This window comes from Ranitomeya variabilis, chromosome 7 (genome assembly GCF_051348905.1).
Source record: "Ranitomeya variabilis isolate aRanVar5 chromosome 7, aRanVar5.hap1, whole genome shotgun sequence".
In the NCBI taxonomy this organism is placed as follows: Eukaryota; Metazoa; Chordata; class Amphibia; order Anura; family Dendrobatidae; genus Ranitomeya; species Ranitomeya variabilis.
This window is the reverse complement of record NC_135238.1, coordinates 145200442-145272530: the sequence shown is the minus strand read 5'-3', so window position 1 is coordinate 145272530 and position 72089 is coordinate 145200442. Positions and strand designations below refer to the sequence as shown.

At 45.5% G+C, this 72089-nt stretch overlaps 1 protein-coding gene and 1 long non-coding RNA gene across 4 annotated transcripts; one reads left to right on the top strand and one right to left on the bottom strand.

The window, feature by feature from the left end:
* Positions 1–19420: 19420 nt before the first annotated feature.
* On the bottom strand, positions 19421–23556 carry LOC143784130 (uncharacterized). 2 transcript variants are annotated; one of them, XM_077271971.1, is made up of 5 exons: positions 22097–23556; positions 21943–22017; positions 21429–21627; positions 21112–21274; positions 19421–20423 (listed from the first exon to the last, which is right to left on the bottom strand). In XM_077271971.1, the coding sequence occupies exons 3-5, from the start codon at positions 21523–21525 to the stop codon at positions 19436–19438; spliced, it is 1248 nt and encodes a 415-aa protein (XP_077128086.1). In that variant the 5' UTR covers positions 21526–21627; positions 21943–22017; positions 22097–23556; the 3' UTR covers positions 19421–19435. The 2 variants fall into 2 exon arrangements, with proteins under 2 accessions (XP_077128086.1, XP_077128085.1); XM_077271970.1 differs by having other exon boundaries at positions 21943–23556.
* A 7680-nt stretch (positions 23557–31236) lies between these two features.
* LOC143784134 (uncharacterized) lies at positions 31237–65172 on the top strand. 2 transcript variants are annotated; one of them, XR_013217718.1, is made up of 6 exons: positions 31237–31386; positions 36475–36527; positions 51116–51221; positions 51478–51543; positions 60566–60612; positions 62200–65172. It is a non-coding gene; the product is annotated as an uncharacterized LOC143784134 (long non-coding RNA). The 2 variants fall into 2 exon arrangements; XR_013217719.1 differs by lacking the exon at positions 31237–31386 and adding an exon at positions 33588–33609.
* The last annotated feature ends 6917 nt before the right edge of the window (positions 65173–72089 follow it).

Below are 72089 nucleotides of genomic sequence, written 5' to 3'. Positions count from 1 at the left end.
CCTATCAGGACACAAGGATGCCCAAAGCCATATCCGCAGAGGAGCGTCTTCTCCTTACCTTACGGTATGTATTCAACATCCTCACATACTGTATGTTGATGTTTTTTTTTATGTGTTGTGTTCTAGCAGGTTTTTAAATTATACGTGTACATTAGGGCACAAGCAGATCCAAAAAAGTGTGTTTAATGTTATAGTTAAGTACCCTATTTAAATTTTTCATTTTTCAGCGTTAATCATGTTTTTAAAAATATACAATCTACTTCTGCTTCTTTATGTTTTGTGTGAACTCTTGTTACCTACCTAAAATTCTATTTTTTTCACTTTCAGCTTCCTGTCCACTGGCTTGTCGTATGCGGGACTACACCTGGAGTTTCTGATTGGCCGGTTGACAATTTCGGGCATTGTGCGGTCAACCTGTAGTCAAATATGGTCTAAACTCCAGGAAGTTGTGATGCCTGAGCCAAAACAGGTTGATTGGCTCAAAATAGCCCTTGCTTTCCAGGACACTTGTGACTTCCCACACTGCATTGGAGCCGTGGATGGGAAACATATCAGGGTGCGTAAGCCGCCGAACTCTGGCTCCCAATTCTACAATTATAAGCAGTTTTTCTCTGTAGTTCTGTTAGCTGTAGTTGACAGTAACTACAGGTTTATAATTGTAGACATTGGGGCCTATGGCCGAACTGGAGACTCTAGGGTCTTCAATTCGTCCATTATGGGTCGGCAGCTACGTGACAACCAGTTAGATCTACCACCACCACAACAACTCCCAGGCTCCAATGCGGAAGCAGTGCCCTTTGTTCTTGTTGGAGATGAGGTGTTCTAACTGACGAGGCATGTCATGAGGCCTTATCCCCGACGCAACCTGGACCAGCGGCGGAGGGTCTTTAATTTGCGACTTTCCAGGGCGCGGAGACTGGTGGAGTGCACTTTTGGTATTCTGGTGGCCAAATGGCATGTCCTCCAGTCTGCCATTCAGCTCAATGAGGCTTCAGTGAATGAAGTCATAAAAGCCTGTGTTATTTTGCACAATTTTACTCGCATACATGATTGCTCCTCAGCTGATATTGCTGAACACATGTTGAGCAATGTGATTAGGCCTACACCACATGTCCCTCCTCCGCGCCGTCCCCTTTCTGGCCTAAAAGTTAGGGATGTTTTCACCAATTATTTTGTTTCTCCTCAGGGTGTGACTCCCTGGCAAGATTATGCTTTTTTCTCATTTGTGATTTTTGCCTTTTTAACTATCTTCTAAGTTTACCAAAACATAAAAATTTCTATTCTGAACTCTGTGTGTTGTATTTACTTAATTCACATATGGTTATGAACAGAGCATATGCGTGTGATGTAAGAATGATTGGCCCACAAACGTTATTTGGCTTTTTACGATATTTTTTAATTGCCGAAAAAGCCTTTTTTGTGTAACTCAAAGCCATATTTTTTATATTTGCTTTTTTCAGCCAATTCAAGTTGGCATAATTTTTGAAACAAAACTAACAGCATAACAAAGTGCTATGACAGCACAAACATATAGAACACATGGTTATGTGCCACAACCCCCCCCCCCCAAAAAAAAAATAAAAAAAAAATTACAGGTTTCGGTAAGTAGGTGGAGGTGATGGGAGAACCTCAGGGTCCTGCCCTGAGGATGCTGTGTTGGCCGGAGGAATATTGATCCTTTGATCATGTTGGCCAGTTGTGTATTGGCCATAAAGAATCTGACTGTAGCCCTCATGCTGTTGCAAATATGGCCTTGCCTCATATCCACCCCCAATATGGCCATGTTGTGCAAACCCAGGTTGGGACCAGCCTCCAGCACTGGGTCTGGACAAGTGGCCATATTGGGAAGGTTGATGGTAGTCTGGCATATGGTACTGAGGTTGCCATGGTGGGTTTTGTGTGGGTAGGGGTTGAGGTGTAGGTTCACGTGGAGGAGGTGATTCAAATCCCTGTTGAGCATGCACCTGTTGAGGTCTTGGCAGCCGCAGGACGTTACGTGATGACTGCTGCCATCTCTCAATATACTCCATCAGCTCATATGGGTAATTTGGGGGGGGGTGCATGCATCAATAAGGACTTGAATACACCCTCTCACACGTAGCCTCACCTCACGGCCTAGGGGACGTAAGTACCGGGCCAGGCTCCTCGTATAGGCCTCCCCCTCATCCGCAGTAACCCTTGACAGATAGTTCAGGACCCCAGCATCCACATTCCTCCTACTTTGGATAAGCTCTCTCCTTTGGCGAGCATGCCGTGACATCACAGCAGCCTGTGGTGAGTTCTCCAGGGGAACAGTTGGGCTGCTGCTGTTGCCAGGATCATCCTGGCTTGCTTGTGCTGCTGCTGCTGCTTTTTTTGGTGGGGCCTCATCTTGGCCAGGTGCTGCTGGAGCTGGATGCCCAGATGAGGAGGATCCTGGAGGGATGGAGCATGACGGATCATAAGATGGGCCAGCCACCTCTTCTCCTTCCCCAACTGGGTCTATGACCGCCTCAGAATCGGATCCTGTCTCCCTCTCTGTGAGGTTGGACTGTGTTCTGTTATGAAAGTATGTGGGAAAATGTACAAAAATTGTCTGACCATTATAAACATATGTGTATAATGTGTTGTGAGGTTTGTACTTACGGTCTGAGATCCATACTGGGATTCAAAAAGGTCAATCTATCAAAATAGATATACTTTTTCTTTTTAGGAGGTGCGCCTGATCCACTCCTGTCCCGCTGCTGCCTCTCCCTCCTGTACTGATCGCGGATGCTCCGCCATCTTCTCATAACGTCATCCATCATAATTTGGGAATAGGGACCCACATATAGTCCTCCATGCTGCCTCTTTTTGGGCCCTGTTGGCATAGTTGGGATCTCTCTGGTCCCAAATTACGGGCCTTTCCTGGACCAAAATGATGAGCATGTCAACATTTATGATGGTAGCCATGCTGATTCAGACTCCGTGGAGGCGTGCGGCAGACTTCCGGTATGTCTGTCTGGCTTTTTCAGCTAATTAGCATGTCTCAGCTTCCTGATTGAGGCCTTGGGACATTTCCTGGCACCTGCCAGAGTCTAGCGTATTTCTCGCAAGTCACACGCATGGTCCGTGTGTAACCCGTAATTTTCTCGCCCCCATAGACTTGCATTGGCGTATTTTTTGCGCAATACGCTGACAAACGCAGCATGCTGCGTTTTTCTAAGGCCGTACCGTATATTACGGATGCGTAATATATGGCAGATAGGAGCTGCCCCATAGAGAATCATTGGGCCGTATGCAATGCGTATTTTCTGGACGTATTTTCTGTGCTCATACGTCCGTAAAACTCGCTAGTGTGACGTCGGCCTTCATCTGAATAGAAATGACAGAGCTGCTGTGTTCTGGTGGCGTCCAATAACAGCTGATCAGCAGGAGCGACGGGTGTCGCACCCACACAGAAGATATTAACCCCTTAACGTCCAATGGCGGACATAGTCCGTCAGTGGCTGCATCCCCCGCATGCTGCGGGCTCCGGCGATGAGCCCGCACCTTTTTCGGCACATGACAGATGATCTGAACAGCTGACGTGTGTCTCTAATAGCTGCGGGTAGAATCGCGATCCACCCAAGGCTGTTAAAATGTTAAATGTTGCTGTCAAACTCTGACACCAGCATTTAAGGCCGGCGTCACACTGGCGAGTTTTACGGACGTAAGAGCGCAGAAATTACGTCCGTAAAACTCGCAAAATAAACGGCACAATTATTCTCAATGGGGCTGCTCCTATTAGCCGTATATTATGGTTCAGTATTATACGGCTTTCTACGGCCGTACAAAATCGCAGCATGCTGCGTTTGTCACCGTATTGCAGAAAAATCGCCAATGAAAGTCTATGGGGGCGAGAAAAATACGGATTCCACACGGTCCAGCAGTGTGACTTGCGAGAAATACGCAGCGGTGTTAGTGAAAAGTCGGTAATTCAATTGCCGGCTTTTCATTTCTCCTGCACAAACCCGACATGATATGAGACATGGTTTACATACAGTAAACCATCTCATATCCCCTTTTTTTTGCATATTCCACACTACTAATGTTAGTAGTGTGTATGTGCAAAATTTCAGCGCTGTAGCTGCTGAAATAAAGGGTTAAATGGCGGAAAAAATTGGCGTGGGCTCCCGCGCAATTTTCTCCGCCAGAGTGGTAAAGCCAGTGACTGAGGGCAGATATTAATAGCCAGGAGAGGGTCCATGGTTATTGGCCCCCCCGTGGCTAAAAACATCTGCCCCCAGCCACCCCAGAAAAGGCACATCTGGAAGATGCGCCTATTCTGGCACTTGGCCACTCTCTTCCCACTCCCTGTAGCGGTGGGATATGGGGTAATGAAGGGTTAATGCCACCTTGCTATTGTAAGGTGACATTAAGCCAGATTAATAATGGAGAGGCGTCAATTATGACACCTATCCATTATTAATCCAATTGTTTGCAAGGGTTAAAAAACACACACACACACACATGATTTCAAAGTATTTTATGGAAATAAACACAGCGATTGTTGTAATAATTTATTGTTCTCTCAATCCATTTGCTTTCCCTCGCTTGGCAACATAATAAACGCACAAGATACATACCTTCTGATGTCAGATCACTTCCCACGATGTAATCCATCTGAAGGGGTTAACTAATATTTCAGGCAGGAGCCCTGCTATAATGCAGCTGTGCTCCGTGCTTGTAATTCCCCTGCGAATGAATGAATGAAATGTAGGTCATTGACCTACATTTCCTTCAGTTGCGGTGAGGCGCCCTCTGGTGGATGTTCTCATGAACTGCAGCCTGGGAACTTTTTCCCACGCTCCAGGTCATATGAGGACATCCACCAGGGGGCGCCTCACCGCAACTGAAGGAAATGTAGGTCAATGACCTACATTTCATTCATTCATTCGCAGGGGAATTACAGGCACGGAGCACCGCTGCATTATAGCAGGGCTCCTGCCTGTAATATTAGTTAACCCCTTCAGATGGATTACATCGTTGGACCTGACAGTACATCAGAAGGTATGTATCTTGTGCGTTTATTATGTTGCCAAGCGAGGGAAAGCAAATGGATTGAGAGAACAATAAATTATTACAACAATCGCTGTGTTTATTTCCATAAAATACTTTTTAATCATGTGTGTGTGTGTTTTTTAACCCTTTCCTACAATTGGATTAATAATGGATAGGTGTCATAATTGACGCCTCTCCATTATTAATCTGGCTTAATGTCACCTTACAATAGCAAGGTGGCATTAACCCTTCATTACCCCATATCCCACCGCTACAGGGAGTGGGAAGAGAGTGGCCAAGTGCCAGAATAGGCGCATCTTCCAGATGTGCCTTTTCTGGGGTGGCTGGGGGCAGATGTTTTTAGCCACGGGGGGGCCAATAACCATGGACCCTCTCCTGGCTATTAATATCTGCCCTCAGTCACTGGCTTTACCACTCTGGCGGAGAAAATTGCGCGGGAGCCCACGCCAATTTTTTCCGCCATTTAACCCTTTATTTCAGCAGCTACAGCGCTGAAATTTTGCACATACACACTACTAACATTAGTAGTGTGGAATATGCAAAAAAAAGGGGATATGAGATGGTTTACTGTATGTAAACCATGTCTCATATCATGTCGGGTTTAGGCAGGAGAAATGAAAAGCCGGCAATTGAATTACCGGCTTTTCACAGATATCGCGCTGAATGAAATCTAAATACAGAATATATATATATGTGTCTCAATGACATATATATATATATATATATATATATATATATATATATACTGTATATATGTTTCCCCTAACATTTGAGCACATAAATCCATTAGATGTCGGTTTTGCAAGCCTGCGCGAAAATCTCGCAGTACGGATGCCATACGGATTACATACGGAGGATGCCATGCGCAAAATACGCTGAAACACCCTGACTACGGATCAATATTTTGGGAAGATTTCAACGTATCTCGGCCGTATTACGGCCGTAAAATACGTGGCGTATTGTCTTACGCCGAGTGTGACGCCGGCCTAACATGCATGTGCGTCATTACCTCCTCCCATCGGCCCCCGTGTCACATGACGGCGGGTCGCCGATGGGTAGGCATGACAACCAGAGATCTCCTGGAGACCTTTATGGCTGTCACTGCCATATTGCTATGAGCGCTGCCTTTATAAAACAAAAATATATAAAAGTTCAAATCACCCCCCTAAAAACAATTATGAAAAAAAATCAAACATACACATATTTGGTATCGCCGGTTTCAGAATCGCCCGATCTATCAAAAAAAAAGAATTAACCTGATCGTTAAACGGCGTAGTGCAAAAAAAGTCAAAACGCCAGAATTAGGTTTTTTGGGTCGCCGCGACATTGCATTAAAATGCAATAACGGGCGATCAAAAGAACGTATCTACGCCAAAATGGTATCATAAAAAACGTCAGCTCGGCATGCAAAAAATAAGCCCTCACATGACCCCAGATCACGAAATATGGAGACGCTACGGGTATCGGAAAATCGCACAATTTTTATTTTTATTTTTTGCAAACTTTGGATTTTTTTTCCACCACTTAGATAAAAAATAACCTAGACATGTTAGGTGTCTATGAACTCGTAATGACCTGGAGAATCATAATGACAGGTTAATTTTAGCATTTGGTGAACCTAGCAAAAAAGCCAAACAAAAAACAAGTGTGAGATTGCACTTTTTTTGCAATTTCATCACACTTGGAATTTTTTTCCCGTTTTCTGTTACACGGCATGGTAAAACCAATGGTATCGTTCAAAAGTACATCTCGTCCCGCAAAAAATAAGCCCTCACATGGCCATATTGACAGAAAAATAAAAAAGTGATGGTTCTGGGAAAGAGGGGAGCGAAAAACTAAAATGAAAAAAACTGAAAAAGCTCCTGGGCTGAAGGGGTTATATTTCTACTATATTTTTAATAGATTGTTATATGGAAAAAAATACATTGAAGAACAAAAACCTGATACAAACAATAGGTCATTTTCTCATGAGGCCTTCAGCATAACCTCATTATAATGTGAATTTTGCAGGTGATTCATGTTCCGTCCTGAAGGTTTAGAGCTGGAGTGGCCTCTGCTGGTAACACCTAGTACTGCACAACAGATGGAAGCATTTTATTGGTTTCGCCAGTAGGTGTCAGTAGCGCTCAGTGTAACGGCATCACAGAGAGATAAGGAGACGTAATATCAGAATCTGGGGAGATAGTGAGAAAGTACAAATACAGGAGGAATATATATATATATATATATATATTTACATTTTCATATTTTGCATAGTTCATTATTTTTACCTTCAAAGCAGCAACCGAATAAGTCTACGTTCACATTTGCGGTGTGCGCCGCAGCGTCGCCACCGCAATGCACAACGCAACAAAAACGCAGTAGCAACGCATGGTATTTCGACGCATGTGTTCGACGCATGCGTTCAACGCATGCACCAAAAAACGCTGCGTTTTTCGACGCATGCGTTTTCCTCATCACCCAAAAAAAAAAAAGTGTCTACACACTAGATAAGGACCACCAATGGCTAGAAGAGGGTTGGTGTTTATGTAATTGTGTATATATACCCTGGCAGAGATTAATTCCTCCCATTTTGCTGGTATTCATGATGGAGCGTCCCATGGACAGTATCTACATGGATATGGAGATGGAATTTGCCTTGGCTAATGCCTATGCTGTCGCCTGTTTTCATCAAAGGGAAAGGGAAAAACGGAGATGGAGTCGTCGCCGCTTTTGGATACACCCTATCGTGGAAGTCCGGGAGAGCCATGGAGCATACCATTGCTTGTTTGGCGAACTGAATGACAACCTGGATAAATATTTCGAATATACAGGATGTCTCAGGACAGCTTCCGCTATCTTCTGCGTCGGGTGGAAGGATCCATTAGCAGGCAGGACACGCAGCTCCGGAGAGCTATTTCCGCAGAGGAACGGCTGCTGGTGACTCTACGGTACGTAGCTGTTTGAATGACTGTGATATGTTCTTCCCTATGTGTTTTTTATTTTTTTTATTTTTTTTGGGTTTGGTATGGTCAATGTACTTTTATAAATTACAATGTACTTTAATGTAATTTCTTTATCTTCTTGGCAGTTTCCTGGCTACCGGAGAGACCTTGAGATCCCTTCATTTTCAATTCAGGATTGGAGTCTCCACTCTTTCCGGAATTATTGCTGACACATGCCGCGCTTTGTGGGATAATCTCCGGGAGGAATTTTTACCCGTCCCTACAAGTGAAATCTGGGAGGCCAACGCACAGAAATTTGAGCAAGTGTGTTCTTTTCCAAACTGTATTGCCGCGGTGGATGGAAAGCACATTCGGATTACCAAGCCTGCGAAAAGTGGATCCCTTTTCTACAATTACAAAAAATACTTTTCAACTGTGCTCATGGCAATTTCCGGTGCGGACTGCCGTTTTCTCGCAGTGGACATTGGTGCGTTTGGCCGTGCAAATGACTCACGCACATTTAAAGAGTCGGATATGGGCCAAAAATTATATGGCAACAATTTTAATTTCCCACAGCCACGACCTCTTCCCCACACCGAAGGCCCTGCGATGCCATTTGTTGTGGTTGGGGATGAGGCATTCCAAATGTCTGCCAACCTATTGAAACCCTACTCCAGTCGGGGCTTGGACCATACAAAAAGGGTTTTCAATTACAGACTGTCCAGGGCCAGAAGGACTGTAGAGTGCGCCTTTGGCATCCTTGTCTCCAAATGGCGGATATTAGGATCCGCCATTAATCTTAAAATTGAAACAGTGGTTGAGGTGGTGAAGGCTTGTGTGGTTCTCCACAATTACATTATGGCCAAAGAGAGACTGAACGTGGAACTCGATGAACCCATAGCCAACCCATTGCCCGATTACCATGATCATCCTCTGAGGACAAGTGTGGAAATTGCGCAGATGAGGGATCGTTTTGCGGCCTATTTTGTGTCAGATGTTGGCCGTGTGTCATGGCAAGATCAAATGGTGTAGTAATAATATTACTGTTGGACTGTGTTCTGGTTTTAACTACACCAATAAATACCTCTACTGTGACTGTGCTAAAAATGTAATATAATAATAAACTAATTCTCCAGTGAATGTGCAATAAATGTAATCCGTTTTGGTTGGTTTGGTTATGTCAAATTTTGCATCTACCTATAGTTCACAAATGTAATGTGCCTTATCTAAAAAACTTGGAACCCTTTGTTTTAAAAATGTTGTTGTTTAATAAAAATTTTTTCTAAGTTTTCTACCCTGCTTCAAAGAACAAATTTATACCATACCATATAACATATTTATTTATTTGTCAGATCGCCGTGTATCGTTGTGTTTGACAGCAAAAGCAACGATACCAGTGATGTTTTACAATGGTAACCAGGGTAAATATCGGGTTACTAAGCGTAGGGCGGCGCTTATTAACCTGATATTTACCCTGGTTACCAGTGTTAAATGTAAAAAAAACAAACCAGTACATATAGTCATCTTCGCGTCCCCCGGCGTCCGCTTCCTGCACTGACTGAGCGCCGGCCATAAAGTGAATGCACAGCACAGCGGTGATGTGACCGCTCTGCTGTTAGGGCCGGCACTCAGTCAGTGCAGGGAAGCTGACGCCGGGGGACGCGATTGTGAGTATATGTACTGGTTTTTTTTTTTACATTTAACACTGGTAACCAGGGTAAACATCGGAAGCGCGGCCCTGCGCTTAGCAACCCGATGTTTACCCTGGTTACCCGGGGACCTCGGCATCCTTGGTCGCTGGAGAGCTGTCACACAGACAGCTCTCCAGCGACCAAATAGCGACGCTGCAGCGATCTGCATCATTGTCTGTTTCGCTTCAGCATTGTTAAGTGTGAAGGTACCTTTACGGTATGTGTCCACGTTCAGGATTGCATCCGGATTTTGTCAGGATTTTTCATCAGTATTTGTAAGCCAAAATCAGGAGTGGAACAATTAGGGTATGTTCACACGTTACTGATTTCAATCCTTTTTTTTCAGGACTAAAAACCGCAGCTCTTGGCAGAAAACGCAGGTGCGTTTTTTGGTGCGTTTTTGGTGCGTTTTTTGATGCGGTTTTTAGTGCGTTTTTTTATGCAGTTTTCTCTGCAGATTGTCTGTGTTTGACACAAATAAAGCTTACTGCAGTGGGGGGAAAAAAAAAAATAAAAATGATGTCATTTCCTTGTCCAACCCTTTTCTTCTTCCATCCTCCATTTTGGAACTTAACACACCAAAATGAGTGGACGTGTTTGTAATGACAGTGCTCGTAGGGTCCCCCTATATTTTTAGGCCAGAAAGGCTACGCAGACAGCCGTGGGCTTATATTCATAGAGTAGGAAAGGGGCCATGGATATTTGCCCCCCCCCCGGCTACAAATATAAGCCCGCAGCCGCAAAAGGAAAAGGCGCATCAAAAAGATGCGCCAATTCCGGCACTTAGCCCCTCTCTTCCCACTCCCGTGTAGCGGTGGGATATGGGGTAATGAGGGGTTAAGTGCCACGTATCACGTATTTAAGTGCCACGTATTTCAGAGCCACGTATTTAAGTGCCACGTATATACGTGCCACGTATTTCAGTGCCACGTATTTAAGTGCCACGTATTTAAGTGCCACGTATTTAAGTGCCACGTATATACGTGCCACGTATTTCAGTGCCACGTATATACGTGCCACATATTTCAGTGCCACGTATTTCAGTGCCACGTATTTAAGTGCCACGTATTTAAGTGCCACATATTTCAGTGCCACGTATTTAAGTGCCACGTATTTCAGTTGCACGTATTTTTGCTATTGTAAGGTGGCATTAATCCCGGTTAATAATGGAGAGGCGTCAATAAGACGCCTATCCATTATTAATGCTATTAAAGGGTTAAATGGCGGAAAAAATTGGCGTGGGCTCCCGCGCAATTTTCTCCACCAGAATGGTAAATTCAGTGACTGAGGGCAGATATAAATAGCCAGGAGAGGGTCCATGGTTATTGCCCCCCCCCCCCCCGGCTACAAACATCTGCCCCCAGCCACTCCAGAAGAGGCACATCTGGAAGATGCGCCTATTCTGGCACTTGGCCACTCTCTTCCCACTCCCTGTAGCGGTGGGATATGGGGTAATGAGGGGTGTCATGATCTCTGCAGGCAGAAATCATAGCAAGCCTATAGAGGGACAAGCTCTCGGAAGATGGAACTATACTGACCATGAACTAAGCCTGCCGCGCAACTAGAAATAGCCAGGTAGCATTTCCTATTTATTGCTAGATGCCCAGCTCTGGCCTAAGACCTAAATAGCTAGCAGAGGGAAATATAAGACCTGGCTCACCTCTAGAGAAATATTCCAAAGAAGACAGTAGCCCCCCACATATAATGACGGTGAGTTCAGATGAAACAACAAACGCAGCAGGAAAATAGTCTTAGCAAATTTGAGGTCCGCTTACTAGATAGCAGAAGACAGATAGTATACTTTCATGGTCAGCAGAAAAACACTAACAAAACACCATCCAGAGATTACCTTAAACTCTGGCATTAACTCATAACGCCAGAGTAGCAATCCCTGATCAACGAGAGCTTTCCAGACACAGTAACAAAACTTCAGCTGTGAACTGGAACAAATAGGCAAAACGAAACATGGACAAAAGTCCAACTTATCTAGTAGTTGTCAGAAGCAGGAACAAGCACTGAGAGGCATCAGATAACATTGTTGACCGGCAAGAAACCACCAGAGAAATGAGCTTAAATAGCGACACCCACTACTGATGGAACCAGGTGAAACAGGAAAGAGGATGACAAGTCCAATTCCACAAGCGGCCACCGGGGGGGCCCAGAATCCAAATTCACAACAGTACCCCCCCCTCAAGGAGGGGGCACCGAACCCTCACCAGATCCACCAGGGCGACCAGGATGAGCCCTATGGAAGGCACGAACAAGATCAGAAGCATGAACATCAGATGCATTGACCCAAGAATTATCCTCCTGGCCGTAACCCTTCCAGTTGACCAGATACTGGAGTCTCCGTCTGGAAACACGAGAGTCCAAAATTTTCTCCACAACGTACTCCAACTCACCCTCAACCAACACCGGAGCAGGAGGCTCAACTGAAGGTACAACAGGTACCTCATACCTGCGCAATAACGACCGATGAAAAACGTTATGAATGGAAAAGGACGCAGGGAGGTCCAAACGGAAAGAAACAGGATTAAGAATCTCCAATATTCTATAAGGGCCGATGAACCGAGGTTTAAACTTAGGAGAAGAGACCCTCATAGGGACAAAACGAGAAGACAACCACACCAAATCTCCAACACAAAGCCGAGAACCAACACGACGATGACGGTTGGCAAAACGCTGAGTCTTCTCCTGGGACAACTTCAAATTGTCCATAACCTGCCCCCAGATGTGATGCAATCTCTCCACCACCGCATCCACTCCAGGACAATCCGAGGATTCCACCTGACCGGAGGAAAATCGAGGGTGAAACCCCGAATTACAGAAAAACGGGGACACCAAGGTGGAAGAGCTGGCCCGATTATTGAGGGCGAACTCTGCCAATGGCAAAAAAGCAACCCAATCATCCTGGTCAGCAGAGACAAAACACCTCAGATATGTCTCCAGGGTCTGATTAGTCCGCTCGGTCTGGCCATTAGTCTGAGGGTGAAAAGCAGATGAAAAAGACAAATCTATGCCCATCCTAGCACAGAATGCCCGCCAAAATCTAGACACAAACTGGGTACCTCTGTCAGAAACAATATTCTCAGGAATACCGTGCAATCGGACAACATTCTGAAAAAACAGAGGAACCAACTCAGAAGAAGAAGGCAACTTGGGCAGAGGAACCAAATGAACCATTTTAGAGAAACGGTCACAGACCACCCAGATGACAGACATCTTCTGGGAAACAGGCAGATCTGAAATAAAATCCATCGAGATGTGTGTCCAAGGCCTCTTAGGAATAGGCAAGGGCAACAGCAGTCCGCTAGCCCGAGAACTACAAGACTTGGCCCGAGCACAAATGTCACATGACTGCACAAAGACTCGCACATCTCGTGACAGGGAAGGCCACCAGAAGGATCTTGCCACCAAATCCCTGGTACCAAAAATTCCGGGATGACCTGCCAATGCAGAAGAATGTACCTCAGAGATGACTCTACTGGTCCAATCATCCGGAACAAACAGTCTATCAGGCGGACAACGATCCGGTCTATCCGCCTGAAACTCTTGCAAGGACCGCCGCAGATCAGGAGAAACGGCCGACAAAATTGCTCCCTCCCTAAGGATACCTGTGGGTTCAGCATTACCAGGAGAGTCCGGGTCAAAACTCCTAGAAAGGGCATCTGCCTTAACATTCTTAGAACCCGGTAGGTATGACACCACAAAATTAAAGCGAGAAAAAAATAAAGACCAGCGCGCCTGTCTAGGATTCAGGCGCCTGGCAGTCTCAAGATAAATCAAATTTTTGTGGTCAGTCAATACCACCACCTGATGCTTAGCCCCCTCTAGCCAATGGCGCCACTCCTCAAACGCCCACTTCATGGCCAAAAGCTCCCTATTCCCAACATCATAATTCCGCTCTGCGGGCGAAAATTTGCGAGAAAAGAAGGCACAAGGCCTAATGACGGAGCAGTCGGAACCTTTCTGCGACAACACTGCCCCAGCTCCGATCTCCGAAGCGTCAACCTCAACCTGAAAAGGCAGATTCACATCAGGCTGACGTAACACAGGGGCAGAGGCAAAACGGTGCTTAAGCTCCTGAAAGGCCTCTACAGCATGAGGGGACCAATTAGCAACATCAGCGCCATGTCTGGTCAAATCAGTCAGTGGTTTAACGACATCCGAAAAACCAGCAATAAATCGGCGGTAAAAGTTGGCAAAGCCCAAAAATCTCTGAAGACCCTTAAGAGAGGAGGGCTGAGTCCAGTCACAAATAGCTTGCACCTTGACGGGATCCATCTCAATGGAAGAGGGAGAAAAAATATACCCCAAAAAGGAAATTTTCTGGACCCCAAAAACGCACTTAGACCCCTTCACACATAAAGAATTAAACCGCAGAACCTGAAAAACTCTCCTGACCTGCTGGACATGAGAGTCCCAGTCATCAGAAAAAATCAGAATATCATCCAGATATATTATCATAAATTTATCCAGAAAATCGCGGAAAATATCATGCATAAAAGACTGGAAAACTGAAGGGGCATTAGAAAGACCAAAAGGCATGACCAAATACTCAAAGTGGCCCTCGGGCGTATTAAATGCGGTCTTCCACTCATCCCCCTGCCTGATCCGCACCAAATTATACGCCCCACGAAGATCAATTTTAGAGAACCACTTAGCACCCTCTATACGAGCAAACAAATCAGTAAGCAATGGCAATGGGTATTGGTACTTAACAGTGATCTTATTCAGAAGCCGATAATCAATACATGGTCTCAAAGAGCCGTCCTTTTTTGAGACAAAGAAAAACCCAGCCCCCAAGGGAGAAGAAGATGGACGAATATGTCCCTTTTCCAAAGACTCCTTTATATATTCCCGCATAGCAGCATGTTCCGGCACAGACAGATTAAACAAACGACCCTTTGGATATTTGCAACCCGGTATCAAATCTATGGCACAATCGCACTCACGGTGCGGAGGTAACGACCCAAGCTTGGGTTCGTCAAAGACGTCTTGATAATCAGAGAGGAACTCAGGGACTTCAGAGGGAATGGACGACGAAATAGAAACCAAAGGTAAGTCCCCATGAATACCCTTACATCCCCAACTCAACACAGACATTGCTCTCCAGTCCAAGACTGGATTGTGAGACTGCAACCATGGCAATCCCAGTACCAAATCGTCATGTAAATTATACAGCACCAGGAAACGAATAATCTCCTGGTGATCCGGATTGATACGCATGGTTACTTGTGTCCAGTATTGTGGTTTATTATTAGCCAATGGGGTGGAGTCAATCCCCTTCAGAGGAATAAGAGTCTCCAAAGGCTCTAAATCAAAACCACAACGATTGGCAAAGGACCAATCCATGAGACTCAGAGCGGCGCCAGAGTCAACATAGGCGTCCGTGGCAATGGATGACAAAGAGCAAATCAGGGTTATAGACAAAATAAACTTAGACTGAATGGTGCCAATGGAAACAGACTTATCAAGCTTCTTTGTACGCCTAGAGCATGCTGATATAACATGAGTAGAATCCCCACAATAGAAGCACAATCCATTCTTCCGTCTAAAATTCTGTCGCTCGCTCCTGGACAGAATTCTATCACACTGCATACTTTCTGGCGTCTTTTCCATAGACACCGCCAGATGGTGCACCGGTTTGCGCTCCCGCAGACGCCTATCAATCTGAATAGCCATTGTCATGGACTCATTCAGACCTGCAGGCACAGGGAACCCCACCATAACATCCTTAACGGCATCAGAGAGACCTTCTCTGAAAGTTGCCGCCAAGGCGCACTCATTCCACTGAGTAAGCACAGACCATTTACGGAATTTTTGACAGTAAACCTCAGCTTCGTCTTGCCCCTGAGATAGTGCCATCAAAGTTTTTTCTGCCTGAAGTTCCAAATGAGGTTCCTCATAAAGCAAGCCCAAGGCCAGAAAAAACGCATCCACATCGCGCAACGCAGGATCCCCTGCTAGCAATGAGAAGGCCCAATCTTGAGGGTCACCCCTGAGCAAGGAAATCACAATCCTAACCTGCTGAGCAGGGTCTCCAGCTGAACGAGACTTCAGGGACAAATAAAGCTTACAATTATTTCGGAAATTCTGGAAGCTAGCTCTATTCCCTGTGAAGAACTCCGGCAAAGGAATTCTCGGCTCAGATACTGGAGCATGTACCACAAAATCTTGTAAATTTTGTACTTTCGTGATGAGATTATTCAAACCCGCAGTTACACTCTGAAGATCCATTATTGTCAGGTGCACACAGAGCCATACAGAGATTAGGAGGAGAGAGAGAAAAAAGACTGCAGCAAGGCAAACTGGAGGAAAAAAAAAAAAAATTCCAGCAGACTTCTTATAACTCTCCTTTCTCAACCTGGGTCTTTAACACTTTATGGGCCGGTCAAACTGTCATGATCTCTGCAGGCAGAGATCATAGCAAGCCTATAGAGGGACAAGCTCTCGGAAGATGGAACTATACTGACCATGAACTAAGCCTGCCGCGCAACTAGAAATAGCCAGGTAGCATTTCCTATTTATTGCTAGATGCCCAGCTCTGGCCTAAGACCTAAATAGCTAGCAGAGGGAAATATAAGACCTGGCTCACCTCTAGAGAAATATTCCAAAGAAGACAGTAGCCCCCCACATATAATGACGGTGAGTTCAGATGAAACAACAAACGCAGCAGGAAAATAGTCTTAGCAAATTTGAGGTCCGCTTACTAGATAGCAGAAGACAGATAGTATACTTTCATGGTCAGCAGAAAAACACTAACAAAACACCATCCAGAGATTACCTTAAACTCTGGCATTAACTCATAACGCCAGAGTAGCAATCCCTGATCAACGAGAGCTTTCCAGACACAGTAACAAAACTTCAGCTGTGAACTGGAACAAATAGGCAAAACGAAACATGGACAAAAGTCCAACTTATCTAGTAGTTGTCAGAAGCAGGAACAAGCACTGAGAGGCATCAGATAACATTGTTGACCGGCAAGAAACCACCAGAGAAATGAGCTTAAATAGCGACACCCACTACTGATGGAACCAGGTGAAACAGGAAAGAGGATGACAAGTCCAATTCCACAAGCGGCCACCGGGGGGGCCCAGAATCCAAATTCACAACAGAGGGGTTAATGCCACCTTGCTATTGTAAGGTGGCATTAAGCCCGGTTAATAATGGAGAGGCGTCAATAAGACGCCTATCCATTATTAATCCAATGAAAGGGTTAAAAAAAACCACAAACACTAGAAAAAAAATATTTTAATGAAATAAAGACACCCACTTTTTGACCATATTTTATTGTACGCTCAATCCGTCCTGAAGACCCTCGACCTGAAAAAGATGAAAAATAAAAAAACAAATTCATACTCCCTGGCCCTGTCTGCAGAAATCCATCGAGGGTCCCACGAAGATCTTCCATGGAGAACAGACACATCCAGAGATATGTCTGCTCTCCACGGCTGCAGCAACACACTGACAGGAGCCATAGTTCCTGTCGGTGTGTCACTGCGCATGCGCGAGCGAGTTTACCGGCGGTCATTGACCCCGGCACTCTCGCTTAACGGCAGTGCTGCGTGGGAAAGTTCAACGCAGCTGTACTGCCGTTAACCGAGACGCCGGAGCCATTGAACTCCGGGACAGTACGCGATACACTGCCAGGAGCTTCGCTCCTGGCAGTGTATCGCCGGAGAGCAGGGTATCGGCGTGGGACACTCGTTTTATGGATTCTGCGGACAGGGAGTATGAATTTGATTTTTTATTTTGTGATTTTTTCCTGGAGGATCGAGGGCTTCGCCTACAAGTGTGCTGTTGGTGAGTATATACTCTGTGTGATATGTTGTATGTACTGTACTGTGTGTCATGTATGTGTATTGTGTGTAGGTGTTTTGTGTAACTTTACAATTGTGCTAAGTCGCCGGACACAGGGACAACTCTCCCATCCTAATACCGGATGGGAGTAGTAGTCCCATACGGCGACTTAGCACAATGGAGGCACTAGCGTCGCATGGGGACACACACGCATACACACACACACATACACACACACACACACAGACACACACACATACATACATACCAGATCAATCAGACGCCCGACATCGATACCCATGCGACGGTATGCCTCCATGACAGTCTCTTCGGGAACGACACTCCGCCCACGCACTTCCGCCCGCTTCCCCGCACTTCCTGCTGCAGCGGTTCTGCACCACAAACCGTAATAAAACCCGCAGATACACTCACCGGCCACTTTATTAGGTACACCATGCTAGTAACGGGTTGGACCCCCTTTTGCCTTCAGAACTGCCTCAATTCTTCGTGGCATAGATTCAACAAGGTGCTGGAAGCATTCCTCAGAGATTTTGGTCCATATTGACATGATGGCATCACACAGTTGCCGCAGATTTGTCGGCTGCACATCCCAAAGATGCTCCATACAAGGCAGGATGGATCCATGCTTTCATGTTGTTTACGCCAAATTCTGACCCTACCATCCGAATGTCGCAGCAGAAATCGAGACTCATCAGAGCAAGCAACGTTTTTCCAATCTTCTACTGTCCAATTTCGATGAGCTTGTGCAAATTGTAGCCTCAGTTTCCTGTTCTTAGCTGAAAGGAGTGGTACCCGGTGCGGTCTTCTGCTGCTGTAGCCCATCTGCCTCAAAGTTCGACGCACTGTGCGTTCAGAGATGCTCTTAGGCCTACCTTGGTTGTAACGGGTGGCGATTTGAGTCACTGTTGCCTTTATATCAGCTCGAACCAGTCTGCCCATTCTCCTCTGACCTCTGGCATCAACAAGGCATTTCCGCCCACAGAACTGCCGCTCACTGGATTTTTTTTCTTTTTCGGACCATTCTCTGTAAACCCTAGAGATGGTTGTGCGTGAAAATCCCAGTAGATCAGCAGTTTCTGAAATACTCAGACCAGCCCTTCTGGCACCAACAACCATGCCACGTTCAAAGGCACTCAAATCACCTTTCTTCCCCATACTGATGCTCGGTTTGAACTGCAGGAGATTGTCTTGACCATGTCTACATGCCTGAATGCACTGAGTTGCCGCCATGTGATTGGCTGATTAGAAATTAAGTGTTAACAAGACGTTGGACAGGTGTACCTAATAAAGTGGCCAGTGAGTGTATATTTTTGATCTGCGGGTTTTACTGCGGGTTTGACCTCACAATGGAGGTCTATGGGTGCAGAACCGCTGCTGTTTCGGACAAAGAAGTGACATGCTCCTTCTTTTTCCCCGCAGCTATTCAGCGCGGCTTTTTTTTTTTAATTCAGGATCATGTGCACAGTGGTTCCTGTTTTCCATAGGGTACATTGTACTGTACCCTGCATGGAAAAAAGCTGCGGAACCGCAGCGGCAAAACCGCTGCGGCTCCGCAGTAAAAAACGCACTGTGTGAACATGGCCTTAGAGGAAAAGTAGAATAGAAACATATGCACCACTTCTGTATTTATCACCCACTCCTGGTTTTGGCTTCCAAATACTGATGTAAAATCCTGACCAAATCCTGATGCAATCCTGAGCGTGGACACATACCCTTAGTGTTTGAAAACACCTCATACACTTTAGTGTTTGTAAACACCTCATACAGCAATGAGAGACACCCAAAAAAAGGTAAAATAAAAATTCTAAAAATAGTGTCTGACATTGCATATATGAGGTGTTTGAAGCACAAAATATGTGTAGACGGCGCACGGCATGAATTGCCGAGAAGTATACTGGAAAATAAGAACAAATATTGTTTTCAAACGAACAATTTTTATTGGGGGGAAACAGAAAAAAAAAAGGGGAAAGAAACTTAGGGGGTATCAACCTCTGCTACCAGCGGTGAATGGTAAGTCTCTGGTGTTTGGGAACGGGGAGAGGAAGAGGATGCTGAGCCAGAGTCCAGGAGGCTAGATGGCAGGTCCAAACCCTCCGCAGGGTATACTGGGGAAACCGCCACATCTGTAGGAGAGGGAGGAGGCATCACAAGCCTTTGCCAGCTTCTTGGTTGGCCCTGGCTGCTCCTGCTGCGGCTAGAGCCCCGACGCGTACTTGGTGTCTGTATAGGAGCAGCCAGAGCCTCAGTGTGTGCCTCAGTATGTGTCCTCTTCCTTGTTTTTCTTTTTTTCTCTCCCGCGGCAGCTCCCCCAGAATGACGGCTACGGGAGGATGAGGGCCTGGCAGGAGCAGGAGTCGGCGGCACAATGCTATGGTGCCTGCGGTGGCGTCGCTCGGCACGTGGACCTCGGTGGGGTGGCTGGAGTGGCTCTGCAGCAGGAGTCGGAGTCATGCTAGCCAGCGACGGCACTACGGGCATTGTCGCTGACTGCATGACCCGAGCCTGCTGCAGAGCCCTCACATAGGCAGTGTTGCAGGCCTGCATCACCGAAATCTGGAGTTCCGGCGTAAGGTGTTCCACCATGCCCTTAGCAATGGTACTAAAAAAATGTTTGGCCGGACTCGAGAGCTCGGATTCCATAGTTTCAAGGCGCCGGTCGATATTGGACAGACGAGTGTCCATTTTATCGCTCAACGCCTTGAAACAGTTCTGGAAAACCGTGCTCAAATGCAAAAATTCGGGCATGGCTGGCCTGTCCGAGGCCCGCTGGCGCTGTCGGGAATTCCCGAACGAAGGTGCGCCAGAGGCCTCGCGTAGGGGAACACCTGATGGACCGGCTGCCGGTTCTCCAGATGGTGGTGCAAGCCTGCTGTCGCTGTGGGAGGGCTGTGATGGGTCAGATGGCGATTCATGAAGGTCCGCTCCTGCGGGGCGAGCTCGCTCGAGGGTGCTGCTGTGTGTTCTGTGAAAAGATAAGGGAAAAATTAGTCTTTAATTAATAACCTATCACATATGCCAACTCCTGTAACAAAATTAACATTACATGACACAACAATACATTACAATCCCCTGTCTCTCAGTCTGTGTGGCCTATAATAAATTGCTGATTGTTATCGCCAGCTGACCGTGATGGCTGACGATAACAATCATGGACATACCTACGGCAGAAAATGACTGCTCATTCCCGCTGCCAAAGCCTTTTTACCGCATACCTCTGTCATCGTTAAAAAAAATTTTTGTCAAAAAATCTTTATTGACGCTGCCTATGCCGCAAAAATAGTATAAAATTTAAAGTCAAGATAAAAATTTACAAAACCCCCCCCCCCAAAATACACAGTGACTTTGCTGATCTGATCGCAGGAACGGCCATGACGTTAGGATCATGTGATCGAGACGTCATCATTATTCCTGCGATCAGAACTACCCTGACTCAGAACGTAACCTGTCATGGACTGCAAGGACTCACGCTTAACCAAAAAAATTACTAATGGGCTATATACCATTCCACTAGGGAAAAAGGATGGCCAATATGCTACGCTGACTACATGGATGGCCAATACACTATGTGCATGGGAAATATACTATGTGGATACGTGGCTAGAACGTGTACTATGTGGCTGTGCAATATGGTATGTGGACAAAATACTTACTGTCGGCGGCCAAGGATCGGTCTTAGGAACTGTAGTGCCCGGCTGTACTTATAGGGCACCGACTTGGCCGCAGCAGCACCACTCCGAGATTGCTCCTCCTCAGTACGGAGCCCCTTATTGAAACGGTCCTTCATGGATCGCCATCTGGTCCTCAACTTTTTAACTGTGAATGCAAAGAAAAATAAAAGGTTACATATTTAGCATTTTAAAAGGATAAAACAACCGTGTGCGATGCAAAGTTTAGGCGATGATCGCATCACACACGGTTGTGTTTATCCTGGCAAGATGGGTCATAGCAGCGTATCAGCAATACTCACGAAAGTTGCCTTTGTCCTTGGATGAAGCGCTGTCAAAGCCATCCCACAGCGACTTTGCCACCTCTACCCACAAACGCCTCAACACCACCTGGTCCATGTGCCGGGGGTCACGGCTGTCCCACAACGGGCCACGCTCCTGGATGCTGGAGATCAGGAGGTCCACATCAATGCCGGTATCTCCTTGGTCCCGTTGTGAAACCTAGAAAAATTAGAAAACATTAAGGTTACAAATATGAAAATATTAACAACCACCAGCACCTGTCATGATATGTACCTTTGCCCTATCCTTTGCCATTTGATGTATGTATATTGATGGTTTCTACACCTGTATTTTGGAATGTTTGTGTGCAGGGAGTTCAACTTTGTTACCTTCCCCCAATACTTGCTACCCTGAAAAGCTATAATGTAATTAAGCTTAGTAAACATCCCTAGTGAAACCAGGATGCTACTCAAATGTAATGTTCCTCACAGCAGGATGCTACTCAAAAAAAAAAGATTAAAAAAAAATACTCACTGGCCGTCCTGACGCCACACCTTAGCCCCGAGCTCTCTGCTCCCGCTGTGTGCCTTCCCCCTCACTTGAAGAAGACTGTAAAATTTGTATACAAAAATTATTGTCAATGCTACAAATGGCAGCGAATAGTAAGCAACTGGACATAATTACTCACCGCACTCCCCCGCGCCGATTGGCTATGTTCAGAGTCACTCGCCATTCTTGCAAGTTTGTTCTGCAATGAAAAAATGAGCAAAAAAATCACATCCAAAGCTAACAATGCCACATACAATAAAATAGGCCAAAAAAATGAAAACAACCACAATTGACTGTTGACTGATAGGACAATGCAAACTCAAAAAGCGACACCACAACGCCATACATTGCAAGAGAAGACAATAGAAGAAACAATACAAGAATAGACCAAAACAAAATTAAGCAAAAATAGACACCTATGTCCAAATTTTTAAATATAAAAACTTACCAAAAAAACCTTAGAGGAAAAAAGAAAACGCACAATGAAATAGCAAACTAATGAACGCCATACTTTACAATTACAACAAGACATGATCCAAAACAACACCATCTGGTGACATCTAACCACAGAAATACATCTGAAAAAGGCGAAAAATACCATTCTAGATAATAAGCAATAAACATTACGGGACAACCGCTGTTACAAAATACAGCAACCCAAAAGATAAACCATAGTCAAATAGAAAAGAAAACACATGAAACTAAAAAAAAAGGGCCCCATCAAAAAAAAACAAAAAACCATTATACTACACACTTGGCAATGCAAACAGTCAAGGAAGGAGATATATGCCATACGGAAAACGACAACCATCAGAGATAAAAAAAAAAAAAAATAAGGGAAAATACAATTGAAAATAGAATGATATAGCCGCACGGAACAATACAATACAAATGAAGTATCATAAATGTAGCCCCCCCACCAGCAAGAAAAGACACTCAAGGAAAGAAAAAAAAATGCCAACAGCATAATAAAACACAGCAAGACATGAGCCAAGAAAACGCCATACGGTTACCCCCAACAATAGAAACCAGAAAAAGACATGCACCAGAAATTTAACAAGAAAAAATCAGCAAAAAAAAAGACATTAACAACCGCATGACACCAGAACAACCCAAAACCATTCCAAAACCAAGCAAGGCCGAAGACAATAAACGGCAGCGTATAACGCCAGAAATACATCAGAACCAGATTAAAAAAAACCTATTTTTCAATAACAACCCACAGTGCCATAACCGTACAATAGCACAGACCAAACATTGCACAAATTAAATAAAAATCAAGAAATAAAACACAGAATAAAAAATATGCAAAGAGAAATATATACTTACAGGTTTGGAAAGCAGATTGCTCCTCTCTCTGTCTTGTCTGATAGCCTTGTGAAAGACAATGGCAGCCCCCCCTTTTTTATATATATATATATATAGTGTTTTTTTAGTGTCTAGACAAAGTCTAGACAATGTTTTGCATTTTTTATTTGACAACGCATGCGTCGTACAACGCACCACAACGCAAGTACTTGCGTCGTTTGCATTGTCAATACAAGTCAATGGGGAATAAGGCGCATCGACGACGCAAACACGACGCATGCGTTTTTAAAAAGGTCGGCGCCACCCGAAAAATGCAACATGTTGCGTTTGCCGCGCCCCGACAGGTGCGCCCTAACGCCGCATGCGGCGTACAACGGAACACAACGCATGACAACGCACGTACATGCGGCGCCAATGTTAAAAATAGGGCCGCACGACGCATGCGTTTTGTTGCGGCGACGACGCTGCGGCGCACACCGCAAATGTGAACGTAGCCTAATAATTATTGCAGATGTGACTGAGGGTTAATAATGATCTGGTGAAAAAAGAAAAAACAACTTACGACTCTAGGGGCATTGTAGCACGGAAGCCAAGGGATCAAATGTAGAAAAAATTCAGCGTCTTAAAATGTCGATGTTTATTAGAAAACTAAGTACAAAGTTCAATGCATAGTATTTACATAGACAGTCTTGAATGTTTGCATTGAATTTTCTAATAAACATCACAATTTTAAGAAATTGGATCTTTTTCTACATTAAAGGGGTTGTCCACTACTTTCAATTAATCCCCCAATGTACCCCCCCGGGGCCCCTAATGAATTGTGCCATTACCTTCTGTTGACGTTTTCGCCTGTGAGCGGCGCTATTCCTCCTGCTGAGTCCGGGTCACATGACCCCCAGACTGCAGCCGCCGCTCATTTCCGCCGACGTCACGTCAATTTCCAGGCTCTGAAAATTGACGTGACGTCAGCAGCAGGCGTGACCAGCCCCCACAGTCAGCAGTCACTCATCAAGAGTGACTGGGCTGTGGGCGGTGCTGGGGGCTGCCTGCAGGGCTGTGCTGGGGGCGGGCAGGGCTGTGCTGGGGGCGGGCGGGGCTGTGTGTGCTCACTGCTGGGATCATGATGTATGGCTGGGCTGTGCTTCGGTCGCCGGGGGTCTGCCGGTGCTTGTGCCCGCCGGCGCTTGTGCCCGCCGGCGCTGTGTGTGTGTGCCGGCGCTGTGCGTGTGTGCCGGCGCTGTGCGTGTGTGCCGGCGCTGTGCGTGCGTGTGTGTGCCGGCGCTGTGCGTGCGTGCGTGTGTGTGCCGGCGCTGTGTGTGCGTGTATAGGCATCGTCCGATGGGACTACAAGTCCCATCGGGCTCTGCCTGCTACACTGACAGTGAGTGACACATTAGTCAATGATGGGACAGTAGTAGTCCCATCATCCGGCTAATGTGTTGAATGTAAAAAAAAAAAAAAAAAACACAGTACATACATACATACATACATACATACATACAACACACCATGCGACGACATGCACCATGCGACGACATGCACCATGCGACGACATGCACCATGCGACGACATGCAACAACATGCACCATGCGGCGACATGCACCATGTGACGACATGCACCATGCGACGACATGCGACGACATTCACCATGCGACGACATGCACCATGCGACAACATGCACCATGCGACAACATGCACCATGCGACGACATGCGACAACATGCACCATGCGACGACATGCACCATGTGACGACATGCACCATGCGACGACATGCGACAACATGCACCATGCGGCGACATGCACCATGTGACGACATGCGACAACATGCACCATGCGACGACATGCGCCATGCGACGACATGCAACAACATGCACCATGCGGCGACATGCGCCATGCGACGACATGCGACAACATGCGCCATGCGACGACATGCGCCATGCGACAACATGCAACAACATGCACCATGCGACATGCACCATGCGACGACATGCACCATGCAGCACCATGCGACGACATGCACCATGCGACGACATGCACCATGCGACAACATGCACCATGCGACACCATGCGACAACATGCACCATGCGACGACATGCGACAACATGCACCATGCGACGACATGCGACAACATGCACCATGCGACGACATGCACCATGCGACGACATGCAACAACATGCACCATGCGACGACATGCAACAACATGCACCATGCGACTACATACACCATGCGACGACATGCACCATGCGGCGACATGCGGCATGCACCATGCGACGACATGCACCATGCGACGACATGCACCATGCGACAACATGCACCATGCGACGACATGCACCATGCGACGAAATGCACCATGCGACGACATGCAACAACATGCACCATGCGGCGACATGCGACATACACCATGCGACGACATGCACCATGCTACGACATGCGACAAGATGCACCATGCGACGACATGCACCATGCGACGACATGCACCATGCGACGACATGCGCCATGCGACGACATGCGCCATGCCGCATACAGTACATACATACATACAGTACACACATACAGTACAGACATAAAAAAAATATAGACATACAGTACATGTAACATAGATTACATACTCACCATCACTTGTCACTTTGATCCCCGAAGCCAGTGTCATAAAAAATATTAAAATAATAAACAAACACTATACTCCCTGATCCGCAGAAATCCAATTAAAACGAGTGTCCCACGACGATCTCCCGTGGAGAACAGGAGCATCTGCTGATGCAACCACTCTCCAGGGGCTCCAGGAACACAATGAGGGGAGGAAGGTATCCTTCCACAATGTATTCCCCACAATGTATTCCTACGCCCCTGTGAGAAAATAGTCCCTAGTCTCACTTTATGGCATGCTGTATGAGAAAGTTCCCACGCAGCTTTTTGCCATAAAGTGAGACCAGTGAACTATAGTAACCTCAGTGATGCACTGCAGGAGCCATTGTCTCCTGTCAGTGTGTCACTGAGGGTCCAATAGAGCAGTGACATCACCCGATGTCACTGTTCTATAGGGGAGGTCGTCGTGGGACACTCGTTATTAATTGGACTACGGCGGACAGGTAGTATACGGTTTATTATTTTACGTTTTTGCAGGGGCTGAAGTATGGTAAGTATGGTGAAATGAAGAATATTAAAATACTTTTTTCTAATGTGTGTGTGTTTTATTAACCCTTTATTAATATTGGATTAATAATGGATAGGGTCTTATTGACGCCTCTCCGTTATTAACCCGGCTTAATGTCACCTTACAATAGCAAGGTGACATTAACCCCTTATTATCCCATATCCCACCGCTACACGGGAGTGGGAAGAGAGGGGCTTAGGCTGGTTTCACACTTGCGTTTTTATCTGCATGCGTTTTTTAAAAAACCGCATGTGTGAAAAAACGCATGTAAACGTGGTAAAACGCTGCGTTTTTTAGACGCATGCGTTTTTGCATGTAGGAAAAAAACGCGGCGTTTTGCCGCGTTTACATGCGTTTTTTCATGCGTTTGCGTTTTTAAAACGCATGCTGAGAAGTGTGTGACAGCTGCCAATCATCAAAATCTACAAGAAAACCCACTATAAATAGAAATAGCTAGGGGTAGGGTTAGGGCCTAACCCTAACCCTAAACGTGACAGAAATACGTGGCACTGAAATACGTGGCACTGAAATACGTGGCACGTGGCACTTACATACGTGGCACTGAAATACGTGGCACTGAAATACGTGGCACTTACACAGGTGGCACTTACATAGGTGGCACTGAAATACATGGCACGTGGCACTGAAATCCGTGGCACTTAAATCCGTGGCACTGAAATACGTGTCACGTGGCACTTACATACGTGGCACTTACATACGTGGCACTTACATACGTGGCACTTACATACGTGGCACTTACATACGTGGCACTAAAATACGTGGCACTTACATAGGTGGCACTGAAATACGTGGCACTGAAATCCGTGACACTTAAATCCGTGGCACTTACATACGTGGCACTTACATACGTGGCACTTACATACGTGGCACTTACATACGTGGCACTTACATACGTGGCACATGGCACTTACATACGTGGTACTTATATACGTGGCACTTACATACGTGGCACTTACATACGTGGCACTTACATACGTGGCACTTACATACGTGGCACATGGCACTTACATACGTGGCACTTACATACGTGGCACTTACATACGTGGCACTGAAATATCGTGGCACTATGTCATAAAATGTTCATTAAACGGTTAGGGGTGAGGTTAGGGGTAGGGTTAGGGTTTGGATCCCTTTATCACCCTGATGCTGGTGGGTGGTTTTTCAGTGTTTTTTCTTCTATAAAAACGCATGCATTTTTAACGCAAACAAACGCGCGCGTTCAAAAACGCATGCGTTGCCGAAAACGCGTCAAAACGCATGCGAAAAACGCATGCGTTTTTAATGTTAAGTATAGGAAAAAAACGCATGCGTTTTTTAGCGCTAAAACGCAGCTTCCAAAAACGCAAGTGTGAAACCAGCCTCAGTGCCGGAATTGGCGCATCTAAGGCTACGTTCACAATTGCGTTGTGTGCCGCAGCATCGGAGACACAACGCACAACGCAAACAAAAACGCAACAAAACGCACGCTAAAACGCTGCGTTTTGCGACGCATGCGTCCTTTTTGGCCGAAAGTTTGGACGCAAAAAAAAAGCAACTTGCTGCGTCCTCTGCGCCCAACGCTTGCGGCAAAAAAAAACCCCATGCGTCGCAAAACGCAGCACAATGCATGTCCATGCGCCCCCATGTTAAATATAGGGGCGCATGACGCATGCGGCGACGCTGCGGCGCCGAACGCGAATGTGAACGTAGACTTACAGATGCGCCATTTCTGGGGTGGCTGCGGACTGGTATTTGTAGCCGGGGGGGGGGGGACCAATATCCATGGCCTCTCTAGGCTATGAATATCAGCCCGCAGCTGTCTGCGTAGCCTTTCTGGCTATAAAATATAGGGGGACCCCACGTCATTTTTTTGGGGGGGTCCCTCTATTTTAATAGCCAGTAAAGGCTACGCAGACAGCTGCGGGCTGATATTCATAGCAGGCTACAAATATTGGCCCCCGGCCGTCGGCTTTCCCCCTCTGGCGCAGAAAAATGCGCGGGAGCCCACGCCGTTTTTTTCAGTTTTTTATTAAATTAAACGCTCATTAAGGCCTGTTTCACACTTGCGTCGGCACGGGTCCATCGCTATGCGTTGGGCCGACGTACCGACGCACGTTGTGAAATTTGTGCACGTCGTGGGCAGCGGATGCAGTTTTTCAACGCATCCGCTGCCCATTCTGAAGTCCGGGGAGGAGGGGGCGGAGTTTTGGCCGCGCATGCGTGGTAGAAAATGGCAGACGTGACGGATGTGCCAACGGTCCGCCAAAACACGACGCATCCGTTGCACGATGGACGCGACGTGTGGCCATCCGTCGCGATCATTCACTAATACACGTCTATGGGTAAAAAACGCATCCTGCGAGCACATTTGCAGGATCCGTTTTTTTCCCAAAAAAAAGAATTGCGAAAATGCAAGTGTGAAAGTAGCCTTATAGAAACATCGGCCTTTCTATTATATATCTATGGATATATCTATCTATAGATATATTTATCTATAGATATATCTATAGATACATAGATGTATCTATCCATATATTTGGGTGCTTTCACACATCAGGTTTTTGCCGTGAGGCACAATACGGCGAGTTTTGAAAAAAACAGATCAATTTTTTCCGTCGGATCCGTCTTTTTCTCATAGAGTTTCATCCGTTTTTTTTCCGGATCCGTCAAAAACGCTGTTTCCGCCGGATGGAAAACACATACAGAGGAACGTTTTTTCTGTCCGGCGAAAAAACGCACAGCGACGGATCCGGCAAAAAAAGTATGAAACTGAGCTGTGAAATGATGAATCCGGCCTTGGAATCTGTTTTTTCATGCATGTTTCCATTCAAATCATGCACATTTTCCGTTTATTTACTTATTTCCAAAAACGGCATTAAAACCGCGCATAAACCGCACCAAAAAAAGCATCAAAACTGCACCAAAAACTGCATCAAAACCTGGTGCAGTTTTGCAGTTTTGGTGCGGTTGATACAGTTTTTGGTGCGGTTTTGATGCAGTTCTTGGTGTGGTTTTGGTGCAGCTTTTTCCGCAGCATGTGCACAAGTCTGCGGCTCCCATAGACTTACATTGGTTGTGCACTACACTGCGGATTTGATGCAATTCAGTGCAGCAAAAAACGCTGCGGATCTTCAATCAGATCCGCAACGTGTGCACACAGCCTTAGCATTTAGTGAACCTAGCCAAAAAGCCAAGCAAAAAACAATTGTGGGATTGCACTTTTTTTGCCATTTCATTGCACTTTGAATTTTTTTCACATTTTCTGTTACACGACATGGTAAAACCAATGATGGCGTTCAAAAGTAGAACTTGTTCCGCAAAAGATAAGCCCTCACATGACCATATTGACGGAAAAATTATGGCTCTGGAAAGAAGGGGAGCGATAAAGGAAACCAAAAATGCTCCAGGGGGTGAAGGGGTTTAGAAACATGGATATGGACATATCTATGGAAATAGACATAGATATATAGATATATCTGTATCTATCTATCTATCTATCTATCTATCTATCTATCTATCCCATATCTATCTATCTATCTATCTATCTATCTATCTATCCCTCTATCTATCCCTCTATCCCTCTATCTATCCCTCTATCTATCCCTCTATCTATCTATCTATCTATCTATCTATCTATCTATCTATCTATCTATCTATCTATCTATCTATCCCTCTATCTATCTATCTAACTATCTGTGTGTAATGGAGTGTGGGTTGGACAAATGTAAAAGAGGAGGTTGGACAGAAATGACATCACAAATCTGTTTGAAGCTAGAGGAGGGAGAGGAGGGAGGGGTTGGGGTGTGCTAGGTTCAGGCTTAGTAGCAGTGCAATGCATCATGGAACTTGTAGTATTAGAGCACAATGACTCAGGAGAAAGGAAGTTGTCGATTAACCCCATGAGAGCTGAATCCAGCACTAAAATGTGCTGCTACAGCATGATAAAAGGTAATATTGCTAAAATAAACACAGTAGATGTTTTCAGTGGCACATAATAGCAAGATTTATGAAAAAAAAAAAAAAGGTTATAGTAGTGGACAACTTCTTTAATAATGATTTCCCGATGTAAACTGAATATTTTCTGTGTGTATAAAAAATGGTTGTCACACTGTGTTGTCCAGGCTGCTGTGTTGTAGACTCTACAACGTGGGCTATTGACGGGCGTGTCAGCACGGCTGGCCGGCGAGGGGTTTCATCGGCGCCTCCTTCCTCCACGTCCTCCACCCCTTTAGGACAACTGGGGAGTTCTGAGTTCCCCAGAGTCGCGAATTCCGACCAGATGTTGACACCCCAATCGGCATAGCACAGAGCAGACCAGAACCCCCCCTGGACTCAAGCGATCCAACATTGTGCCTCCCTGGTAGCTAGGATTACAGGCGCACGCCACCGCGCCTGGCGATTGTCTAGTGCTGCTATTACTGACTAGAGGCTGCAAGGAGCCGTGACGTCATCGGGAGCCACAGCGCCATCTAGTGTCTGCAGGATGAAACTGCTATAAAGTCAGTAACAGAAGTCAGTATGTAAGATTATACCTGTGTGTTATACAGTGTTCATTTTAGGACGTGGTCACAAATCAAAGTCAAACATCAGAAATAACATCAGAAATACTCTGTGACTGTCTGATACCGGAGTCTGATACTTGACTGATTTGTGACCATGTCCTAAAATGAACACTGTATCTCCGTCTCCTGACAGCTCTGACCTCTCACTCTGAGACCAACTGCACTACAGCGACAGCGCTGGAAGGAACGCGCTTTTCCATATATCTCACCACCCATTGGCTGGTAGGTGATGGCCCCGCCTACGTGTATACATCTATCTGCGCCGTGATTGGTTCCTGCTGCCTCTGCTCATGTCAGGATAGTGTGACATTGGAGGACGCTGCTGGGGACTGACGATGGGGCTCCGCCGGCTGCTGCCCGTGCTGTGTGCGCTGCTGGCTGCTGCCGCCTCCGCCGCCGCTACAGGTGGGTGTCTGTGCGCAGCTTCTGCCTCCTCTGTCACCTCATGACCCCCGGACGTGGCCTGGCGCCCCCCAGTGACCACATCCCAGTGATACGCAGATACGAGGCGCACCCTCATGTATGGGCTGTAATGCTGCGGTCCGCCCTGGTGTGCGGGGGGCGCCCTGAGGGCTCAGCTGTGAAGGTGGGGCTTGGTGAGTCCTGTCTGTGGGGCCAGTCATGTGCCCGCCCTTCACAGCTGAGAGGTCACTGACCCTGGTGGAGCCCCTCAGTTATTAATGTCTGAGGCATTCCCTGGGGTGACCCCTAAGTGGCAGTGGTGGGCCTGTGGGGACCCCTATACCCTGCTTGGTGAGTCCTGTAGTGGGACCAGTCATGTGCCCGCCCTTCACAGCTGAGAGGTCACTGACCCTGGTGGAGCCCCTCAGTTATTAATGTCTGAGGCATTCCCTGGGGTGACCCCTAAGTGGCAGTGGTGGGCCTGTGGGGACCCCTATACCCTGCTTGGTGAGTCCTGTAGTGGGACCAGTCATGTGCCCGCCCTTCACAGCTGAGAGGTCACTGACCCTGGTGGAGCCCCTCAGTTATTAATGTCTGAGGCATTCCCTGGGGTGACCCTAAGTGGCAGTGGTGGGCCTGTGGGGACCCCTATACCCTGCTTGGTGAGTCCTGTAGTGGGACCAGTCATGTGCCCGCCCTTCACAGCTGAGAGGTCCCTGACCCTGGCGGAGCCCCTCAGTTATTAATGTCTGAGGCATTCCCTGGGGTGACCCCTAAGTGGCAGTGGTGGGCCTGTGGGGACCCCTATACCCTGCTTGGTGAGTCCTGTAGTGGGACCAGTCATGTGCCCGCCCCTCACAGCTGAGAGGTCACTGACCCTGGCGGAGCCCCTCAGTTATTAATGTCTGAGGCATTCCCTGGGGTGACCCCTAAGTGGCAGTGGTGGGCCTGTGGGGACCCCTATACCCTGCTTGGTGAGTCCTGTAGTGGGACCAGTCATGTGCCCGCCCTTCACAGCTGAGAGGTCCCTGACCCTGGCGGAGCCCCTCAGTTATTAATGTCTGAGGCATTCCCTGGGGTGACCCCTAAGTGGCAGTGGTGGGCCTGTGGGGACCCCTATACCCTGCTTGGTGAGTCCTGTAGTGGGACCAGTCATGTGCCCGCCCCTCACAGCTGAGAGGTCACTGACCCTGGTGGAGCCCCTCAGTTATTAATGTCTGAGGCATTCCCTGGGGTGACCCCTAAGTGGCAGTGGTGGGCCTGTGGGGACCCCTATACCCTGCTTGGTGAGTCCTGTAGTGGGACCAGTCATGTGCCCGCCCCTCACAGCTGAGAGGTCACTGACCCTGGTGGAGCCCCTCAGTTATTAATATCTGAGGCATTCCCTGGGGTGACCCCTATACCCTGCTTGGTGTGGCTGGCCTAGCTGCCCATGTACCCTGCCGGGGCGGACCCTACACGGTTCTGTCCTCTGCCCCGTGTGGTCCTGGTCATCCTGCGGCCCCTCTGTATGTACTGTAATTACTATCACCTGCCCTAGGGGTGGGCAATCACTCGTGTACCGCTGCGCCCCCAATCCTGAGCGTGGGGCCCTGTAATGCCCTGCTCTCTACAGGATTGCCGGAAATCCGTGGTATCTGGGGCTTTTCCACTCTAATGCCCCCTCTTGGGATCAGTAGGGTCAGACCGTCACTGATCTAATAACAGTGATATATTTTGGATAAATAACTTTTAATGATGGGAAGATCCCTCTACTAAAGCTGTAGTCACACATTGTTTGTGCTGCTTTCTTGTTGTTTTTTTTGGCAGATATTGGTGCGGATTATGTCTTGTCTACAGTCCATGTGTAATAGTTTTCATTCATGCAAAAAAACGTCTAGGCTGTGTCTTTTTGCAGTTTTTTTTGCTTTCTGTGGTGAAAAGCTTGACATTCTGCAGATTTAAAAACGCACCAGCTTTCCAATTTAGTCGGGGGAGGGGGGCGGGCAAGCATGCATGCATGAAATTTCATATATTTTGCTGGTACTGTAAACAGTTTTGAGTTTGCATAAAAAACAATAGCAAAAAAAAGCTGCAATAACGCAATGTGTAAACATGGCCTGATGGTGCATTTAGATGTGGTCTTCAGCTCTGATAACGAGCACCGATCCACCATACATGTCATACGCTGCTCGATTACCGGACCCTCGCACAGGTTAATGAAGAACGATAGAGGCAGAACGATCGGTAATATCATTATCGTGTTCCTATGTTTTCTGCAGAACATTCTGTTTACATGGTGGCAATGTGCTGTCGATAATTTTTATTTATTTATTTTATTTTTTTTGGGAATACGTCATCCAATCACCCAACAAATGAGCGTTCTGTTCACTCTGGTGATCATTGGCATTCTTACACAGGCCCATAGTTTTGGCGAACTTTCCTACAAGCTGATTCACCGATTGCCTGCGGCATAAATGAACCGTACGGCTGTTTTCACATCTGTGTTGGAGGGAGTCTCCTTTGAACAGAAGCTAACATCATTGTTTGTCCATGTTGTCCTCTGGTATCTGACTTTGCAGTAGAGACAGCAATGTGCCCTGTTCTCTGGTTATGACAGAAACTTCAGTGTAGACGTGAACTGAGCCTTAGGCTATGTGCATACGTAGAATGGTCCACTGCGGATTTTTCCGCAGCAGATTTGAGAAATCCGCAGGGCAAAAACACTGCGTTTTTCCTGCGGATTTATCACAGATTTACCGCGGATTCCATTGCGGTTTTCTATTATGGAGCAGGTGTAAAACCGCTGCGGATTCCGCACAAAGAATTGACATACTGCGGAATGTAAACCGCTGCGTTTCCGCACTTTTTTTTCGCAGCATGTGCACTGCGGATTGCGTTTCCCATAGGTTTACATTGTACTGTAAACGCATGGGAAACTGCTGCTGACCCGCAGCAAAATCCGCAGCGTGTGAACATAGCCTTAAAGGGGTTTTCCACTACCAGGGACCCCAAACGCTCTAAAAATGCCTGAAGTAACAGAGCGGGTAATGTCCCTCCTTGGGTCCAGTGCTAGCTCCCCACTGCTGCTCAGGTCTTAGGCCTCTTTCACATTTCCGTCGGTACGGGGCCGTCACAAACTGTCGGCCCGACGGACATTGTGCAAAATTGTGCAACGTGGGCAGCGGATGCAGTTTTCCGAAGCATCCGCTGCCCATTCTGAAGTCCGGGGAGGAGGGGGCGCCATGCGCGGTTGGAAATGGTGGATCCGAGGGATGAAAAAACGTTCCCTTGAATGTTTTTTTGTCACGACGGTCCCCCAAAACACGACACATCTGTTGCACGACGGATGCGACGTGTGGCCATCCGTCGTCAATAAAAGTCTATGGCAAAAAAACTCATCCTGCGTGCACATTTTCAGGATCCGTTTTTTACCAAAACGACGGATTGTGACAGATGGCAAAAAACGGAGGTTTGAAAGAGGCCTTAGGGTATGTGCACACGTAAGAATTTCTTGCAGAAAATTCCTGAAGAAACCCGGACATTTTCTGCAAGAAAACCACATGCGTTTTTTTTTTCGCGTTTTTTTCCAGAGCTTTCCCAATGTATTATATAGCGGGAAAAAAGCGAAAAAACACGCAAAATTAATGAACATGCTGCGTTTTTTACCACGATGCGTTTTTTTTTTCACTGAAAAAAAGCGCATCATGTGCACAAATTGCAGAATGCATTCTAATTGATAGGATGCCTATGCATGCATTTTTTATGTATTTTTACCGCGTTTTTATAGCGAAAAAACCCGCTATAAAACCATAACGTGTGCACACAGCCTTAGTGTTTGGGCTGCAGCAGTGACCTCATGTAGACTGTGCACCTCATCGCTGTAGCCAATGACTTAGCTCGGTAGTTTGTGCCATCTATCTTAGCACAGTGATCGATTCCAACAGTTCTGTGCGTTGTTGGCATGATGCCACCGCTGTGGCCAAAAACACTTCAAGCCCTGATCAGCATCAAGGAGCGTTTTGGGTCCATTTTCCTGGAAGTGAAAACCCCTTTAATCTGTCATGATCCATAGTTTTCACTCAGTGTGGTATTTGGCCTGGTTTCCTTTAGGCTTTTGGATGCATTTGGCGCTGACCTGGGCAGTGCCAGACTCTATTTACAGGGATCTGTATATAATAGTGATGAGCGAGTATACTCGTTGCTCTGGTGATCTCCGAGTATTTGTACCTGCTCGGAGATTTCATTTTCCTTGCCTCAGCTGCATAATTTACGACTGATAGACAGCTTGATTACATGTGGGGATTCCCTAGCAACCAAGCAACCCCCACATGTACTCAGGCTGGCTAATAGCTGTAAATCATGCAGCTGCCTCAACAAAAAACAAAATCTCCGAGCAGTTACAAATACTCGGAGACCACCCGAGCGTACTGGGGAAAACCTGAGCAACGAGTATACTCGCTCATCATTAGTATATAACTATGGCCCTTTGTTTATTTGCTCACAATGAGGCCTCCCCTGGGCTGTAATTATACCTGCCGCTACAATAACTTTTTTTCAGAGTTGCTTTCGGTGCCAGGGCCAAATAAACATTGCCGTGATTATTCTGTGCCCTGATTTACCAGCTGGGGAAATAACTAATCTTATTACCTGGCCGTGCTCTCCACCGCAGAGGTGCAAAGTATGAAGCGGCCATACTTCCCATGCTCGCATTCCTGGTCTGATTGTGATCATGATGTTTGGCAGCATGCTGACACTTGTAGTGTTGGCCTGATGTTTTACAAAGTCATGGTGTTAATCCAGTAATAGTTACCCGTCTGGTGACTTATGTCATTGGCTGCATGTTTATGTGAGAGTCCTTATATTGCACAAGGAAGTTGTGCAACATAAAGAACCGGTCACGTCCAAAGCACAAAACGTTTCTTCTAGCTCCTAATCAATTCATTTATTACCAGTGTAAAATTGGGCAGTGGCACCAGGGGCTGCTGCTAACCTCTCTCGGAGAACAGAGGCAGAACCTGTGGCTTATTTCCCTTCAACCATATAACACTTGGTGACTTGTGTAGGTGCTTGCAGTGAAGTAACTGCTCTCTGCTTATTAATGTTTTTCAGAATGCTCCTCGATGTCAAACACAACCTGTGAGATCTGTCTGAAGAATGTGTCGGTAAGTGCTGCTGTGAGATACATGGAGGGATCGGGTATAGTTGCTTTGTCTTGTATTGTGTATTATTTTGCTGTAAATTGGTGCAGAGCTGAACACATCCCAGGCGCAAAATTTTACATGTGCAATTGACTGGGAAACTCATGCAGAAGCCCATCGAGCTACTTGTATGGTCCGATCATCATAGGGAATTTCAAATAAGCTGCATGAACCGGCCATCAGCCAGTATCTGTCTCTATGCAGGTACCAAGTGCTATTGGGTGTATGCAGCACGTAGAGACAGATAGATAGGAGTAGCAGATTCTGAGGGAAAATTAGAACTCAGGAGCAGTGGAGATTTATATTGGTGAAATGAGGTGATAGGCCTGTCTAAACAGATGTGTTTTTAAAGCGCGCTTGAAAATGTGGGGGCTAGGTATCAGCCAGATCATCCGTGGTAAGAAAACTGGTGCAGCACAAGAGAAGTCTTGGAGATTGAAATGGGAGATTCGTATTATGGAGGATGTTAGTCTTAGATCAGTTGCAGAATGGAGGGCATAGGTAGAGTGATTGACAGAGATGGAGGAGATGTAGGGTGGTGCAGAAGTGTGGAGGACTTTGTGGGGGAGAGAGAGTTTATATTGTACTCTGTTGTGGAGGGGTAACCAGTGCATTGACTGGCACAGGGCAGAGGTATCGGTGTAGCATCTGAACACAAGTAAGATCCTGGCTGCTGCATTGAGGGTGGATTTTAGAGGAAAGTTTGGTTAGAGGGAGATCAGTAGAGGTGAGTGAATAAGAGCCTCAATAAGAATTTTTGCAGTTTCAAAGGTGAGAAAAGGTCTGATTCTAGAGGTGTTACTCTACATTAAAAAAATAGCCAGTGAGAAATTGGATATGGGGAATAAAGGAAAGTTCTGTGTCAAATATGACCCCAAGATAGCGAGCGTACTCACTGGGAGTTGTGGTTAAACCACCCAAGGAAATTATAATATCTGTTATAGGTTGGTTAGTAGAGGGAGGAAGAATAATTCATAAAATTTGTTTAGTTTGTGGGGGTCATTGTGACAAGTCTGATAGCCTTCAGCTCGATCTCGTGCCATGGTGACTTAATCGATGAACACTCTGTAAGGCCATGTGCACACGTTCAGGATTTTTCGCGTTTTTTTCGCTATAAAAACATGATAAAAACGCAAAAAGACGCTAACATATGCCTCCTATTATTTACAGTGTATTCCGCATTTTTTGTGCAAATGTTGCATTTTTTTCCGCGAAAAAATCGCATCGCGGAAAAAAAAGCAACATGTTCATTAAAAATGCGGAATTGCGGGGATTCCGCACACCTAGGAATGCATTGATCTGCTTACTTCCCGCACAGGGCTATGCCCACCATGCGGGAAGTAAGCAGATTATGTGCGGTTGGTACCCAGGGGGGAGGAGAGGAGACTCTCCTCCACGGACTGGGCACCATATAATTGGTAAAAAAAAAAAAAGAATTAAAATAAAAAATAGTGATATACTCCCCCTCTGATGGCCCCCGAAGTGTTCCTGCCTCTCCGGTGCATGCTCTCTCTTCGGTTCCTATAGATGGTGTGGTTCAGGACCTGTGATGACGTCGCTGTCTTGTGATTGGTCGCGTGACCGCTCATGTGACTCACGTGACCAATCACAAGCCGCGACATCATCGAAGATCCTGAACCACACCGGCTTCTATAGGAACGGACGCCGCTGAGGAGATTGGCTGTCTGCAGAGGGTGAGTATAACCATTTTTTTTTAAATTATTTTTAAACATTCTATCTTTTACTATAGATGCTGCATAAGCAGCATCTATAGTAAAAAGTTGGTCACACTTGTCAACAGTATGTTTGACAAGTGTGACCAACCTGTCAGTCAGTTTTCCAAGCGATGCTTCAGATCGCTTGGAAAACTTTAGCATTCTGCAAGCTAATTACGCTTGCAGAATGCTAAAAAAAACTGCAAAAAAAACGAATAAAAAAACGCAAAAAAAAATGCGGATTTCTTGCAGAAAATTTCCGGTTTTCTTCAGGAAATTTCTGCAAGAAATCCGGACGTGTGCACATACCCTAAGGCTATGTTCACACTTTGCGGGTTTTGCCGCGGATCCGCAGCGGATTTGACACTGCAGATCCGCAGCAGTTTTCCATGCAGGGTAAAGTACAATGTTACCCTATGGAAAACAAAACCCGCTGTGCACATGGTGCGGATTTCCGCGGGAAAAGCCGCGCGGCTTTTCTGCGGAAAAAAAGGAGCATGTCACTTCTTGGTGCAGAATCGCAGCGATTCTGCACCCATAGAAATGCATTGATCCGCTAACTTCCCGCATGGGGCTGTGCCCACGTTGCGGGAAGTTAAGCGGATAATGTGCTGGTGGTACCCGGGGTGGAGGAGAGGAGACTCTCCTCCAGGCCCTGGGAACCATATTTTGGTGTAAAAAAAAGAATTAAAATAAAAAATAATGCTATACTCACCTCTCTGCGCTGCCCGCGGCGTCCGGTCTCAGTTGCTGTGCCGAACAGGACCTGTGGTGACTTCGCGGTCACATGACCGTGATGACGCCGCGGTCACATGACCGTGACGTCAAGAAGGTCCTTGTCGGCACAGCCGCTTGCAGCGCCGAGGAGATCGCGACGTCAGAGGGTGAGTATAGCCAATTTTTATTATTTTTACATTACTATTGATGCTGCATATTGCTGCATATGCAGCATCAATAGTACAGCAGTAATCCTGCAGCGGAAACCGCGGAACAAACCGCGATAAATCTGCAGGGATAACCGCAGCGGTTTTGCCCTGCAGATTTATCAATTCCGCTGCGGGATTAACCCGCAGAGGAACCCGCAAAGTGTGAACGTGGCCTAAGAAAATCGATCTTGTGTAAGCCTAGATAGGTCCGCAAGGGTCTTCTCCGCTGTTATCTTGATAGTGTCAGGCCATCAAGTTGCTGCTCTTCCTCTTCCCCTTGTTCCTTCTGTTCTTCCAACCATGATGTCCTTCTCCAGTGATTGCTCTGTTTATATGATGTGTCCAAAGTAGGCAAATCGTAACTTGCTGATTCTTGCTTCAAGAGACATGTCTGGCTTTATTTGTTCCAATATTGATTTGTTTGTTCTTCTTGCCTCCATGGTATTGATAACATCCTTCTCCAGCACCACATTTTGAAGGTGTCGATTCTTCTGTTTTGTTTCTTTATTGTCCAGGTTTCACATCCCTATGTTACTACGAAAAAGACAAAACTATGTAAGAGCCGAGTCTTTGTCACCAGTGAAATCTTTCTCAGTTACAGAAGTAATAAAATAAATAAAAAAAAAAAATTAAAAGCGGTCTCTTAATGATTAGAAATTGTGAGTAATCCTTCCGGTTGCTGACCCAGTGCTTCTGTTTCTAATGAATTTACTTCTGTTTTATGAGTCATTGTTTCCTCATAAGCTGTGTTCTTTTCGTCTTTTTTTTTTTTTTTTTCCCAAATGTCAGTCCTATAGAGCGGACCCGCACGTAATCATGAAATGGCACTGATGGTCATGTCCTCCTACGTAAATGTGCATTTCCTGATCTAATCTCTTCTGTGCAATGTGACGTCTCGTTCTCCGCACCGTTGCAATGATCTTATCCATGAATAATCTGTAGTGATCATGTAGTGGGACTCCTATAGTTAAGGCCTGTAACAAGTTTGCCGAATCAGATGCCCAAATTCCATGTCTCACCTTTATGCTATGACTTGTATCAATCATGGAGCCGACTCTGAGACTGTTCTATAAGGCTGCACACAATGCAGATTTGCTGCGGATCCGCAGCGGATTTTTCCGCACAGAAACGCTGCAGATCCGTACTGTGATTTACAGTACCATGTAAATCAATGTGTAAAAAACCAGCGGATTTAAAAGAAGTGCATGTCACTTCTTTTGTGCGGATCTGCTGCGTTTCTGCACCCTTCCATGATAGAAATCCACAGTGGCAAAATCCGCATCAAAGCTGCACAAAATCCACATAAAAACCGCGGCTGCGGATTCTGCCAGGAGATGCAGATTTTGTGCAGAAAATTCTGCACCCCATTCAGCAACGTGTGCACATAGCCTAATGCCGTCATCTGCCTCAAACAGCAGCTATCAGAGCTCGCTCCAACCAATATTGTTAAACTCCTTAATTGCAAGGTCATTCATTGCCAGCAGCATTTAAAGTGCACCATCCTGGTAGTGTGTTCAGTCAATTGCAGGATGTCGGTGGGGTGCCGAGGCTTGCAGAAAGCCCTGTTGCTGCCGTCCTGGTACTCCTGTGAAGCCCAGCCACAGGTGTTCATAGGAGACTGATTAATAGTATATACTGCAATATCTATTAATATCAGCCCACCACTGTCTGCCTAGCCTTTGCTGGTTAGACTTTTATAGGGGACCCTACGTAAATTTTTTTTTTCTGGGGTCCCTCTAAAGGCCAAGCAAACAGCTGTGAGCTGATATTAATAGCCTGGGAGCCTTTATGGCTATTGGCTCTTTCCCAGAATATTAACATCAGTCCTCAGCTGTCGGCTTTCCCTCTGCTGGTTATGAAAATTTCGCATGAGCCCATGCAACTTTTTTTTTTCTCTTTCATTTTTTTTGTAAAAACTAACAGTTGCTGTTTGGTTACAGCCTATGTAGGTTAACACTCTGTTACCACTCCTACATAGGCTGGTGACTGTGTGTGTTTAACTCTTAAATTATCAGTTTAGTAATGAGGCTGACACATCTTCATTACTAAACCTAGGTCTTGGTGTCAGCGACAGCTGCTGACACCAACCCCTAATCCCATTACCCTGATGCTACTGTATCAGAATGAAAAAGGGGTTGAACCAAGAAATTGTCACAAAAAAAATATTGTTAAGCCCAAAAAAGCATTAATTGTTGCACAAAAACACATGCAAAACACGCGTTTTTGCTGTCAAGATGCAACAATTTCTGCAAGCAAATGCACAATTTGCGCACATACCGTTATTTGTACCAACCCGGAGAATCCTCTTTACTGCACACTAAGCGCCGTATAAACAAACATTTACAAAAATAAAATAAATAAATAAAACGGCAAAATCGCGGTGTTTTGTTTTTATGTAACTTTTGATTCCCCTTCGTACATCATAGTAAAGTATAGCAGTGGCCTCAGCCTTGCACTTTGCCCTCAGCATTGCTGGGATCTGTAGTTTTGCCACAGGCGAATCCAAGAGATGGCATTTGTGGCTCATGCACATGGTGGTATTATATCCTCGGGTGGCAGGATTGCTGGTCTGTGAACATGGTGTTGGATTTCTCTGCAATTGACACATTGATGTTTATTTTTTCCCTGTTTGTGGTGCAACACAGACAGCAAGTGTGTGGATTATCCTGTAAGGCTACTTTCACACTAGTGTTAACTGCAAACCGTCTCAAACCGTCTTTTTTGCCTAAAAAAACGGATGCGTCAAAAAAGTGAAAAACGGTGACAAACGTATGCAACGCATACATCATTTCGACAGATGCGTCGCAAATCCACTAAACTTTTCCGTCAAATACTGGATGCGTTGCATACGTTGCATACGTTTTTACCATCCGTTGCATCCGTTTTTCCGACGGATCCGTTTTTAAAATGGGAGGCTCCCAAATTTGATTGGCTACTGGAAAATATGGAAAACTATATAGTTACTGTTTTTACAGCCCATCTTTGAGGGTTTTAGTTTTGTGGCAGCGATGGAAGGTGTTCTTGTGAGGATTGCGAGTTTGGTTACCGACGTTATCTTTGAGACGAATCGCCTGGATATCATAGTGCGGGAGAAGGAGGCGGCAGCAGAAAGGCGTAGGATGCTTCTGCAGCAACGGAGACGGAGGCGACTCTGGATACATCCGATTAATGAACTACGGATGACCCGGGGTGTCCAGTCCACTCTGTACCTGGAGTTGCGGCACAATCCACACAAATTCTACAATTACGTGCGGATGAGGATGGAAAATTTTGACTTTTTGCTTCAAAAACTGGAGGATGTCATCCGAAGACAGGACACAAGGATGAGGCTTGCCATCACACCGGCGGAGCGGCTGATGGTGACCCTGCGGTAAGCCTCTTTTTTTTATGTCATTGCTCATATTTAATGTTATATTACATGCTGCAGACAATACTGCGCTGACATATTGCGCACTATTTTCTGCAGCATGTAATTGTTTTTCTTTGCGGCCATTCCAGTGGTTTTTTTTTTTAATGTCATTGCTGATATTGAATGCTCTATAACAGACTGCAGAAAATACTGCGCTGAAATATTGCGTTGCATTTTCTGCAGGTTTTTTTTGGGTGGGGGGTGTTTGTTGACATGCAACTGCTTGTTTTTCTGTCATTGGTCATTTATAATGTTATATTACATGCTGCAGACCATACTGCGCTGACATACTGCGCACTATTTTCTGCAGCATGTAATTTTGGTTTTCTTTGCCACCATTCCACTGCTTTTTTACACCGGTTTCATGCAGGTTTTATTGTGTGTCCCGTCCTTAAAAAAATTTTCACAGTGCCATTTATTGAAACTTGTTGGTCTGTGCAATTTTTTTCTAACGTTTTTTTTTTTTTTTTTAAAGTTTCCTAGCTACGGGTGAATCTATGACTTCGCTCCATTACCAATTCTGGCTGGGCATTTCCACTATTTCAGGAATAGTGAAGGACACATGTCGGGCTATTTGGACCACTTTACAGCCAGAGTATATCCCCCAACCATCCATGGAAATCTGGTTGAGAAGTGCAGAACAGTTTCAGCAAATTTGCAATTTCCCAAATTGTGTGGGTGCAGTTGACGGGAAACACATAAGGATTGCGAAACCGGCAGGAACAGGATCGGAGTACTATAATTACAAGAAGTATTTCTCCATCGTCCTTATGGCTATTGCAGACGTCAACTGCAAGTTCCTTGCCGTGGACATAGGAGCGTATGGACGGTCCAACGATTCGCAAGTTTTTAAAAACTCTCCAATGGGTCGTTGCCTTTATGGAGAGACCTACGATATCCCGCCAGCCAGACCACTGCCAGGAACAAGTGAACCAGCCATGGAATATGTTTGTGTAGGTGATGAAGCCTTTCAACTGTCGCCGCACCTACTGAAACCGTATAGTAGCCGGAACTTAACCCATACCAAGCGGGTATTTAATTACCGGCTTACTAGAGCACGAAGAGTAGTAGAGTGTTCTTTTGGCATATTGACGGCGAAGTGGTGAGTTCTGCTGACAGCTATCAAACTGAAAACCACAACTATAGACGAGGTAGTTAAAGCCTGTGTGGGGCTCCACAACTTTGTCCTTTCAAAGGAGCCCGTTTCCTTGGATGACGAAGAATTGGAGACAACCTTGTGGGACTACCGCAGCAGCTCGGTTCGCTCTACAGGTTCTGTTACAAGGATGAGGGACCAGTTTGCGGATTATTTTGTGTCACCTGTCGGGCGGATCCCATGGCAAGACATGATTGTGTAACCTGTTTTCCATGTGTTTGGTTTATGTAAAAAATGTGTTTCTTCAGAGAAGAAAAAAAAAGGTACAAAAGCGTGGTTTTCTTGCTAGTAAAACCAGTATGTTAGACCTTTCACACGTCTGGTGTTTATTTTTATTTTACCTTTGTTTACCTGGTGTTTATTTTTATTTTACCTTTGTTATTAGTTACCATATGACCTTAATAAATCCACACACACACACAGAGAGTAGAATTTTAATCAAACAGAATTTTATTTGAACTCTTTTTTTTTTACTTTTTTTTTTCTTAGCAAAAAACATATTTCTTATTTTCAACCTTTTTTTTTTTTTTTAATTTTCAAAGTTTTTTTTATAATAACTTTTGAACATACATTTACAAATCTTGAAAGTGTGGGGTGGAGATACGAGGGGAGGAGGGGCTGGAAGGTTGGACCACGTCGATAAGTGGGGAAACCCTACTTGTTTGGGGTGCAGTGGAAGGGGGGGGTAAAACCTGGAGGCTGACCAGAGGGGGGTGGTGTTGGGGTAGGGGGAAGACTTACTGGGGAAGAAAAGCTGGGCAAGGAAGAAAACATTGGGGAAGAAATTTGGTATGGGGACTGGGTTTGGTGTGGGGGCTGGGTTTGGTAATGGGGGGTATGGTGTGGAAATGGGGCCTGGGGTTGGGCATGGTGTGGAAATGGGGCCTGGGGTGGAAATGGGGCCTGGGGTGGAATTGTAGTGGAGGTGTGGGGAGGTGTGTGGGTAGATTGGGGTTCGTTAAGGGCCTTCAGTAGAGCATTATGGCAGGTATTCATTACCCGCATCTGTTGCTCAAAAGAAAGCTTCTCCATGCTCCTGAGCATGGTTTGAAAAAAAATATTGGCCGGATCTGGACTTACAGCTGAATGCAGCCTATCCAAGCGACTGCTGGTTTCCTGGCTTGTTTCACTGATGCGTGATTGCACCATGTTGAAACCAGCAGTCACTTGCTCTCCCAAAATTTTGAACGAGCCTTGGAAGGATGCATTCAGGTGTAAGAGCTCAGGAGCATAGCTCCTTTCCTGACCCCTCTGTCGCTGCCGTCAAGAACCTAATGGTGGTCTCGAGGTGGCAGGATCAGAGGGGTGGGGTAAAGGGAACGCTATCTGTTCAGCATCAGATGCGAGCAATGAAGGCTGCAATAATGCTCCACTGCTTGGGGCGGATGAAGTGGAGGGGACAGAGGGGTCAGTGGTGTGGGGCCTACCGACGTGGCCCTCAGTGGCGGACTCAGGAGGGATCGCTCCAGAGGGCGCAGAGGAAGATGCAGGCGACCGGTGGCTGGAGAAGGTGCTGTGAAAGAAAAAACAAAAAAAATTAATATATTGATATGAAAAAGCCCTGACTGAAACCAAACGAAGTAGACAGGTTAACATGGTTAGTAGTGGGCTGTAGAATACATACACTCTGCTCAGCATGGTTCGCCTCAGGAAGGAGAGGGCCTGGCCATATTTGTATTTGCTCCTCTTCCTTCCTGCAGAGCCACTCGGGGCCTGCATCTCCACGTTAAATTCCCTCTTAAAGCGATCCCTCAGTGACCGCCACCGCTTCCTAACCTTTTCACCTGTGAAGACAAGAATAAAAAGAAAAAAAAAAAATTGGTAAATGCAATACAATACATTCAGCTCAAAACATCACTGAAAAGTGAATACTTACCTAGTTTGCTCAGCTGCTGAGGATGAAGGCTCTCCCACCTTGGAAAGATGTTATGGCACACTTCGTCCCAGAGCCGACGGGTGACACCGGTATCGGCATGCCTGCGGTCAGCCATGTTCCACAGCGGCTCCCTCTCGCGAACCTCCTCGATGAGGCTGTCGATATCGTCATCGAACTCCTCTGCCGGAGCACGCTGTGAAGCCTGTGCCAAAAAAAAGAAGAAGAAAAACAAACAAATTAGTACACTGAAACACTAAAGTACCAATAGAATCCCCCTCCCAACAAAAAAAACTCACTGATGGCCGACCGCGGCGACGATTCCGCCGACTCTGGGAGAACCTTCAGCGGCAGCACCAGGAGCAGCAGCAGGAGACTGAAATAAAGGAAACAAATTCTCTGTAATGTAGGCATATATTTTCTGTGTTTAGTTATGTATGAAAATCTGTTTTGTGTATGGTGCAGTGTGATGTGCGAAGCAACTGTTTCACCACTACTTACACTTGGTTCCTCCTCCACTAGCATCTCTCCACCCGTCTCGCCCCCTTCTGACAGCTCCTCATCTGATTCAGCTTCCTGTTTAAACATAATTTATGCATGTAGTGATCAACAAAAATGTAAATTAAAAAAACAAAAAACAATTTTTCTGTTAAATTACCGATACACGCTGTTGCTGTGGAGGAGGGCTGTCAGAAGAGGACATTGTTGCGGTAGCAAGGCCGGCGGCTGTGGTCCTGGTGTCTCTGTAAGTTAAAAGTCACTTGCAATCTGCTCTACACATTGAAGTAGCAGATTTGGGGTCTTCAAAACTTACTTTTAAAGAATTGAAAAGGTGTTCCTGGTGGATAGCCGGTGGCTGTGGTCCCTGGTAGGAAGGCCGGCAGCTGTGGTCCTGGTGTACCTGTAGGTATAATGAATTTATATTTAGACCACCCCCTGAACTAGATAATGTTTAACGATAACCACCCTGCTAAAATGATGTGATAAATGTTCATGAAGTTGAACACCCAATCCCCAAAACAGGTGCACCTAACCATTTCCATGTACACAAAAAAAAAAATTATTTGAAATGTGAACCCACCATGTAAAAATATATGTAACACATTTTATTTTCAAAAATCACCTCCCCCAAAAAACCTTTAAAGTATAACCTTTATTAAAAAATGAGATGTCAACCAACTCTGTATTGCATGTGTAACCATTGGTACATACACCAGTTTTAAATTTACCTTTCTGAAATGATACTACGGACATTTTTTTTAACAAACATTTTATTATTCCTTTTTTTTTTTCTTCCTTCACGTCACAATTGGGAGCTGAAATGCTCTTTATTTTAAATACAAGTACGGTACATCAACTGCGAATGGTTTCAACAGAAAATCAACAGTTTTAAATAGAAAAAAAAATAAAAACACACTCACACATTCAAACCACAAGCTGAAGACTAGACTTTGCAAAAATACTTCCGATTAAAATAAATAAATAAAATAAATAAAAAATACACACATTTAAACCACATGCTGCACAGACCACTATACTTAGTAAATACATCAGAAAAAGGCAATTAACCCATTAGGCATGGACAAATGCACATGCAATCAACATGATGCGCACAAACATGCCTGGTATGTGTCCACGTTCAGGATTGCATCAGGATTTGGTCAGGATTTTCCATCAGTATTTGTAAGACAAAACCAGGAGTGGAACAATTAGAGGAAAAGTATAATAGAAACATATGCACCACTTCTGCATTTATCACCCACACACCCTGACCAAATCCTGATGAAATCCTGAACGTGGACACATACCCTCCCACATGAACAGGCATAAGATTGGCAAAGGCATAATAAGGTGCAGGCACATGAAGACATACTTACAAAAGCACACAGCCGTACAAAAATATACACACACACACACACACACACACACACGTAAAAAAGGCTGACAATCCTTTGGCGTTAGCTGCATGTCTTCACAGTGGCTGGCATCAGGGTGGATCTGGACTCTAGCATGGCACTGGCTGGTGCAGGACGATGGCAGGCCTCAGGTTCTGTTCAGGTTTTAAGCTCTTGCTGTAGTCAGTACCTCATATACACACAAATGCACAGGCACGCAGATGCACACAAAAATTGCAATACTCACACTGGCTCTATGGTGGCTGGAGTCTTGTGGCTGGAGTCTTGTGGCTGGCTCCTGTGGCTGGCTCCTGTGGCAGGCTGGGGTCTTATGGCTGGGGTCCTGTGGCTGGCTGGGGTCTTGCTGGCAGTCTTCTTCTCGCTTGGTCTTCTTGCTGGCATATGTGGGGTTGAAGGCCCAGGCCAGGTTTATATAGATTTGGGGGTGTCTGGCCAATTGGCAACAAAATCCTGCTTCTGAGCATGCTCAGTGTAAAAAAAACGTATTGCAGCGCTGCATTGCGTCGTACGACGTGTCCCGACGCATCCCTCACTCATAGGCTTCCATTGTAGCCAACGACGCATGCCGCAGGATGCGTCGCGACACGTTTTTTAGGCGGAGACAAAAAAACGTTACAATCAACGTTTTTTGCCGACGACGTGTCGCCAAATTTCGACGCATACGTCGTAAGACGGACACGACGTATGCCAATACGTCGCCAATACAAGTCTATGGGGAAAAAACGCATCCAGCAAACACTTTTGCTGGATGCGTTTTTTCTGAAAAAAGACGATTTGAGACGGTTTGCAGTTAATGCTAGTGTGAAAGTAGCCTTAAGGTACCTTCACACGAAACGACTTTGTAACGATATCGCTAGCGATCCGTGACGTTGCAGCATCCTGGCTAGCGATATCGTTTAGTTTGACACGCAGCAGCGATCAGGATCCTGCTGTGATGTCGCTGGTCGCTGAATAAAGTTCAGAACTTTATTTGGTCGTCCGATCGCCGTGTATCGTTGTTTGACAGCAAAAGCAACGATACCAGCGATATTTTACACTGGTAACCAGGGTAAACATCGGGTTACTAAGCGCAGGGCCGCGCTTGGTAACCCGATGTTTACCCTGGTTACCAGCGTAAAATGTTAAAAAAACAAACAGTACATACTTACATGCGTCCCCCGGCGTCCGCTTCCCACACTGACTGAGCGCCGCAAAGTGAAAGTGAAATCACAGCACAGCGGTGACGTCACCGCTGTGCCCTGCTACTGCTGGCGCTCACACAGTGCAGGAAGCGGACGCCGGGGGACGCATGTAAGTATGTACTGTTTGTTTTTTTTACATTTTACGCTGGTAACCAGGGTAAACATCGGGTTACTAAGCGCGGCCCTGCGCTTAGCAATCCGATGTTTACCCTGGTTACCCGGGGACCTCGGCATCGTTGGTCGCTGGAGAGCGGTCTGTGTGACAGCTCTCCAGCGACCAAACAGCGACGCTGCAGCGATCGGCATCGTTGTCGCTATCGCTGCAGCGTCGCTTCGTGTGAAGGTACCTTTAGACACATCCTGCCTTCCTCATCGCTGTGTACACTAAAGGATGCTCGCTGGGGGATATGCTGGGGTGAGTAAATATTTGACGTTTGTGTCAATTGTCCCATACAACAACTCTGGTGACTTTCTAGGTTGCATGATAAAGGTATGTTTTCAATTAAAACAGACAATTCCAGGAAATCTGACTTTTTTTTTTTTACTGGCATTTACAGTGCTATAGCTTTCTATTTGGCTTTACTTGGGGCTGTGCTGTACTTTGCATAAATTAGTTGTACAGGTGATTTATCAGAAACTTTAATATACGGTACTTTGTCATAGAATTATTTGTTCTTTCTCCACTTATAAGCCACTTAATCACCTCTACCTCCTGAACTCCTCATTCACTGTGGGGGGGACAGCTCAGTTCAGTTTTGCTCTTACAAGATGGGTTGCCAGCTCAGTGAGGTGTCAGATTACATGTTTTTATATTATGTGGGGAGGTGATGGCAGTGAGAAAACCTAGATTGTGCTGAGCTTTCTAACAAGTATCTTCTCGCCTCTGAGCTGGATTCACATCTACACGGCTCAGAACTGTTGTACAATGTCCTCCATATATCTGCTTCTGTCTGCGCTTTCAAAGGAAAGAGCAAGAAACCTTGTGTTCTGTGTATGAGATCTCATAAGAAATGGCGCCTGCAGAGGAGGAAACGGATGAGAAATGCAGGAAACGCATCATATAATGGACAGAAATGGTTATTCGCCAGGCACTCACAGAAAAATTCTGTCTGAATGGAGATCAAGCACACGCACCTTCCCTCTATCCATTCTCTATGGGTCTGCCAGAGGTAGCGTGGGTTGGTGGGGGTCCCAGCGGTCACACCCACAATAACTTATCTTCTATCTTATTGATGGGGAATAACTTATTAACCCCTTTATCACCTTGAGTTCTTTGTTTGTTTTCTGCTCCCATTCTTCCCAGAACCATTTTTTTCCCCCGTCAATATGGCCATGTCAGGGCTTGTGTTATTTTTTTTTCTGCGGGACGATTTGTACTTTTTAATGATCTTATTGATCTTAATGATCTTATTGGTTTTACCATATAGTGTATTGCAAAACAGGAGTAAAAAATTCCAAGTGCGAAGAAATTGCAAAAAAAAAAAAAAAAGTGCAATTCTACAATTGTTTTGTTTTTACCCTGTTCACTAAATGATAAAACTGACCTGCCATTATGATTCTCCAGGTCTTTGAGTTCTTGGATACTAAACATGTATAGGTTCTATTTTAAGTGGTGGAAAAAAAATCCAAAGTTTGTAAAAAGAGGAGAAAAAAGGCATTTTTTTCTTTTTTTTTTTTTAATGATCATGGTCTGGGTGAGGGCTTATTTTTTTGGCTTACAGAGCTGATGTTTTTATTGATAACCTTTTGGTATAAATATGATATTTTGATCGCCCGTTATAGCATTTTCATGCAAAAACGTAATTCTGGCGTTTATTTTTCCTTGTTAACGCCGTTTACCTATCTGATTCCTCTTATATATTGATCGGGTTTTTCTGAACTCGGTGATACTAAATAGGTGTATTTATTTTTTTATTTTTTCATTTGTTTTATTTTGAGTGGGGCCAAGAGGGGGTGATTCAAACTTTTATACCTTTTTATTTAAAAAAAAAAAACAAAAAAACTTTTCACTACCTTGAATAGTCTCCATAGTCGCTCTTGTTCTGAGCGCTGAGGAATGCTCATGTGCTCTCATGTGATTGCTGTAAGTAGCTCAGGGCCTGGATTTGCAGCCACTGACTCATTTTAATTTTTATCTCTTCCATTTGATAGAATTGCTTTTTTCTTTTTCTGATTATGAAGTCATGGTGGCTTTTACAATATAGTCCTCATACGTCATATTACGTTACAGGGGTTTATGGATGAGCGAGATGATCTGTGGGGACGGTAGTACAGGATTGCACCCTGACGGCTTCTATCTCTAGATGCTTTTGTTCACCCCTTGTTGTTTGTGTATAGCGCTCACTTCTGTACTAATAGCAGTATGTATTATTTCAGTTAACTATGAAGCTTTGATTATTACCCTCTCTGTGATCGGAGGAGCCATCATCTTGTCCCTGATCCTCTGCTGCTGCTGCTGTTGCAGGAAAAAGAAGAACAGAAAGTAAGTGTGATCCGGTATCAGATGGGTGGCACGATGGGGATGTTTGGTTATTTCCCAGGTTCTTGAACTTTTTTGTGAATTCTTTACTGTGCAGCAATTTTACACAATCAGAAGTTATACATTGACATTGTCTAAAGGAGATGTACATGCCTCCCTCCTGTTCTTCTGACCACTTTATTGTTTAATAGGAGTAGACATGCCATCAGACTATATCTCCATTTCAGATTTTGTTTTTTGTTTTTTCCCTACCCTTTAGCTCAAGTCTAGAGACTGAAAAATCCGTGAGAGAGAAGGAGGAGAGACGAGTCCGCCAGGAAGAAAGGTAAGATAAGTAAAATGGATGTGGGGAGAACACTGGGCACATGCAGAAATCTCTTCTGGCGTGACTAGCGTTGAGCGCATGTACTCGAATAAGGTGTTATCTGAACATGCTCGGGCGCTAACAGTGTATGTTGTGGCGTGCTTGAATACTATGTTCAACTTCCCGCGGCTTTGTCTCATGGCCATTCGACAGCTGCTACACATGCAGGGACTGCCTGTTTTAGTTGATCCCCCGCATGTTGAACAGCTGTGTGATATGCAGCCGACGCGATTTGAGTATAGTATTTGAGCATGCTGAAGACCAGAGCAAGCTCAGATAATGCCTTATCTGAGGACACTCGCTCAACACTAGCCATGACCTAAACATTCAGGTCCCGATTATCGCCCACCTTCTGCTCTTGCATGTTTAGGATTGCATCACAGTGGCACAGATTGTGATTTTTAATAGACATATGCAATAGAGCCATATTAGTTGTGATGCTATAGGTGCCCTCAATATGCTAAAAATCTCCAGTTCTGTAGTAAGGCTTTAGCTAAGTAAGATAACATTAGAAAAATAACTAATTGGGCTCCCTATTTGGGTGTAGGTATCACCACTTTATATCTTTTACTGTTGGCGTTTTTTAAAGGCAACTTTATAACCCTTTCACGACATGCGCCGTACATGTACTGCGCATGCCGTGTCTCCCCCTTTGATGCAGGGCTCCGGCGCTGAGCCCACATCAAAGTCGCGACATTTCAGCTGTTTTGTACAGCTGACATGTGCGCGCAATAGCGGCGGGTGAAATCGCTATTCACCCGCCGCTATTAACCTGTTAAATGCCGCTGTCAAACGCAGACAGCGGCATTTAACTACCGCATCCGGGCGGGGGGCCGGAAATGACGTCATCGCCGACCCCTGTCACATGATCGGGGGTCGGCGATGTGTCAGGACAGTAACCATAGAGGTCCTTGAGACCTCTATGGTTACTGATGCCGGCCTGCTGTGAGCGCCCCCCTGTGGTCGGCGCTCAGCACACCTGCATTTCAGCTACATAGCAGCGATCTGATGATCGCTGCTATGTAGCTGAGCCAATCGAGTTGTGCCAGCTTCTAGCCTCCCATGGAGGCTATTGAAGCATGGCACAAGTAAAAAAAAAAAGTTTTTAAAAATATGAAAAAAATATAAAAAATATAAAAGTTTAAATCACCCCCCTTTCGCCCCATTCTAAATAAAACAATAAAAAAAAAAATCAAACCTACACATATTTGGTATCACCGCATTCAGAATCGCCCGATCTATCAATTAAAAAAAAGCATTAACCTGATCGCTAAACAGCGTAGCGAGAAAAAAATCCAAAACGCCAGAATTACGTTTTTTTTTGTCACCGCGACATTGCATTAAAAGCACGTATCTGCGCCGAATTGGTATCATTAAAAACATCAGCTCGGCACGCAAAAAATAAGCCCTCACCCGACCCCAGATCACGAAAAATGGAGACACTTCGGGTATCAGAAAATTGCACTTTTTTTATTTTAAGCAAAGTTTTGAATCTTTTTTCACCACTTGGATAAAAAATAACCTAGACATGTTAGGTGTCTATGAACTCGTAATGACCTGGAGAATCATAATGGCAGGTTAGTTTTAGCATTTAGTGAACCTAGCAAAAAAGCCAAACAAAAAAGTGTGGGACTGCACTTTTTTTGCAATTTCACCGCACTTGGAATTTTTTTCCCGTTTTCTGGTAAAAGACATGGTAAAACCAATGGTGTCGTTTAAAAGTACAACTCGTCCCGCAAAAAATAAGCCCTCACATTGCCATATTGACGGAAAAATAAAAAAGTTATGGCTCTGGGAAGGAGGAGAGTGAAAAACGAAAGGATTGATCATGAAGAGGAAGTCTGGGCTGCAGCTGATCTGACATACTCGTGTTCACTTTGTGCTAATGTGGGGACTGTGACGCCAGCGCTGAATGGGCGCCGGGCACCACATGTCGTCCACTGCACGAGAGCCACAGACCACAAGTGCCGACACCGCTGGAATGGCATCGGCACAGGAGGGGAGTATAGTTTTTTTATTTTACTGGGGCCCAAGCATTTAGTTCATGAAGTGGTTGTCCTAAGTACATTACGGTTCCAAAATGTAGGGTCACCCACACAGTTTTGTGTTTTTCATGAAAATTCATATTTTTATTAACCAAATGAGCTGCCAAATAAATCCAAAAACTTTTTTCCACCCTTGTCAATGTCTCGACTAGGTTTTAATATGAAATAAGTTTTTCCTTCAAACTTTGCTTTCGTCAAAGAATGCTCCGTTTGCAGCAATTCCAGCATTGCAGACCCTTGGCATTCTAACAGTTAATTTTCTGAGGCAATCTGGAGGAATTTCACCCCATGCTTCCAGAAGCCCCTCTTACAAGTTGGTTTGGCTTGATGGGCACGTTTTGCATACCATACTGCCAAGCTGCTCCCACAGCAGCTCAATGGGGTTGAGATCTGGTGACCTCGCTGGCCACTCCATTACAGATAGAATACCAGCTGTCTGCTTCTTCCCTAAATAGTTTTTGCATAATTTGGAGGTGTGATTTGGGTCATTGTGCTGTTGTAGGATGAAATTGGCTCCAATCAAGCGCTGTCCACAGGGCATGGCATTTCAAAATGGAGTGATAGTCTTCCTTATTCAAAATCCCTTTTACCTTGTACAAATCTCCCACTTTACCAGCACCAAAGCAACCCCAGACCATCACATTACCTCCACCATGCATGACAGATGGCGTCAGGCACTCTTCCAGCATCTTTTCAGTTGTTCTGCGTCTCACAAATGTTCTTCTGTGTGATCCAAACACATCAAACGTGGATTCGTCTGTCCATAACTTTTGTCCAATCTTCCTCTGTCCAATGTCTGTTCTTTTGCCCATATTAATCTTTTCCTTTTATTAGCCAGTCTCGGATATGGCTTTTTCTTTGCCACTCTGCCCTGAAGGCCAGCATCCCGGAGTCGCCGCTTCACTGTAGACGTTGACACTGGCGTATTGCGTGTACTATTTAATGAAGCTGCCAGTTGAGGACCTGTAAGGCGTCAATTTCTCAAACTACAGACTCTAATGTACTTGTCTTGTTGCTCAGTTGTGCAGCGGGGCCTCCCACTTTGCTTTCAACTCTGGTTAGAGCCTGTTTGTGCTCTCCTCTGACGGGAGTAGTACACACTGTTGTAGGAAATACTCAGTTTCTTGGTAAGTTCTCGCATGTACCGTATATACTCGAGTATAAGCCGACCCGAGTATAAGCCGACCCCCCTAATTTTGCCACAAAAAACTGGGAAAACTTATTGACTCGAGTATAAGCCTAGGGTAGGAAATGCAGCAGGTACCGATGAATTTCAAAATTAGAAATAGATGCTCCATACCACATTATGGCCCCATAGATGCTCCACATAAAGCTGTGCCATATATAATGCTCTGCACCGTTCATTATGGCCCCATAGATGCTCCATAGAAAGCTGTGCCATATACAATGCTCTGCACCGTTGCCCCATAGATACTCCACATAAAGCTGTGCCATATATACAATGCTCTGCACCGTTGCCCCATAGATAGCTGTGCCATATATACAATGCTCTGCACCGTTGCCCCATAGATGGCTGTGCCATATATATAATGCTCTGCACCGTTGCCCCATAGCTGTGCCATATATATAATGCTCTGCACCGTTGCCCCATAGCTGTGCCATATAGTGCTCTGCACCATTGCCCCATAGCTGTGCCATATAGTGCTCTGCACCATTGCCCCATAGCTGTGCCATATAGTGCTCTGCACCTTTGCCCCATAGCTCTGCCATATAGTGCTCTGCACCGTTGCCTCATAGCTGTGCCATATAGTGCTCTGCACCGTTGCCCCATAGCTGTGCCATATAGCGCTCTGCACCGTTGCCCCATAGCTGTGCCATATAGCGCTCTGCACCGTTGCCCCATAGCTCTGCCATATAGCGCTCTGCACCGTTGCCCCATAGCTCTGCCATATAGCGCTCTGCACCATTGCCCCATAGCTCTGCCATATAGTGCTCTGCACCGTTGCCTCATAGCTGTGCCATATAGTGCTCTGCACCGTTGCCCCATAGCTGTGCCATATAGCGCTCTGCACCGTTGCCCCGTAGCTGTGCCATATAGCGCTCTGCACCATTGCCCCATAGCTGTGCCATATAGTGCTCTGCACCGTTGCCCCATAGCTGTGCCATATAGTGCTCTGCACCGTTGCCCCATAGCTCTGCCATATAGTGCTCTGCACCGTTCATTATTGCCCCATAGCTCTGACATATAGTGCTCTGCACCGTTGCCCCATAGATGCTCCACATAAATCTGTGCTGCTGCTGCAATAAAAAAAAAAACACATACTCACCTCTCTTGCTTGCAGCTCCTCGGCGCCATCTTCCCGGCGTCTCTCTGCACTGACTGATCAGGCAGAGGGCGGCGCGCACACTATATGCGTCATCGCGCCCTCTGACCTGAACAGTCAGTGCGGAGAGACGCCGGGAAGATGGCGCGACACCCGGCATGTGGAACGAGGACAGGTGAATATGTAATACTTACCTGCTCCCGGCGTCCCGCTCCTTCCCCCGGACAGCTGGTCTTCGGTGCCGCAGCCTCTTCCTCTGTCAGCGGTCACCGGCACCGCTGATTAGAGAAATGAATAGGCGGCTCCGCCCCTATGGGAGGTGGAGCAGCCTATTCATTTCTCTAATGAGCGGTCCCACGTGACCGCTCAGGGGAAGAGGCTGCGGCACCCGGAGACAGTGGGACGTGCAGGGGGAGCGCCAGGAGCCCCGGAAGCAGGTAAGTATATGACAGTGCTCACCCGCCGACCCCACCACCGATCATGACTCGAGTATAAGCCGAGAGGGGCACTTTCAGCCCAAAAATTTGGGCTGAAAATCTCGGCTTATACTCGAGTATACACGGTAATAGCCTTCATTTCTTTTCAAAGGAACTTTATTAAATTTTGTATTTAACCGGGAAGGGTAAACAAGGGAGGGAAGGATGGGAGGGAGGGATATGAGGATAGGGAAAGACCCCTATACAATAGGGGAGACAAGCAGACATTTAGATCAGTAGAATTTCACATGATAAATGTGGCTTAAAAGTAATACTTTAGAATGGGTTAAGTAAAATATGCGTAGAATAACGGATGATTATATCAACTTTAAAGGTGCAGTAGGCTATGAAATAACTAAGTTAGTTTAGGCCAGCAGCTAAATTTGTAACTAAAACTGCATAATAAAAGGAGTAACATCGCTTAATAAATCTTGAAAAAATTTGGTAACCAAAGTTTGAGTAGCTGAGGGAAAAAAATGAAAGCCTGTCAAGGTAGGACCATCATTGATGGTCCACAGACTTATTGGGCAACAAGTTCGGTTCAATCACATGTTGTGATCTGGACTATACAAAGAGAAGAGAAACATTCAAGGGTTTAGTTTGGGTTTGAAAGTAGGGTCAGAAGAAGACCCGGGATGTCCTATACCCGCACGGTTTAGAAAGTCCATCGCCTCTGCTGGAGAAGTAAAAGTACGCCATTTTGCCGCGAAGAGGAATCTTAGACTAGAGAACTGGTGCCAGTTGTATTGCATTCCAGCCTGTTGCAGTCTATTGGTGGCGAACTGAAACAGTTTACGTTTTTGCATAGTGTCCTTGCATAGATCCCTGTACAAGGACAAGTGTCCATACTGAGACGAGAGAAACCTTGGCTCCCTTGCGGCGACTAGCAGCGAGTCTCTTAGCCAATTGGGGTATAATGAGACGATGACATCCGCGGCAGTATTAGGCGGGAGAAAGGGAGGTCTCCGTATCCTAAATGCTTTCACTATTAGGTTTTTACCTTTAGTCTCGGGGAGCATGTAAGATATCATGGATGAAATATATTTTTCTAACTGAAGTTTCCCCACCGATTCCGGGATACCACGGACTTTCAAGTTGTTTTTTCTTTTGTAATTTTCAAAATCAGTTAATTTGGCCCTGAAGGAGTCTATATCTTTTTTTAGATTGACCAGGGGATCTGGACGTGCAGGCTCGCCCTCCGCATTATTACAAAACGCCAACCTTTGGTGTTTGCTTGGAGAGGATTTATTCGGGATGTTGGGGGAATCATCAGAGGTCGTGCTGACGTTAGAGAATGGGGCACCATCAATTTGCGAAAAAACTTCTCTGAATAGATTTTTGAATATTTTTTCAGATGACCTAGTTCCCTTTAGCTCCATAGATGACAGAAGAGCCTTACACAGGTTAACCATGAATTTCATAGAGGGATACTCGTCAGAGGCCACAATTTTATCAATCGGGGAGTAATTAGGGACCTCAGTACAAGGCTGCTCCTGCTCCATGACGCTCACATCTGAGGTTATTGATATGTCATCTGAACCACTTAAGTCTTCCATATCACTGGACTCCTCTGAGCACCCCTCTAAATCTGTTAACCCCTCATTGTCACAGTCATCCATAAGATCATTATAATCACGGTCAGAGGAAGCTGAAGAAACTGTGTGATTGTCTGATTGTGCACCCCTCTCTACCAAAGATGTCATAGAAAGGTCAGGGGTCAAGAAAGGGTTATCAGAGTGAAGCTGTTCTTTGAGTTTCTCTTCAAGCCCTGTGGCGATAGATTTAATAAATGATTTGGGCAGCAAAGCAGTAATTTCTGCTATTTTTGCAAATGAAGTGGATTCATCCTCATGCAGATTAGGATTCCTTAATGATAATAGGCACTTATTGTTGGTGTCCATTTGGTTCATCTCCATTGCCTCCTTCCCATCATAGCTCATCAATGGGGGTGACAAGGAGCCATAACTGTGGCTGAGTTCCTGTTTACAATATGGCTCTGCCCCATCTCTTATAGACCTGCCCCCTTTTTGAATGTCATTCACAATACTGCTGTTTTTACTTTTATTAGGGAGCAACCTCCCCCCCTTGTTCTGGGGGGGCGATCGTCTCCCCAAGCACCCTCCTTCATAAATCAATGCATTAGCAGGCGATACCTGCCGCTCCTCTGCAGGTTCTCTGTCCCCTGCTGCGGCTCCCGGCAACTGGTGTCTCCTGCTCCTGTCACTTCCGGGTATGAACTCCTTCGCGTCATACCTCAGTGAGCCGCGGTGCTTCGGGTGGATCACTCCGCTGCCGGTCTGTCGCTCCGTCCATGTCCCCGCTCCTGGCTCCCACAGCGGCGCGGTGGCTGGCGCCGCTGACAAGGATCCCCTCCTCTCCTCACCGCTCAGCGTCGCTGACTTGCCCGGCGACGCTGACTTGACAGGCGCCGGGATTCTTGTAGTAGGCACCTCCTCGCCGTCCCAGGTGTCCCTCCGCCGCAACGCTGCATCACAGATCTCCGTGGTCCCTCTGCCTCCCACCGATGTACCTGCGGTCTTTGTCAGAGTTGGTGCAGGGGCAGGGGACCTCGGAGCAGCTGCTGTCTGAGTGAATTTCTGTGAGTCTTGGGTCCGCAGGACCGTTGGTTTTCGGCCGGCAGCTCCTCTGCTTTGGATCACGGGACTTCTTTCTTCCCCACCAGGGGGAAGCCTGCTGCCGCCATTGTTTTTCTCCCGGGTACTTCTCTGCCCAAATGAGGGAGAATTCTTAGGTGTGCCAGCGATTTTCCTCTTCCCTCTTGATCCTGGCATGTTTATGTATGTTGGGGAATATAATAGTCCAGAATTACGTATGCTGAATTAGTAGCAATTAAGGGATTAACAAGAGCAGTGCAAAAGCACGTCCACTCCTGTCCCTTGGCAAACCACGCCCAATAGCCTTCATTTCTAAGAGCAAGAATAGACTGTTGAGTTTCACATGAAAGTTATTTTTTCCTGGCCATTTTGAGAGTTTAATGGAACCAACAAATGTAATGCTCCAGATTCTCAACTAGCTCAAAGGAAGGTCAGGTTTATAGGTTCTCTAATCAGCCAAACTGTTTTCAGCTGTGCTAACATACTTGCACAAGGGTTTTCAAGGGTATTCTAACCATCCATTAGCCTTCTTACACAGTTAGAAAACACAAAGTACCATAAGAACACTGGAGTGCTGGTTGTTGGAAATGGGCCTCTATACACCTATGAAGATATTGCATTACAAACCAGACGTTTGCAGCTAGAATAGTCATTTACCACATTAACAATGTATAGAGTGCATTTCTGAATCATTTAATGTTAGCTTCATTGGAAAAAACAGTACTTTTCTTTCAAAAATAATGTAATTTCTAAGTGACCCTAAACTTTTCAACGGTAGTGTATGTATTTAAAGAACAGGCACTGCCACTCATGATGGCAAGTAATAATGTTATTTATTTTTTGTTTTATGCGAGTGCCTTGCTGATTTGTTTCTTCATAGTCATGGCTTCCTTCTGTATGTAATGAAATATTAGAGAGTTGGCTTGTTCTTTCTTAGATGACCTTTCTGGGACTCCTAATATTGATTAACTAATTTTAAGATGCATCATCGATATCAGACCAATGGGGGTCTGACTCCTGGCACCTTCGTGATCAGCTGATTAAAGCGACAGTGGCACAGCTCCATGTTGTGACTGAAGAAAATTAATTTGGCTCATCCATGTCTCGTGGTGAGAGTATGGACCTCAGTTCACACATCAGCCGTGGGCCTCGTTAACTCGACAGCCTCCAATATGACTGAGCAATGTGTGATTTCAGTTACTGTAGAGAAACTATAAAACTTTGCCAGGTTCCCTTACATATTCATCTGATGCCTGTTGGTCCCATTAGTGCGAAACGATGTGATCTACTTAGTAGGGCACCCGGGCAATAAACAGAACTATTCAAAGTACAAAACACGTTTGTTAGAGCTGATTGGAGCTACTCCGTTATCCCATCAGGTGCGTTCACGGTGAGGTCCCCCTGTATTGTGCTCATACTAGGGGGAGGACAGGACATGTGTTGGGTGCCATGAACTGACTGGAATTGGATGGTGTCCATCCTGTCATTAGCACATGGTATAACTGGGCTCCAGTTGGTTTATGGCTTCATATTATATTGTGTGTGTATTTCTGTATTTTTAGGAGGGTCCAGATGAAGTCCCGACACGATGAAATAAGGAAGAAATACGGTAAGTTTCAGGGTTTGGTTTTTTTTGTCTCCTTAGCTGTTTAAGAAAGCACAGCACGTTAAAGTGTCAGTCAAAAATATAAGAGTAGGGTTTTGGGATGTACTGATGTTTGGATGCTGCCTCTCCCTGCCCATAAGCTGTAAAATGCAAATTAAAAAAAAAACAACCCTATGAACCAGCCTGTATTAGATGTCTAATAGTTGGAGATGGTGCAGCCATTCTCAGGTCTAAGGTTCTTATAAGGTCTCAGTGCCAGAATCGTGGTGGCATTCCTTCATGTTCCATCATGCAATTTTACATTTTTTTCAAATGGCGGCCACTACAGTAGGCATGTATGCCTAGATAAGGATTCTGGAGGTAACTGTAGAATCAGGATTAGGGAAAAATGATAGCAGAGTCGGCTTGACATGGGTCCAAAAATCGATGAACAGCGCTCCAATCAGGTGTAATGGTATCAAAAAGAGTATTTATTTCGCCATAAAACAGCAACGTTTCGACCAGAAACTGGTCTTTTTCAAGCATGTTGATTGGAGCGCTGTTCATCGATTTTTGGACTGTTGAAGTATCCATGATGGTTCCCTGGACATGGAACGGGTGCTCCCTTGAGTGAGTGCTGTCAGCCCTCCTTTTTGTTCTATTATGGCTTGACGTGGGTGTCATGGGAAATGTGTGAGCCATAGAACTCTTTGGTGAGGGATAAATAACCACTTTTCTACTTATTTCTTCAGAGTATGTAATATAAATTCTTTACTGTAAGAGCAGTGAGACTATGGAAATCTCCCACATGATGTTGTAATGGTTGATTCACTATGAACATTCTAGGAGGGTCTGGATGACTTTCTTGAAATATATTACAGGTCCTAGGCACTAGATTCTGTCCTGGAGCGTTGATCCAGGGAGCTAGTCTGCTTGACGTATGTGAAGTCAAGATTATTTTCCCCTAATATGGAGCTATTTTGTGTCTACCCCGTGGGATTTTTGCCATCCTCAGGACCAACTAGTTGGCCTTTAAAGCGACCCTGTCCGCAAGATTTTGCTAAGTAATCGTCTTGCTGTTCCTGTGTAATCAGTGTTAAAAAGTTTTCAGTTAATGATATTCTTGTGCTCTTGGGCAGGACTGTAGGCAGAGTCTTATCTTCCTGCTCTAAGCCAGAGAAACCAAGGAGAGACCTGCCTACAGGCTGCCCCCGAAGCACAAACATGTTCCTCATCATAGAGACGGATACAGTCTCACCCCGGAGCATGGGCATATCATTAACTGAACAGTTCTAACACTGATTACACAGGAACCACAAGACAGATTTCTATACACCCGAGGTATCATTTTAATCAGTATAACTGATAATGCCTATAGTTTTCTTAGCAAAATCCTGCTGACCGGTTTGCTTTATGGTTGAAGGTAGAAATTAGTCCATTAATCTCAACCTATAGCCTATGAATAAAATCTACAATGTTCTTTATTGCTATATAACAACAAATTGATGTTTCTTAAAGAAAAGAAAAAAAACAACTTTCCCAATAATTTTCACGGCATACTTAAGCTATGGTTCCTTTATAACATGTCTTCACTTCTCTTTTCACTTGTAGGTTTGTTTAAGGAAGATAATCCCTACTCCAAGTTTGACAGTTAAGGCCCGGAACGTTCAGAACTTAAGGATTTCACTTTGTAAATACTGTGTGAACCCACATCTTTCTCCAGCAGTGACCATTCCCCCTTGATGGTAATGATGGGACCAACTGTGAAAGAACCCTCTCCTCCCAAACATCAGACCATCCATCCTTCTTCTCCTGATGCGATGTTAGGTTGGGTCTAGCTACTTTACAAGTGTGTTCCTTATCCAGTTTCAAATGTGCAAATTCTCGTCACCCTTGAGTTGGTTTCAATATTTCAGGTTGCGTTTTTTTCTTTTTGAACACTCCATTTGTTTTATAGTTAACCACTGTGCACGTTCTTTATATATTGCTGTTCTGATTTTTTTTGTTTGTTCTTGAGCCCCCAAAAATCTTGCATTAAGCAAACTATACATGAACCCTCAGCTTCATATTGTATATTATAAAAACACATCTATTATGTAGGTGCCACTAAAGCCGAGAATGAGCAATTTAAAGGGGTTATCTGGTATAGAAACTTATTTGAAGGCCAGGGACACACTTGCGAGTGTAATGCGAGAAACTCGCACTAGTCTCGCCTGAATACCCAGCACTGCCGCTGGCACTCTGGGCTGGAGCGTGCGGCTGCATAGAAATACGTGCAGCCGCACTCTCTGGTCCCAAGTGCCGGGTATTGATGCAAGAGACTCACGAGTTTCTCGCATTTAACTCGCAAGTGTGACCCCGGCCTAAGAGGGAGCTCTGCATTGCACTGCTCAAATCCCTCATTTCTTGGCTAGAATAGATCTGTCCTATGATGAAATCTCCTGCTTTGTTTCTTTGCATGGGGCAAATGAACTGAACACTCAATCCTGGGTTCCTCCTCACATTGCTGCTGATCACATGAAGAGGGATGTTCCCTGAGACACGCTGTGGGATTGTCCACAGTGTTAAACCCTTTAACCTCGACAAGTTGTTGACCCTCCTTTCTCATGCTGAGTAATGGTCATAAACTTATAATTTGGACAGCCAAAAAATACGCTGGTGCATTGTTCACTCCAGTCTTGATTGAGGGGTTGTATAGAAGTCAGAGTTGCCGGATTCATTAGGAGGTGCACTCCTCTTATTGAATCAGGCGAGTCTTAAATGTGGCATACGCCTCACCACAAATCTTACTGCAGTCAGAGCTAGCTGAAATTGGTGTGAAAATATCAGTGTCACAACTTTTACACAACCCCATGTTGTGCAAAATTTAGGACATTTTCAAAGTATTTTGCACTAGAATGTAAACACTTTGAATTGGTGGAATAACGAACTGAAATCCCTAATTTATGGCAAATTTAAAGGGTGTTCTCAACTTACCCGTGGCAATGGAGGATGACTTCCTGTTCGCTGAAGGTCTGACAGCTAGAGCCCCGATCGATCCAATAACTAGAGATCTGAGCTCAACCGATCTTCAGCAATCCTATTGGGACGAGTGCAGTGGCAGTGCCCATGATTGACCTCTGCTCCATTCAGATGGAGCTCCTTAGGGCCCCAGTTCTCGGGATCAATGGAAGAGCCCCAGTGACTGAAATGAATTGTAAAATAAGAAATGCCAGCATATACTTGCCTGCTGTCTCCCAACCCACCCCGTGGACCTCACAGGTTGCTCTGGCGATCCGCTTCAAGCTCTAGAAGCTGTGACTGTGCCGTCCAGATGTCACCGGACCATGGAAGCCTGTGACTGGCACAGCACGTCATCCGATATTTCTGACCACAGCTGCCTGTGCTGGATCTACAGGGTGACTGTAAGGCAGTATGCCTCTTTTTAGTTTAGAATTAGTGATGAGCGAATATACTCGTTACTCAAGATTTCCTGAGCATGCTCGGGTGTCCTCCCGAGTATTTTTTAGTGCTCGGAGATTGTTTTCTTTGCTGCAGCTGGATGATTTACAGCTATTAGCCAGCATAAGTACATGTGGGGATTCCCTAGCAACCAGGCAACCCCCACATGTACTCAGCCTGGCTAATAGCTATAAATCATTCAGCTGAGGCTATGAAAACTAAATCTCCGAGCACTAAAAAATACTCAGAGGACACCCGAGTGTACTCGGGAAATCTCGCGTAATGAGTATATTCGCTCATCACTAATTATAATAGCCCATCCCTAAGAAAATTCTCTTTCCTAGCATCAGACAACACCTTTAAATGGTGAACTCTTGTGGCATTTGCAGACTTTTGAATACTAAGTTGTTGGTCCGGGCTTACGTAGGAGCAGCTTGGAAACCCAACTATTGCTGCTAAATGTCTTGGTTCTGTAGACTTTACTAATCTTTTAGCTTGTGTGTTGCAAAAAAAAAGTGACCTTATGGTGCAGTAAAATGCTAGAAGAAGCTTGCTCATTTTGCAATATCCTGTAATGTATGAGCTACAAATATCACATTCGGTTAGTGCCTTATATTTTTTCTATTTTATGGTTTCCTGGCCCAAAATATATGGGATCCATGCAGCCGTATCTATCGTGGTGAGTGCTAGCCCCAGGTACACCTTCTTCAGGGATATACAACTTAAGCCAAATGCATTTCATAGATGTTGAATAAATGCCGCCTTTATTTCTAATTTCCTCGATGGGTACGTGGCTGTGCCCCGCTCTATAGTGCCTTTATATAGAAGTGCCATATCTAGTCCTATTTATGAAATACTATACTGCAAGCTTTTTCTCACTTGCCACTTTTTACTTTGTAACATGAATGTAATGTTTTTTTTTCTAACCGTATATCTGTTCGGTTTATAGACATCCTGAACGTGAGCTGTAACAAAATAACTTGTGATATAAGTAACTTGATCAAAATGCATTAACAGGCTGCATAATGTTAATGTAGCACTAACACTTCTTGATGTAGCAGATTTGATTACTTTTATGAATACCTTAATGTAATTTTCCATGAATTTGTTTTTTTTTAAAACCTAATAAAAAGAGCCAAACTACTTGCTGTATGTGTCGTTGTGTATCCCGGACTGAATTGTATCATGTAACATACTAAGCATTCATCCAATAAAATATGCAGCCTTGGACTAATGCAAATCTTTAAAAAAATAGTTTGATACATGGGTTTTTCCCCCTTCTCATCAACACTCCAGCAGTCAAGGTGCTCATTAATTGAATGGGAGAAGATGTAAAATTTATCCTGAACCTTTTTCCAAAACTGTTTAAATTGGTCATCCCTTCATAACTAGAAGAGCGGAGAAGCACAGGGTCACAAAAGCTAGGAAAGTTGGTGATCATGCGCAGTGCATGATCAGCAACTTTCCCTGTCAGTGCAGCGCTGACAGCTTCTACAGCATGGGGATGCTGCTTCATCTCCATGCTGTGCAAGCGATCAGCCTTCATAAAATGATAGTCCCACAGTGGGACAAAGTGGGGAAAAAAGTAAAACTTTTTTTTTTTTTTTTTTTAAGAATTGTAAAAATATAGAAAAAAAATCAAGATATTGTATCTATAAATAATTTGTATGAAAAAAGTATAAACAATAAAAGTACACATTTGGTATCGCCACTTAAGCAACGACCCGACCTATAAAACTGTCCCACTAAAAATAAAAAAACAAGGCAAAAAACAATGCTTGATCGTCCTACCGCCGAACAAAAAGTGGAATAAAACGCCATCAAAAAGACAGATATAAATAAACATGGCACTGCTGAAAACGTCATCTTGTCCCACAAAAAACAAGCTGCCATACAGCTCCATCAGAGGAAAAATAAGTAATAGCCCTCAGAATAAAGCAATGTAAAAGTAATTCTCTTTTCTATTAAATGGTTTTTATTGTGTAAAAGTGCCAAAATATAAAAAAGATATAAATGAGGTATCGCTGTAATCGTACTGATCTGGAGAATAAAACTGCCTTATCAATTTTGCCACACACTGAAATGCTGTTTTTGTTCATTATGCCTCCCAAAAATCAGAATAGAAAGCGATCAAAAAATGTCATGTGCCCGAAAATGGTGCCAACAAAAACGTCAACTCGTCCCGCAAAAAACAAGCCCTCACTTGACTGTGGGCCAAAATAAAAAGCGTCTTTTAGTGTGTGACAGGAGCCAAACATAAAAACCCGCTATAAATCTGGTATTACTGTAATCACACCGACCCGAAGAATAAAGTCGCCTAATCACTTATCCCGCATGAGGAACCACATAAAAAATTAATAAAACCAATTCTGCACATGCATTATTTTTTTTCATTCTGCCTCCCAAAGATCTCAGTAAGGCTCAGCGCACATTTATTCTGCGGTCTGCTCTGAGTGCTTGCATCGGGGTTTCCGTGTAAATCTCTGAAATAAGTGATTCAGACAGATCCCCCGGTGGAAGATTCTCTATAATGAGGCAGATGGAGGCACTGTGGGCGCCATAGGACCTGTGATCCGGCGGTGTCTGTCTTTTTAGGATTGCATAAAAGTACAGTTGGCCACAGTTTTGTGCATTTCTGAAAAGGACGCCGCTGAACAGAGGCCAGACGGAGCCCAGAGTAACTCTGCTGCCTCGTTATAGTGAATGGATCCCTCAGGGGTTTCATCTGTCGCGTCACTCAGATTTAGATGGAAACCCCAAAGTGCTCATCGTAGAGCGCTGGATAAATGTGATCCCAAACGTTATGTAAAATGTTCCCAATAAAAGCTTCAACTCAATCCACAAAGAAAGCAAGTCCCCACTCAGATCTGTCATCTGTTAATGGAAATATAGGGGGTTTCCACGTTACTGGTAGCACAAAGTCTCTGGAAAAGCGAAATGGCTCCCCACCCGCCAATAGAAATTCAGCAAATTCTGTGCTCCCAAATCCAAATGTCCTCCTCCCTTCTGAACCCCAGTGTGCCTAAACCACATATTGCGTCCATGTTTTGCATTTCTGAAGCAATGAGAGCCCGCCTAATTTACAGGTGCGTGTCTCCAGAAGCATGGGCTGGGCATAATGTACTGGTGACTACAACGGCAGTTTTGTAATTTTCACTTGATAACATCCACTGTTGCTTGTTTCTGGAAAACACCCATGGAGTCAAAATCGTCACTACAGCTGTAGATAAATTCCCCAAGAGGTATAATTTCCAAAAAGGGGTCACTTGAGGGGGGATTCTGCTTTTCTAGCATTTAGGAGCTCTGTATATGGAGTCCGCAAACTGTTCTAGGAACATCTACGCGCCAGGAGGCAAATGGCGCCTCGTCCCTCCTTAGTCTCTCTGTATGGCGAAGCAGTACTGTACAGCCACACATGGGGGTATTGCCACATTCAGTAGAAATTGTGGGACAAATTTTGGTGTCATTTTTACCCACTTGTGTGAAAATGTAAAATCTGGGGCTGAAACGAAATTTTGAAATGTAGTTATTTTTTCTTCACTGCCCAGTGGTATAAAATTCTGTGACACACCCATGATGTCAGTATGATCACTGCACCCCTAGATGAATTCATTGAGAGGTGTAGTTTGTAAAATGGGGTCACTTATAGGGGGTTCTGCTGTTCTGGCACCTCATGGGCTCTCCCAGTGGTTCATGGCACCTGCAAACCATAACAGTAAAATCTGGCGATCCTTGCCTTCTGAGCTTTGCACTGTGCCTAAAAATATTTCCTGATTTACATGTAGGGTATTGGCTCACTCGGAAAAAATGGACCTCAGTATGTTAAAAAAAAAAAAAAATCTTTTAGCTCTTAAAAAAATTTAAAACTTGGGGCTAAGACAATGTTTTAGTGGCAAAAATTAGAGATGGGCAAACCCAAACAGTGAAGTTCGGCGTCTGTACTGAAACCTAGTGTTCTCGCACGAACACCAAACACAGACTTCACGGGGGCGTGGCCTAGCGAGCCATGTGAGAGGACGTGCGACGGCTCTCTCTCCCCGCACCGCTCCTATAACTCACCCTTGGAGGCGCCGCTGAACGCCGAAACTGGGCAGGGGGGCATCACTGGACCCCTGCGGAAGGAGGAAATCACCGGAGGCAACGGGCGGAGAGAAGCGGCGATGCCACACGAAAACAGTCAGCGCCGGCGGCAGGCGCGAAAATTCAAGATGGCGCCGTGGCTGAGGAGGCGGCTAAAGCCAGCGCTTCATACCGCTGGAGGTAATCGCCCGGCTGGAGCGGTTTGCGCGCACGGAGGACGGGGGTGCCCTGCTGCTGGATCCTGAGGGGCTTGGAGAAGGGGAGACCCCGCAAAGGCAGAGGAGAGGAGGGGAGGACATTCCCAGTGTGGGGGAGGAACCGCTTTCCCCAGGAAGACCTCAGGGAGTGCACAGCGTTGATAGTGTGACTCCTGCTGCCAGCCCAGTGCTGACTAATGATTCTGATGTGCAGCACCAAAACATGGGGGAACCAACACTGCAGGACATTTTTTCTGTTATACACTGCAAATCTGCCCTGGCTGCGCTGAACATAAGGGTGGATGATTCAAAAGTCGAAATGAAGTCCCTTAACTCTGCTATGCGCAAGGTGGAGAAGACAGTGGAGGTGGTGGAGGAACGTGTGGGCAGTGTGGAGGATCAGACTAACGAACTGTTAAAAAGAGAAAAGAAATACATCCAACGTATTGCAGAATTGGAATTTAAAACAGATGACTTGGAAAACCGTTCCCGCAGGAATAATTTAAGACTAATTGGGGTGCCGGAGAAGGTGGAGGGGAATAATCCCACTGAATATATTGAGGCATGGCTTAAGAACTCGGTGGGAGGCAAAGACCTTACAAATCACTTCTCGGTGGAGAGGGCTCATAGAGTCCCCACTCGGCCCCTGCCACCTGGTTCTCCCCCTCGAGCTATATTGGCAAAAATCTTGGACTACCGGGATCGGGAAACCCTATTAAGGAAGGCCAGGATCAGTGACGGCCTGAGCATAGACGGAAATCGGATCTCCATTTATCCGGACTAATTGGCATCGGTGCAAAAACTTAGAATGAAGTTTGGTGAGGTCAAGCGACGGCTTCGAGAACTGGACCTAAAATATTCAATGCTCTACCCGGCTAAGCTTAGGGTGGTAGCGCTGGACCGTGTTCACTTTTTTCAGGGTCCGGAGGAGGCTATGCACTGGCTGGATATTAATGCCAAGAAAATAGGCACGGACCGGAACCGCTGAGTCTGATTCTGAAGATTCGTGATTCCACTGGCTATGCCTCTTTTTGGTTTTTGAGCGCGCTTTGTGTTTTCTGACAAAATGCTCCCCAAAGTTAAAATACTGTGTTCGGCGGCGCAATGAATAGTTCATATTGGTCGCGGTGGGAGGGGGAGAGAGGGATGGTAAAGGACATTGTTCTAGGTTGTACCAAGCGCTCTCAGTTCTCATATAGAGAAAGAAAGTTTGTTATATCTGAATTTTGTTGAGTTTCAGATGGGGAAGGATGGTTTGGTTGGGGGGAAGGGAGGGGGGGAGGTGGGTATTGGTGGAGACCTGGGGGAGACTGTTCACACATGTTGTCTTTCTTTAGGAAATGGGAGGGAATGTTAAAATTATAAGTTGGAATGTTAGGGGGTTGGCGGACGCTACTAAACGGGCGGCAATATTTCAGTATTTGCTGAAACAGAGGCCCTCGGTGATTTGCCTGCAAGAAACCCACTTAGTGGAGGAAAAAGTTATGTTACAGAAGCGTTGGGTGAGCAAGGCATATCACTCGACGTTCTCCAACTATGCAAGGGGGGTGTCGGTTTTAATCCATACAAATACTCCATTTGAGGAAATAGAGGTTAAAATTGATAAGGATGGTCAGTATGTTTTTTTAGTGTGTAAAATCTTTAATCGTTTGGTTTGCATTGTTTCATTATATATACCCCCGCCATATTCGGGTAAGAAAATTCAGGACATATTGGAGTCTATGAGAGGATGGGATGGGGTTCCCCTTCTAGTGGTGGGAGATGTGAACAATATAGCGGATGATCACTGGGACAAGAGTAATCACGCCTTGTTGCGCATGGACGGCAATGGTACCCCTTTTGGAAATTATCTTAGAGAAATAGGTTGGATTGACTTATGGAGGGTTCGTAATGTTAATACATATTCTTACTCCTGCTATTCAACTACGTATGGTTCTATGTCATGGATCGATGTAGCCTTGGGTAATGACGGGATGAACGAATTGTTAAGTGGGGTGGAATATAGTCCTAGGATTTTATCAGATCATAGCCCAGTTCAGGTCTCTTTGAAGTTATCAGGTCAGGTTGGATCGGGGAGGACGGGTTGGAAGTTTCACCCCTCTTGGATGCAACTTTTGGATATGGAGGGGGTGGGAACGGAGATAGAGGAGTTTTTTAAGATTAAAGAAGGGGGCGCAGAAAGCCATGTAGTATGGGACACTATGAAGGCATATTTAAGGGGTATTCTGTTTCGTGACATCTCCAGACATAAAACGAGGACTAGAGCACAGGATCAAGCTGTTTTGAAAGAACTGAAGGCAGCTGAGGTGGCGTTGGGGGCCCATAGCACCAAGGAGTCCCGGAGCCGTATGAAGGTAGCTCGGCAGGAGGTTAATCAGTTATATCTGAAAAAGGCAGAGAGGTCGAGGGCTTTTCAAAAAGAAACTTTCTATTCAGAGGGGGAAAAGGTGGGACACTTACTTTCTGTAGTGGCTTCTGCACAGAGAAGCTCCTCACATGTCTATTCCATTAAAACTGAGGACGGGACGCTGGTTACTCGGGGGGAACAAATTCTGGAAGTGTTTAGAAAATTCTACGGTAAATTATATACTTCTAGCGTGGGGAAGGGGTCTGAGGATATGACCAGGTATTTGGAGGGGATTGACCTGCCTAGGTTGAGTAGGGAGGAATGTAAGTCGCTGGAGGAGCCGATAGGGGAGGAAGAATTGGGGGCTGCTTTGGCGGGAGTGGCTGGGGGTAAGGCTCCGGGGGCGGACGGTATCCCAGCTGAGATTTATAAGATTTTGAAGGATACTCTGTTGGCCAAGCTGGTAGGGGTTTGCAATAGTTCATTGGAAAGAGGGGAGTTACCTTTGTCGATGAGAGAGGCTGTGGTGGTGGTTATTCCTAAAGCCGACAAGGACCTACAATTACCAGAATCTTAGAGACCGATCTCACTGCTGACGGCCGACATAAAGATTTTGGCAAAAGCATTGGCAAATAGGTTGACTAGGGTGATTGACAAATTGGTTCACCCTGATCAATCAGGCTTTATTCCTCACAAATCAACGGCACTCAATTTGAGAAGGTTGTATTTAAATCTGCAAATTCCCTCCGACAATGTCGGCAAACGGGTTGTGGTTTCCTTGGACGCCCACAAGGCTTTTGATTGTGTGGAGTGGAGCTATCTGTGGTCAGTACTGGAACGATTGGGGTTTGGACCTAAATTCATCTCATGGGTGCGATTGCTGTACTCTTCTCCAGTGGCCAAAATAAGAGTGAATAATGCTTTTTCTGAGACTTTTGCCTTGTCTAGGGGTACTAGACAGGGTTGCCCTTTGTCCCCGCTGCTCTTCGCCTTGGCGGTGGAGCCCCTTGCTGCCAAAATTAGAGGATCCCGGGAGGTGAGAGGTTTCTTGTACGGGAATTTAGAAGAAAAAGTGGCGTTATACGCTGATGACATTTTGCTTTTCTTGGAGGATTCTGAAGGGGCCCTGGCTGGGGCGGAGGCCATTATTGAGGAATTTGGGAGTTATTCGGGCCTAAGAATCAATTGGGATAAATCCAATATGATGTTGATTGATGGGGAACATGGAGACAGTGAGATGTGGGACTCCTCTACTAGGTTGCGGTTAGTTGATAAATTTAAATATCTAGGGATCCAGATTGCTTTCCCTTTGACTGGTTTTGAGGAGCTGAACTTGGCACCACTTTTGCAAAAGATACGCACTAAAGTCCAGGCGTGGAAAAAGTTACACTTATCGGTGGTTGGTAGGGTAAATCTTATAAAGATGATTGTGATGC

Coding starts and splice junctions, on each gene's coding strand:
- LOC143784130 (XM_077271970.1), bottom strand. CDS start 21,525: ATGGACCAGGTGGTGTTGAGGCGTTTGTGGGTAGAGGTGGCAAAGTCG. Junction 21,275..21,428: donor CAAGGACAAAGGCAACTTTC/GTGAGTATTGCT, acceptor TTGCATTCACAG/TTAAAAAGTTGAGGACCAGA. Junction 20,424..21,111: donor CCGATCCTTGGCCGCCGACA/GTAAGTATTTTG, acceptor ATCTTTTCACAG/AACACACAGCAGCACCCTCG.